Source organism: the organism of the source record quoted next, unplaced genomic scaffold (genome assembly GCF_019419815.1).
Source record: "Pyrus x bretschneideri cultivar Hongxiangsu unplaced genomic scaffold, Pyrus_bretschneideri_v1 Contig42, whole genome shotgun sequence".
NCBI classification, from domain to species: domain Eukaryota; kingdom Viridiplantae; phylum Streptophyta; class Magnoliopsida; order Rosales; family Rosaceae; genus Pyrus; species Pyrus x bretschneideri.
In genome coordinates this window covers 2069803-2141678 of record NW_025999746.1, presented here as the reverse complement: position 1 = coordinate 2141678, position 71876 = coordinate 2069803, and the positions used below count along the sequence as shown (strand labels likewise).

At 37.2% G+C, this 71876-nt stretch overlaps 4 protein-coding genes, 1 non-coding gene and 1 pseudogene across 7 annotated transcripts; 2 read left to right on the top strand and 4 right to left on the bottom strand.

The window, feature by feature from the left end:
- Positions 1 to 18049: 18049 nt before the first annotated feature.
- Positions 18050 to 21928, bottom strand: LOC103950144 (methyltransferase-like protein 17, mitochondrial). 2 transcript variants are annotated; one of them, XM_009361301.3, is made up of 12 exons: positions 21711 to 21928; positions 21377 to 21642; positions 21035 to 21108; positions 20856 to 20950; positions 20536 to 20633; positions 20364 to 20447; positions 19998 to 20078; positions 19791 to 19874; positions 19569 to 19664; positions 19346 to 19428; positions 18876 to 18964; positions 18050 to 18710 (listed from the first exon to the last, which is right to left on the bottom strand). In XM_009361301.3, the coding sequence occupies exons 1-12, from the start codon at positions 21844 to 21846 to the stop codon at positions 18376 to 18378; spliced, it is 1521 nt and encodes a 506-aa protein (XP_009359576.2). In that variant the 5' UTR covers positions 21847 to 21928; the 3' UTR covers positions 18050 to 18375. The 2 variants fall into 2 exon arrangements, with proteins under 2 accessions (XP_009359576.2, XP_048422717.1); XM_048566760.1 differs by having other exon boundaries at positions 21377 to 21637; positions 21711 to 21853.
- A 10058-nt stretch (positions 21929 to 31986) lies between these two features.
- Positions 31987 to 34439, bottom strand: LOC103935939 (short-chain dehydrogenase TIC 32 B, chloroplastic). Of its 2 annotated transcripts, none has more exons than XM_009345771.3 (9): positions 34293 to 34439; positions 34063 to 34227; positions 33747 to 33978; positions 33558 to 33637; positions 33320 to 33476; positions 32957 to 33038; positions 32753 to 32840; positions 32613 to 32659; positions 31987 to 32507 (listed from the first exon to the last, which is right to left on the bottom strand). In XM_009345771.3, exons 2-9 carry the CDS (start codon positions 34184 to 34186, stop codon positions 32304 to 32306), a joined length of 1014 nt encoding a protein of 337 aa, XP_009344046.1. In that variant the 5' UTR covers positions 34187 to 34227; positions 34293 to 34439; the 3' UTR covers positions 31987 to 32303. The 2 variants fall into 2 exon arrangements, with proteins under 2 accessions (XP_009344046.1, XP_009344047.1); XM_009345772.3 differs by having other exon boundaries at positions 34063 to 34204; positions 34293 to 34429.
- A 9230-nt stretch (positions 34440 to 43669) lies between these two features.
- On the bottom strand, positions 43670 to 53706 carry LOC103935942 (annotated as a pseudogene).
- Positions 53707 to 54566: 860 nt separating this feature from the next.
- On the top strand, positions 54567 to 54637 carry TRNAG-CCC. The gene has a single exon. It is a non-coding gene; the product is annotated as a tRNA-Gly (tRNA).
- A 465-nt stretch (positions 54638 to 55102) lies between these two features.
- Positions 55103 to 62447, bottom strand: LOC103935937 (ABC transporter F family member 3). The gene is made up of 18 exons (XM_048566701.1): positions 62067 to 62447; positions 61194 to 61409; positions 60773 to 60962; positions 60392 to 60600; positions 60121 to 60267; positions 59639 to 59767; positions 59436 to 59537; positions 59191 to 59337; positions 58729 to 58791; positions 58531 to 58577; positions 58363 to 58422; positions 58128 to 58210; positions 57096 to 57190; positions 56796 to 56882; positions 56137 to 56224; positions 55816 to 55901; positions 55607 to 55669; positions 55103 to 55499 (listed from the first exon to the last, which is right to left on the bottom strand). The coding sequence occupies exons 1-18, from the start codon at positions 62265 to 62267 to the stop codon at positions 55377 to 55379; spliced, it is 2136 nt and encodes a 711-aa protein (XP_048422658.1). The 5' UTR covers positions 62268 to 62447; the 3' UTR covers positions 55103 to 55376.
- A 2646-nt stretch (positions 62448 to 65093) lies between these two features.
- Positions 65094 to 65558, top strand: LOC125469361. The gene has a single exon (XM_048566608.1). The coding sequence runs from the start codon at positions 65094 to 65096 to the stop codon at positions 65556 to 65558; it is 465 nt and encodes a 154-aa protein (XP_048422565.1).
- Positions 65559 to 71876: the final 6318 nt, after the last annotated feature.

Here is a 71876-nt window from a genome sequence, read left to right as displayed (position 1 = left end):
TCAATGAAGGAGATTTTGCCTGAGGCCCAGAGCCAAGCCCAGATACCCATCTCGAGACAATGACGGCTCCCCATTTAATGCAAAGGCTAGGTGCTTACAAGAGAAGTGACAACCGATGGAAATCCACCTACTCTCGGCCTAAAAGCATTTTCTGAATGGCAGAACATGTAAAAATGATGACGACTCACTACTCTTCAGTTGTTTTTGGGCAAGACCAGAAACTGTACAATCTGGTTAATTCGCCTATAAAAGGAGGAAGAGAGCCCAGAGACAAGGACACTCAACCAATCAAACAAACATACAACTTGCCTCTCAGTTAAGCAAATACCCAGAAAGCTATGCTTTGTCCAGATTATGTATCCTTTTAGCCTTAAACTTCCTTTAAAAAGACATCTTTTGTCTAGTGTAAAAACTCTGCTACCTTTCCATAATGATGTAATGTTGATTCTCTTGTGTAAACTTGTTCACAACTTATCCTGCTTTAGTACTTAACCCCCTGTAACTACAAAGAAAATAGACTATAAGACATTTAAACCTTGCCCAACAAGGTGAAATCTTGCCCAACTCTCTTTGTTTTGTCTTTAAGTTAATAGATCTAGTGTTATGATGTATTCCCCAGTATATATTCCAGTCATTTCCAGTCTGTTGATGAACCAAAGTTCCATCAATTCTCAGATCTGGTTCACTTAGTGGTTTTACTGTCATAAGAAGACTAAATGTGAATTAAATTGATGACTTGATCAGATTTGGACCTACACCTTTTAAGCATACAAGAGAACCAACTAAAAGTCCTTGATCTTAAGGCATAGAAAACAAATTAATGTAGACTTAACCCATCTATGACAATCCTTTGATAACAAGAAGTCATAATAACTTGGGGCGCAAGTAATCGACTTAAATACATTTGTTCGACATCTACCATATTGAGATGGCAGTGGCACACCTAAGCACTTAGTTAGTTTTGATTGTAAGCCTCAAGGCCTACACCTAAGGCCCCACAAAGGCACCTTTTAGAACTAACTTTGTCCTCCTCTTGCAGCATCTCAACAAGCAGGAGCCCGACAACCAACCAAGGTGCCAACTCCTCGGGGAGCTGTGTGCTCGAGCCAGAGACCCCTTTCAGTGAGATTTCCTTCCCGAACATAGTTTTGGCACGCTTGGTGGGACCACAAGTCTTGTATGTCAAGAAGACGAAGGAAAGAACAAACTTTCAGGAAGAAAACAGAGCAGAAACCACCACAGTATACACTAAGATCTACCATGGCAAATCCTCCTAAAGACTTGTAAGGGCCTGTCTTGATGGAAAGCCCGACTTTTTCTGAGAAATCAGGAGGAAGGGTTACAAATGAAGACATGCAGGCTATCATGATAGCTGTCTTGAAAAGCATGGAGAAAAAATCTCTAGAAATAAAAGAGGAAATAAGTAGACTCTGTTCCTCAACAAGAAATCTGCAAAGAATGCTAGATTTGGAATATTCTACCCCAGAAAATAACCAAGGTATAAAGATGATGAGAGAAGCCAACCCTGTGGAGGAGCTAGTTATTCCTTTGTTTCATGTACTTGAGGAAAAGATGAATAAGAAAAAGAATAAGGAAGGATCTAGAATGGATTAGCTAGTGTTGGAAGAAATCCAAGAAGCAGATGCAAACAAGAATTTTCCTGAAACAAGAACACGTGTACAAAATAATATTTTGTATTAAATTTGGGGTTACAATCTCTTTTACAATTTGATCCTCTGATTCTATCTTCGTCAGGTGTAGATTTGTGGATGAGCTATTGATCCAAAAGGTCGTCGGGGCTTGGTCTAGGGATGAACAGTTGTGCGGATTTGTTGATGTTGTTGATCCAAAAGGTCATCGGGACTTGATCTTAAGATGAACGGATCTTCAAGGGCCTTCGGGGCTTGATCTTGATGAACGGATCTTCAAGGGCTTTTAGGCTTGATCTTAAAGAACAGTTGATGAACAAATCTTCAAGGGCTTTTGAGCTTGATCTTGAAGAACAGGTGTGTGGATTTGTTAATGTTGTTGATCCAATGGGCCGTTGGGGTTTGATCTTAGGATAAACGGATGATAAACGATGAACACGTTCTTCAAGGGCTGTTGGGGCTTGATCTTGAAGGTTGAGGGAATTTTCTTCAAGGGCCGTCGGGGCTTGATCTTGAAGGAGGATTTGATGAAGAACGAAGAGGGCTTTGTTGATCCTTCAAGATTTTCTTGAGAGCTTTAGAGCTTCAAAGCTTCAAGGTTTTGGTGTGATGTGAATTGGTGTAGTGAAATGAATAAAATTGGCTTCTATTTATAGACTTTTCAAGGCCTAATTTTGAATATAATATTCAGATGAAATAAATCATTTCTGCCAAGTGTTGACACATGTCATATTTGATGACTTTTCTGATTTATTTCGATTTTTCATTGAGTCACACGCTATATGTGAAATTTATGTGACACGTGAACGTTGAAATTTTAATTATTGGTTAACATTTATTTCACCAAAATTTCAATGTCCACAAATGCCCCCACTTCAAGGCGCGTCGTATGCATGTGCTTGTCACGTGTAGGAGATGCACTTTGAAGTCCCTTAATGTAGATGTCGATCCAAGGGCCTTCAAGGCTTGATCTTGAAATAGATTGGAAATTTCTTCAAGGGCCGCTGAAGCTTGATCTTGAATTGGGCTGAAAGTTTTCATCAAGTGCCGTTGAGGCTTGTTCTTGAATTTTGTTTGAAATTTCTTCAAGGGTCGTCGAGGCTTGATTTTGAATGAAATTGGACCACAAGGAGCTTCACGTGGTATATGATCTTTGGCTTTGGTAGTGGATGAATCGGCACGTATTTTGTTGCGCTTGTTGACTTTCCATATCTTTGATCTTGAACTGGATTAAAGGATTTTCTGATTTTCCTCCAATTGTTGACTTTCGACAAGCTTATTCTTGAACTGGGCTAGGGGGTTTCTTCTACCAAACTTGTACCAAATGCTTGAATTTACTCCTTTTATGTGGAGCTGAATTTGATTCAGGGGTGGTGCACACTTGATTTTGAATCGGACTTGTGATTTCTTCAAGGGCCTTTGGGGCTTGATCTTGAATTTAAATAGGACCACAAGTGGTTTCAGGATTCGGACACATGGCAAGCAGGCACGAGGTGAGGGTGATGGTCTGTTTCTTTGTTTAATCTTTTCAATTCATACCTGAGCAGTTTGGTTAACGATATGATCTTCAAGGGTGGTGGACACTTGATCTTGAATCGGACTTGTGATTTCTTCAAGGGCCATCGAGGCTTCTCGAGCTTTTCGATTAAAGCAACGATGTCAAGGTTGGATTTGACTTAGACTTCTCTGTCTGGATTATGCGGCTTTGCAAAGAAGGGCATCGTGCTATAATGATTTGTTACAGCTCATCATGCTGCATTCTTCTCTGCTTGTTTCTTTTGCATAGCAGGAGTAGTGCACAACCTTTTGCATTTAAATGGTCCTTCAGAGCATCACTTCTCAGCAACTCATCCATGCTTGGCAGCTTCAGTGTAAAAAGCCAATATCATATCAACTGTTCCGAGGTATTTGCTGAGGAAATTCGAGACCTAACAATAGTTGAAGACGTGCATTCGAGAACAATGCTAGGTAAGCAACTAGGCAAAGGTTCTGGGCAATCGGTTCTAGATCGGAAGTTTGATTTCAGGTTCCGACTGATTGCTTTCTTTCTCCTCGTCTTGAGGTAAGAGTAAGGGCAAAGGAAAAGCCAGGGAAAAAAGCTTGATATGAGATACCTTTGTTTTCAACCCTAATGATATGAGATACTTTTGCTTTTGAAGAAGTAGCGGATGAATCAACACATGTATTTGTTGTGCTTGTCTCCACATGCTTCGGTCTACAGTTTCCACTTGCCTCATCCGTTCTCTAGGCATCTGGTATCTTATTTGGAAGTACATCAACAGTTGAAGATGAGTACTTGAGAGCAGTGCTGGGTAAGCAATCAAGGAAGGGGTTCCAAGCAGTCGGTTCCTGACAGGAAGCTTGATTCCAAGTGCCGACTGATCGCTCTTTATCTCCTTGTCTTGTAGGAAGAACAAGAACAAAGGAAAAGACAGGGAGAATGCATGCTATGAGATACTCTTGCTTTCAACCCTGATGATATGAGATACTTTTGCTCTGGTGTGACTTAGTTAAAGAGGTTTTTTTTCAAGGAAAAAGAAAATTGAGTATGTTGAAAGGTTTGGTTGCAGATGCATTCTTGGCAATGAAGAAAAGTCAGGCGTTTTGGAAGTGTGTCTTGCCATGGAGGATGAAGGCTGACATATATAGGGTTTTTCCAATAGCAGGTAGTAGTGCAGGTGCAGCCTTGTCACCCACGCTTGTCGGCAAAAGTGTGGTAGTTGGAATAGTGAACTTTACGTGTTTTCAACTTGTCAGAGATCTTTGACAAAGTTGCACGTGTTATCTGACAAGCTGAGGTTACGTCTGAAAAGTGTTGACGGATTTTATGCAGGAAAATCCGGCTTTCGAAATTCGGAGAGTGGTGTTTCTTCGATTTTTGAATTGGTGGCTGCATTGCCTCTCCTTTTATAGAGGTATCGATCACATCCAACATGCACACTTTGAAGATTGCCCGCTCGTGAAAATTGTCTCAGGTGTATTTATGAGATTTTACTCCATCTAACCCTTTTCTTTTACCATTTTTTTTTTTTTTTTTGAAAATGGCCTACCCGTCTAACATCTGCTTAGATTTGAGTCTCGGGAATGATACAAGTGTGCCGCGTCAGGGTAATATATGGCATTCACCCTTTTTATCTTCAAATGGCCTTCTTACAGTTGAAGATTCCATGATGAGGGATGCAACAACGGCTCAGGTAGTAGCTAGGAACCTCCTTACTCCTAGAGATAATAGGCTACTTTCAAGACGGACAGATGAGTTGGCTATCCAAGACTCCCTGGCTTTCAGTGTTCAGTGTGCGGGCTCTGTGTCTAATATGGGCCAACGTCTACTTGCTCAAACTCGCCAAGTTGAATCATTGACGGCCGAGGTGGCTAATCTTAAACAAGAGATCAAATAGCTCAAGCGCGAGAATAGAGATTGGCACATGCTTGCAAATAATTATTTGATGAGCATAAAGAGGAAGCTCGATCAGCTGCAGGACTCTGCAGGTCGAATTCAAATTGACCATCAAAGGTTTGTGGCTGTACTCTAGAGGCACTTTTTGCCTTCGTCATCTAGAGCTTGACCAAGTATTGAGGTTCCGAATAATCAACCTCTAGTGCCTCTTCTCCCTGGAGTTCCGCCAAGTACTGTGGTGGCACGTGAGCAACATTTGTGAAAGCTTCCCTTTTTTTTGAAAGCAACATTTGTGAAAGCTTCCCTTTTTTTTGAAAGCAACATTTGTGAAAGGTTCTCGGAGATATCAATAGACAAGCTTTATTTTATTCAGTGCATTGTGCTAAGTACAAATAAAGCATATATCTCACTAAGATGTGTTACTTCCCTTTTTTTTCCTAATTATATTTTCAAAATGATGCCTTGCATCATCCCATAACATTTGTCTCTTTTTTTTTTCTTTTTTTTTATTTTATAATTTTTAGATGGTGCCTGATGCACTATCATCCCCATTTTTTGTTTTTATCTTTCAATGATTTTGTCGCCACCATCCTTTTTCTTTTCTTTCTTTTTGACTTGCTAATAGTAGCATGCATTTGTGAGTAGTGGCTTAAAGATGGCATGGTTGGGTTCCTTATTGGGCTTCCTCACTGTAATGGACTCTCCGCATGCATACCATTTTCATTTGCTTCTCTAGAGACCATCATTTGCACAGTCACCGCACCAATATTTTTTTATTTATTTTTTAATGATTTTTATATATATTTGTGTGTGCTGCATGGGATGAAAGACAACCACCTGCAGCGGGAGAGGAGAACTTGCAAAGGGCATGGCAGCTTGAGGTAGTACAGAGCAACATAGGCAAGTAGATGTAAGTTGACAAACTTTGGTTTTATTAATCACATTCAAAGGCAGAAGCCATGGCGGAGGTACAGGAGCAGCTGGAGCTTGAGGCAGAGTGTAAAGCATCAAGCTTCATAATCGGCTAGTCGTTTGACAGTGGTCACTGAAGCTCTTCGCTGATTTCGATCATGGTGGCCAGAATGACGAGCTTGAGGTTGTTGCAAGGCGTTGAGGTTCACGACTGGCTAGTCATTTGACAGCGGTCACTGACTTTGGAGAAACCACAGAGAACTTTGCAGCCCTAAAAAAAAAAAAAAAAAAAAAAAAAAACATACCCACATCATGCACGCCATTCCTCCGACCGTTTTCAACACATTTAGCAACTTGACTGAGTCGCATAAGCTCAGACAACTTCAGCCTCTCGTCGAACTCGTTGACTCGGACTACAATTTCAGTCATCACACAGATCTAGTCCTTATCCACCGTCGTCTTCTACCATCAGAAATTTCACGAGTTAGATCAAAGGAGGAAGGCACCACTGCATGGGGAGAGACAGATTGACAACTCTTCCGAAGCTTCTTCGCCACCATCAACAACACCAATCTTCGAAACCAAGACCCTCGAACTGAGCGGAGGCAAGTAGGTGTGGTGCAACAACAGCAAGGGCGGACAAGCTAGAAGGTCCAGATTCGGGTGAGGAACGAGTCGTGGAGTTTCGTCGTCCTTCTTGACCTCTGCTTCAGTCTCGAGGCTGTCTTCGTCGAGCGACATGATAGTCGACGGAGAGGGCTTGCAAAGCAGTAGGGGGAAGACTCCGCCAAAAAGGCGGCGATGAAGACAAGGGAGTGGGGTTCGTGGTGCACACAGTCAAACACATGCAGATTCTGCTTTAACCTCTCCTTGTTGTAGCTCTCCGCAGCTAGAGTTGCCTTTGTCTTCGCTTTGGATGGCGGTGTGCGTATCGAGGAGGTAGAAGACGAGGTGTAGAAACGGAAGCTAAGGGGCGAGTGGAGATGTCGAAGTTGTGCCTGGGCCCGGATTTGGGCTTCAACGAGGGTCTGCACCGTCCATTTTGTCTCGGGCCTTGAGGTCCATCTACTAGGCCTGGGAATGCTACTGTACATGTTATTTGGGGCGAGAAGGAATTTATATATATATATATATATATATATTTTTTTTTTTTCTTTTTTTCTTTTTTTTCTTTTTTTTTTTTTTTTTTAACTCAGAATATTGTTGCATTTGTAATGAAATTGACTTTCAATAGTCAAACATTTAATAAAACCTTATTTTTTTTATTTTTTTATTTTGATGTGACTGAACATGAAGTTGAAAGTTCGAGCTGCCTACGTACCCTTCTAAAGAAGAGATCAAGTCATAATGCAGTTTTTTTTTATTTTGATGTGACTAAACACGAAGTTGAATGTTCGAGTTGCCTACGTACCCTTCCAAAGAAGAGATCAAGTCATAACGTAGTTCAAATACATATATATATATATATATATATTTTTTTTTTTTTTTTGGGGTGCCGTACGTAGTTTATGCTCTTGCGGACCATGAGCATTTGTTGCCACCTTTTAGGCTCGTGCGAACGAGGAGCTTTGGTTGTCACTTTTTAGGCTCGTGCGAACGAGGAGCTTTTGGTGCCGTTTACAGTTTCAGCTCGTGTAGGCAAGGAGCGTCTTGGTGCCATTTGCAGTTTCAACTCGTGCAGGCAAGGAGCATTTGGTATCGTTTGCAGTTTCAGCTCGTGTAAGTAAGGAGCATTTGTTGTCACCTTTTAGGCTCGTGCGAACGAGGAGCTTTGTGAATTTGTCAAACGATCTTGGAGAGGCATTCCTTGCAAACTTTTTAGTAAGAAGTCTTGACCGAGTGATTGAAGAAGTCTTTGGGGAAGAAATCACGCATCGTGATTGCAACAGATGATCTTCGTGTCACAATTTCATCATCCTCAACACTTTCATGTAGCTTTGGAGGTTGACGAGAGCTGTTTTGCCCCCTTTCCGATTGGTGAACTTGTGGAGGAGACGTATGCTTCTTGTGCATTTTCTTTGGAGTCACATGAGTCTATCATTCAACTTCACTTGACTTAACAGACATGGTTTTAGAGCATGTCAAGCAAGTCTTTCAACATGGCAACCACATCAAAGTTGAGGAATGGATAAGTCTTCTCATCAAGCTCCTTCAAAGTGTGTCTACGCATCTCTTGATCACGAAAAGCTTCGGTTTAAATCGCCTTGCCTCGTGTAAAGATTTTGACAGGAGCTGTGTTAACCGTCATTGCTTCCTTGATGGGTTTCCATGCAGCCTCATCCACCTTTGGCCCCAAAACTTTGTCATTCTTATAATCGGTGATCGGTTCTTTCTTCCCATGATGGGCGATGCTTAACTCCATATCATGAGAGTGGGTGGCTAACTCCTCAAAGTTATGTGGTTTGATGCCTTAAAGGATGTAGTGTAGTCCCACTGCATGCCCTGAACACACATCTCGATTGAAGAGGTTTCCGAGAGTTTGTCTTTGCAGACTAGACTTAGAGTGCGCTATCGGTTGATGTAGTCAATGACTGGCTCATCCTTCCACTGCTTTGTATTTGTGAGCTCCAGCATGCTTACAGTGCGACGGGTGCTGTAGAAGCAGTTAAGGAATTCCCGTTGCAACTGCTCCTAGCTGTTAATGGACTCAGGCTCTAGATCTGTGTACCAGTCAAACGCATTCCTATTCAGAGAGCAGACAAACTTCTTTGTGAGGTAGTCTCATTCAGTCCCCGCATTGTTACAAGTCTCGACGAAATGGGTGACTTGTTGCTTTGGGTTTCCGTTTCCATCAAACTGCATAAACTTTGGTGCTTGGTACCTCGTCGGCATCCGCAAGCTATCAACCTTTTTGGTGTATGAGTTTGAGTATAGCAGTGCATCCTGTGAAGTGCATCCCACCTGAGTTTTGACCGTGTTGGAAATCATATCCTGGATATGTTGTACGAAAAGAGAGCCTATGAGTGTCGTTGCTTAGTCTAGCTTCTCCTTGACTTTCTCCACCAGAGGCTTTTCTTCTTTGTCGGCTTTTCTCTTTAGTGGATCAACTTTTGGGTCGCGGTCAACTTTTTCGTCATGTTGTGCCTCCAATCGGTTGATGAGTGTGGTGATTTGCAAATCTTTCTCCTTTGCGATCCTTGTGAGCCTTGCAATTGCTTCACTTATTTAAGCTAGTTGTTCTTCAATAGAGGTAACGCTGATGGTCATGACTTATGAAACCAATAGACTCGACTTTCTTTCAGACATCCAAGGTGCTGACGAAGAACCCCGTTAGCCGTTTTGGGATGTTATCTTATGCACCTCAGCAGCATGTTTTGGTGCCCTCGACGAGGTCAAGTTGATGATGGACTCGCACCTTTGATACTTCCCTTGCTCCCTTAGTGGCACCAACTTTTAAGCGGCATGTTGAAGAGCAGTTGTGGAGCCAATGGATTGTCCGTTCGCGCCGGAAGTGCTCAAGATCATTCCCTTGGTGGTTGTTAGAATGGCTTATCCCTTGCTTGATGCCATGAATTTTGAGGTGTGTTCAGATTCCTTAACGGAAAAAGAGATAAGAGGTAGAGATTGTCCCACCGAGCATGCCAAATTTGTAAACACGAATTTTCCTAAAACAAGAACACATGTACAAAATAATATTTTGTATTAATTTTGGGGTTACAATCTCTTTTACAATTTGATCCTCTGATTCTATCTCTGTAAGATGTAGATTTGTGGATGAGATGTTGATCTAAATGGCCGTCAGGGCTTAGTCTAGGGATGAACAATTGTGTAGATTTATTGATGTTGTTGATCCAAAGGGCCGTCAGGGCTTGATCTTAGGATGAACGGATCTTCAAGGGCCTTTGGGGCTTGATCTTGATGAACAGTTGATGAATGGATCTTCAAGGGCTTTTGGGCTTAATCTTGAAGAACAGTTGATGAACGGATCTTCAAGGGCTTTTGAGCTTGATCTTGAAGAACGGGTGTGTGGATTTGTTAATGTTGTTGATCCAAAGGGCCGTTGAGGCTTGATCTTAGGATGAACAGATGATAAACGATTAACACTTTCTTCAAAGGCCGTTGGGGCTTGATCTTAAAGGTTGATGGAATTTTCTTCAAGGGCCGTCGGGGCTTGATCTTGAAGGAGGATTTGATGAAGAACGAAGAGGGCTTTCTTGATCCTCGGGGATTTGCTTGAGAACTTTAGAGTTTCAAAGCTTCAAGGTTTTTGTGTGATGTGAATTGGTGTAGTGAAACGAATGAAATTGGCTTCTATTTATAGACTTTTTCAAGGCCTAATTTTGAATATAATATTCAAATGAAATAAATCATTTTTGCCAAGTGTTGACACGTGTCATATTTAATGACTTTTCTGATTTATTTCGATTTTTCATTGAGTCACACGTTATGTGTAAAATTTATGTGACACGTGAACATTGAAATTTTAATTATTGGTTAACATTTATTTCACAAAAATTTCGATGTCTACAGCAGAGTTGCCCAACCCCTTGTTATTTTCACTAAATAGTAGGGGGCAGAGCAAACTGGAAAGAACAAAATATGGGATTCCCCAGTTTATCAGGGAATCCAGTGGGAATAGAGAGTATACAACTATAGACAAACTTCATCCTTATAGGCCATCACCGATGGCTAATAAGGGAAGGGATGTCAAGTAGAGGAAGCCCGAGTCAAAGAATGAGGCCTTATCGGGTAATAATCGTAGCCTGAAGTGGGGAACTCCTTACACCCCTACATAATAACACAGCCAATCAACAACTCAGATATAAGTTGGCTGAGTTAAGAAGGATAGTGGTGAAAAACGCTCAGCCACATGTTTGCCCGTTGTTTAGGGTCACCTATCAGAAGCCCTACCTGGATTTCATTGATGAGCCAAATCTCTTTCCTCTTAACTTCAAGATGCTTGCATTCCTAACATTCAGTGGAGAAGATAATAATGTGTCCTCCAGAGATCACACCTTCAAGTTTTCCAACTATTGTGTGGCATTTAAAGATAACCTCAACTACAAGTTAATATTGTTTAGAAACTCCTTGGTGGGCTTAGCATCTCAGTGGTACTCTCTGTTGCCCCCAAATTCCATTGCTAACTAGGGGCAAATGGAGATGGCCTTCCACGAGCAGTTTTACAGGATGGAGCCAAAAATGACCATCAATGATCTAGTTAAGGTAAAGCAATACAAGCATGAGTTCACTGAAGGCTTCATTATGAGGTTTAGAATGACAAGGATAAGATGCCAGTTTCCTATCAACCATGTTCAGCTCATAGCTATTGCCTAGAAGGCCTTGAGACCACCATTGAGGAAAAAGTTTTATGACATGCAGTTTAATAAGCTTCAAGAGTTGGTGATTGAAGCCACTAAGTATGAGAGGTTGTTGCTTGAGGAGCAGCAACTGAATCACTCCTCTAAAACACCACATTTCTACAAAAATAAGGTTGACATCCACCAAGTGGAGTTTGAAGGAGAACCAGAAAAAGATGATGATCGAGGGAGAGAAGTGATAGACATGCGTGTAGTGGAGATGACCACTCATTTTAAACCTTTGGTAGTGAAAAGATTAGTTCAGCCGGTCAAGGATCAAAATGTGATAATGAACGATGGTGGATTTGTCCCCATGAAGCCCCCAAGATACTAGAGCTATTCCTTTAACTTAACCAAAGCTGCAGAAATCTATGAATAATTGGTACAGGTAAGAGTAATTGTGCCCGATAACACCAAAAAACTGCCTAAGCCCTACAAATTAAGAGGAAAAAAGTATTGCAAGCTGCACTACACCTTCAACAACTTTATCACCAACTACGTCTAGTTTAGAGACTGAATACAAGATCTCATCATTAAGGGAAAGTCGTTATTAGAGAAACCTCAGGCCAACATGATGATTGATACAGATCCCTTCCTAGAAGCCCCAATAAACATGATTAACTTAATGTGGGCCAAGAAAAGGAAAGGGAAAGCCACTAGGGAGGAAAAAACAGAATGAAGAATCTACATGGGAAACTCTCAAGATGCCCGAACAATCCAAAGTAGCCATAATAAAAGGGGTAGTTTTATACAGTCAACACTAATATAAGTGTGAGCTAGAGGTACCAGCAGCAGGAGCTATCTTTAAATTAGGAGATGATCAAGAGAAGAAAGAAAAAATAAGCTAGAAACCTGCATAAGTGTTTTGTGGATAGTTGGGGAAAAAAAAAAAAAAAAAAACCCGTGCAATTAGATGATAAGCTTTCAAATATGAAGAATCATTATCAAAAGGGTTTAAGCAAGGTGATAAGGGTGGAGAGAGACTTTTACCATTAAAAGTTCAAAAAATGGAGTTCAAGTAGGAGAAGATTTCATTTCATGAAGGGATTATAGAAATCTTAGTCTAACAACTTTACATCTTCGGCCAGAGCAACTATTCTAGAGAAGTAAGTTGCATGATCATGAAAATTCGGCTTGGTTATCCTAAATACATGCTGCTATTCGCAAGTTGGGTTTTGGAATCCTCAACCTCCGGGGAAATCTTCTCTGTCTCTTCTACTTTTTGGGAGAGGTGGTTGGTGAGGGTCACTTTCTCGGCTTTAAGTGTGGACAATTGCTCTTCCAAGTGCTGAATTTCAAAATCAACCATTGTAATCCTTTCTTCCATCACTGACCCTTTTTCCACCTACTGCCGAAGCACGGCTGTACTTTTCACTTGTTTTTCCTGAAAACACTTTACTTAATTTGATGCCCGCTCCACCTTTGATGTTGATCCCTTAGTGCCCGCAAATTCTCGAAGAAACTCAAAAAAAGATTTGTATTGAGCTTGGTAAAGCTCAGTAAGGGCATTCTCTGAGTCATTAAGGGTCTTAAGGCTGAAAGAAGCTGTGAAGTCATTTTTCATCCAATCCTTGAAGATTTGACAAGCATGTTGAAAAGAATGAGACTCAAAATATGTGGAAGGTGACTGCAGTTTAGTTTTGATTTGCCCGAACTTCTTTACCAGGTCGGGCAAGGATGACGCTGATGAAGTGGAATGTGCCCCTCTCGTACCTTCAACCGTAACAATGGGAGCAGCCTCAACTAGGGGAGCAGGAGCAAAAATGAAAGTAGTTGTTGCAGAAGTCTTAGCTCGCTTACTCACAAGCTTAGGGAAGGAGATTCCTGTGATACCAAAAACCAAAGAAGGATGAGAAATGTCTCTCTTGCACACTATGCTCGGTGGAGATTTACCCAAACCTTCTCCAGAACACTATTGCAACCAAGACAGACGTGTTAAAAAGAAAAATTTATGAGTCAAAAGAAGACAAGGTAAATCTACTTGAGTTAAGCTCGGAGCCTTGGAAAGTGGTGGAAAAGGAGTTACTTCCTCTGATTGCTGGGGGAGACTGTCATGGCTTATCGAGGAAGGAGAAACAGTGCTCGAACCTTCAACAGAGACCTACAAATAAAAAAAGTAGGGATAAAGTCAGTAATTAACTTATGAAGAAGAAAAGCAGAAAGTCTAAGTAATGATATACCTTAGGGAGGACCTGAGGATGGGAAGCAGGCACTTCAGAGGCTTTGGGTACATCAGTATAAGTTGCCTAAGAAGCCTACGGTTTAGTTACTTCTGAAACCACAGGAAACTCAAGAACTATAGGTTCCCTGAAGGTGGAAACAGGTGTTTAATGGAATTCCTGAGATAGGCAAGGCTAGAAGAAATAGAGGATAAATAATATAAAGAGAAGGGAGTCTCAGCACAAAAGTAGTAAGGGGAGTACTTACCAAGTTGTTGTCATCCTCCACGAAATGCATCATCTTTCCAGTAAAAGGATCGAATTGAGAAGTAGGAGTCACCACAAAGGGAATGGATTTTGCTTGAGAGGGAGGAGTTTGCCTTAACCGAGTTAATGGAGAAAAAGTCTTAGACGATAAGATCTTTTCTGCCCGCATCTCCTATTTCATACAATCAGAAAAGTAAGAAAAGGAAGGAAAGTTTGGAAAATAAGGAAACAGACCATACCTCTAATTCTTTAAAGGTAGCATCTCGATGCTCTCTAGCCCTCCGTTGCATTTCTACGACCAATGGTTCATCCAATGAAACAGTTATGGGTTTCTTGGTTGCTCGTGGTCCTATATTCAAAGAAAATGAAGTTATTAGCCCAAACATATAGAATACAAGTCAGGGCGGAAGTCAGACATATGATTCACTTACTAGAAGCTGTTTGTTTCTTCATTCCTGGTACAGGTGTAACAGCAATGAAAGCAGTGGAGGTTTTCGAAATGTTGGAAGTCTGAGCTCGTGTATTCTTCCTGGTTGGAGCTACCCACTTGGGCTCAGGCTGTTTTTCAGACTCAGAATCAAAAGTCTCCACCACAATTGTCTGCGCCTGCTTTGGTGCCTGAGTTTTTACCTTGGGCTTGACCTCACCCTATGAATCTCCAAATAACTCAGAGGTGTCTCCACCTTCTTCAACATCTGGCCTCTTAGCCTCAACTACAACTTCATGAAGAATAAGAATGTCGATAGTTTCTTCATCTGAACCAATGCTTGTTATCTCAGCATTCCCTTGAGCTGCAAGTTTAAGGAATGAACAAAGGATCAAAAAGAGAATAGAGTATTGAGGTTAGAAATAAAATACAAATTAAAGGAATATGAAGTACCTATCAGAAGAAGCTGGTTCTTTTGATTGATCATTTCCTTCCAATTCTCAAGCTCACCCGAGCTAGGATAAGATTTGAGGGAGAGTTGGCTGAAGAGACGATCATGTGTTTCCCACAGATCTCCTCCATATTTCTTGACCCACTTAGTCTCCCACAAGATGGAGAAACTAGATGTGCATTCAAAGTTTAGGGCTAAAGACTTTTGGGCAACCTTGCTCATAACCTCAAGGCTACGCCGGGCAGCTAGGAAAGTGACTTTTTCAGGAGAATAAAGGCGGTAAAAGGTGCCACAATGAAAAGATTTAAAGAATGGGATTGGGATGGTCTACTTGAAGCCTAATTGCCTACTGCAGAAGTTAGGATGATAAACCTCCAGCCCACGTTCATAACGATAACTGCGAACTCCTCAGACTAAGTCGCGTGGTTGAATGCAGCTAATAAATTTCTCTTTGCAAAAAGGATTAGCATCTTCTCCAAAGGCATCTTGGAAAGCTTGATCAGAAAACAAGGGATACCTTCTAAGAACAAATGTTCCCCACTCCAAGTCTGCATGAGTCTTGTAAACTCTGAAGAAATAAAAGTAGGCAAATATGGAATGGTCGGTAAGAAGAGCTTCAACCAGAATTAGAGCATGGGCCACACCTTCTGGGAACTCCAGGTTAGCTGCCTGAAACTCTGAGAAATACCATTGTGACCATAATTGGACCATCCAGATTGGTCCGTTGAGGTTGGTCTCAAATGGTTCACCCTGAGTCATCTAAAAAATGAGATGGTAGAGATGAGAAATAAGGAAAAGGATTATGGAGAGCTTCTACTATAGGAATCCATTCAACCTTCACTCCCTTAGATTTGTTTGGGAAGACGTGCTTGTTAAGCCAATACAAGAGAAAGTATATGTGTTCTTGATCTAAGTTAGCATCAGAGGAGTCTGTACCATAACTCTTCTTCACAAAAGGGATGAAACCCTTGAAGGAGGTCCCCTAACTCTTAAAAGTTGCAAAGTTGTATTTTAGGTGAAGTAGGGAATTTGAAGTGCCCAAACTCTCAGCAGTCAGGAGAGAAGGTGGAGCCCAGTCATGAGTCACATCCACGATTCTGCCCAATGGTCTTAGCCCAAAGACTTGCGCCATATCTAGGATTGTTAGAGACATAAGGCCCATCCTGAAATCAAAGGTGTTGGTGCCCAAGTTCCACAAAAGGAGAGCAGTGGTCAGTAGCTCGGGCTTAGCAACCATAGAGATCTTTGAGAGCATGATCAGTTCATAGATGCCATTCATCATCCATTTCTTTTTTAAAATAAGCTCGAGCGCATTTATCCACTTAACCCAGACATCATCATTCATCAGAGGAAAGCCGCAGCGATGGTATGACCACTTAGAAGAAGAGATGCCCGACTTGGCCATAAATGGGTTTGGAGTAAACCAATTGGCCTTAGGCATATTGGTCTCTATTGTAATTGGAATTTGAGAGGTCCATGCAGGTCCTAGTAAGTGTACTCTTCCTTCTTCAAAGAAAAGTTCAGAATGCAAGCCTGCTAGAGGGCGATAAAGGTTGTTGAGCAAAGGGCACAGGGTGGTAATGCCCTCGCCAGATTTATAAGAAGATCGAGATTGAATGATTGATTAAACTTGGGAAGTTTTTGGGGCTATTGATTGAGCTTAAAGAGAAAAGGGATAAGAAGAATTTAGTCAAAAGGAATGAGGAAGCCAATAACAAAAGGTTTGTTTGGAATTCTGGGAAGTTTTGAGAATTTGAAGGTTTGAAATTGCTTAAAGGGATTAGGAAAGGATTATGTGATAAGCAATTGATTAGTAACAAGAGATCATGGGATAATGCAAAGGTCTCAGAAAAACAACGACTGCATTAAAACGGCACAAGTCCCGAGTAAAGGTGTGCAATGGTGGTTACTGAGAAGCAACTGTTCAATCATTATTAGCACCTCGGATTGCAGGCTTAACAACGATTGAAGGATGCACTGTTTGGGTTAATATTTAACTTTGGACTTGAAGGAAGAAAGCCCAAAAGAGCTCAATGAAGGAGATTTTGCCCGAGGCCCAGAGTCAAGCCCAGATACCCATCTCGAGACAATATGATGACTCCTTATTTAATGCAAAGGCTAGGTGCTTACAAGAGAAGTGACAACCGATGGAAATCCACCTACTCTAGCCCAAAAGCACTTTCTGAATAGCAGAACATGTAAAAATGTTGATGACTCACTACCCTTCAGTTGCTTTCGGGCAAGAGCAGAAACTGTACAGTTGGGTTAATTCACCTATAAAAGGAGGAAAAAGGCCCAGAGACAAGGACACTCAACCAATCAAACAAACAAACATACAACTTGCCTCTCAGTCAAGCAAATACCCAGAAATATGTGCTTTGTCAAGATTCTATACCCTTTTAGCCTTAGGCTCCCCGTAAAAAGACATATTTTGTCTAGTGTAAAAGCTCTGCTACATTTCCTAAATGTTGTAGTATCGATTCTCTTGTATAAACTTGTTCACAACTCATCCTGCTTTAGTACTTAACCCCCTGTAACTACAAACAGAAGAGACAGCAAGACGTTTAAACCTTGCCCGATGAGGTGAAATCTTGCCCAACTTTCTTTGTTTTGTCTTTAAGTTAATAGATCTGGTGTTATGATGTATTCCCCAGTATATATTCAAGTCATTTCCAGTCTGTTGATGAACCAAAGTTCCATCAGTTCTCATATATGGTTCATTTAGTGTTTTTACTGTCATAAGAAGACTATATGTGAATTAAACTGATGACTTGATCAGATCTGGACCTACACCCTTTAAGCATACAAGATAACCAACTAAAAGTCCTTGATCTCAGGGCATAGAAAAGAACTTAATGTAGACTTAACTCATCTACGACAATCCTTTGATAACAAGAAGTCAGAATAACTTGGGGCGCAAGTAATCGACTTAAATACATTTGTTCGACATCTGCCATACTGAGATGGCAATGGCACGCCTAAACACTTAGTTTTGTTTGTGAATCTCAAGGCCTACACCTAAGGCCCCACAAATGCACCTTTCAGAACTAACTTTGTCCTCTTGCAGCATCTCAACAAGCAGGAGCCAGACAACCAACAAAGGTGCCAACTCCTCGGAGATCTATGTGCTCGAGCCAGGGACCCCTCCCAAAGAGATTTCCTGCCTGAACAGTGTTGTCGTGCAACTTGCTCAATTGCATTAGCTTCTTTTCGTGACATATTCAGGGGTGGTACTCCAGGCAGCGGAGAGACCTAGTGAACTGCACCATCAGTATCAAAATTGTTTTTCATCAATTGGATTAAGCATTTACCCCTAATTAAAATTTTAAATCTGATTTTGTTCTGATGGTATTAAAATTTTAAATCTGATTGGGAGGTTGGTTAGCCACTTACGTTTATAGTTTGCCAAATTGATGTGATGCCCAGCTTACTTGGTATGAATTAAGTGATGAATTGAATAAATCAATCAACTAACCATGTGATTGTATAATGTGAGAATGACATCTTTCTTTATTTTCGTGCGTTACTAAACACATGGAAACTCGGAATTAAAATAATTCCAATATCCTTGTATTTACCAACACATTTGGAGTTAGGAACGGGAATAATTCTAATACCCATTCCAATTCATTCCAAGTAAACACGTCATAAGAATAACCAATAAGCTAATGGCCTCCGACACTCACCCGCACAAACCCTAGACTACTCATGTATTGTTCCCATGGTAAGTTAGGTACATAGAATCAAATAATGAACATGCATCACAACATCATAGTTCCGTATACATTGTGGTTACAACGTGACGGACATTTATCTTCAAAAGGGCCATAAGTCTCCCCATATGGACTTTCGGGCCTGCAGATGTAATGTAGGGTTCTTACTCTTTGTGACAACCACTCTCTGAAGCTCGCCTTCTGAACCATCTAGTTTGGTTGATCGACAAACATCCATTGTAACCTGCTTGCCCCTTCGTACAGGCATATAGATAATCCTACCCCAACCACCACCAAGATCAGCATGACCTGTTTCATCTTCCTCATCTTCGTTATTTTCATCCACTAAATCAGGTTCCATAACATCGGAATCATAGTTAACTGGATTCAATTCTTCAAATGGAACGAGGTCAACTTGCTGCGAGTTAATTAACTCATCTGTCCAGGTCAAACACAAATTCTTAGAACCCAAGAAATAAGAGTTAACAAATGGCCAGAATGTTAGTATTAATCGAATACATTACATAATATATTGAAGACAAAGTTCATTATATGGGGGCCTCTCAAGATGCTTGTAGTGAAGGATGGTCATTTAAGACTTACCAATGTCAATTTCAAGATCTTCTGTACTGCGTTTAGCATGTTGCTCCTTTAAAGTCTCAAATTTCATACCATCAAGCGGCCAAGGTTCCCTAATCACATTAACCAGTGCAGGCATAAGAGAAGAATTCACAACACGAGTATATTTATGAATAAAAAGAACCGAACTGTGAAGGAAGTACATATTTGGACCAGAAATCTTTTATTTAGAAAGTTATTGACTGGCTTCATTCAAAATGTTTATGATTGCGATCACTTAATTAAGGTAATTGCCAGTTAGTTGTGTTTAATAAGAAAGACACTCAATTAGCCAAAACAAAACCACATGATGACAGATTAAACCCAATTAAAAATTGACTAAACCACTGAATAGCTTTATGAGAATGGACTTTTAGGCTTCCATTGTCTAAGAAGAATACTAAAGCTCCCACAATCCACAATTTTGAACAAAAACACACAAAAAAAATACTAACCGTGGTCTTTGTCCCCGCCTGAAAGCAACGAAGCTAAATTTCTCATCTTCAAAGCCACGTAATGGTTGGCCACCCTTGGACCGCTACAAAAATATCAAGGTAGGTAATATCAATTAAAAAGCACGTACTTTAATCATAATGTAACAGGAAAGGAAAAAGGAAAAAGTTATGGTTCCAACTGACTACTGGATCCAATGAAGTGTGGATGGATTTAAGGATCAACCTTGAATGCACGCTGAACAGATGTCCTCTCCAAGCGCTGAACAAAATGACAGTACTTTCCAGCTTTCTCCAGCGGACATTGTCCATCATGAGAGCACTACATCAAAAAAAAAGTATAAAATAAAATGAGAGAATTCACACTATTAGGGAAAACAAAAGAGAAACTGGGCAACATATTAGTTTCGAAACAGAAAAATATGAGCTAAAGGGCTCTTGTACTCACCGGCGCAACTATAAATGCACCACTCTTTTGAGTCACCAAGTCCTTGGAAGCTTCATCAGTTCCATCTTTAGATTTCCGGCATTTCTAAGAAGTGATGAGTGTGTCAATTATGAATGATTGTAAAGACGTAATGCCAGTACATAACTTGAACAAGCATGTTAACTCAAAAGTCATCTCAAAGAACAAATAACAAGAAAAACAACTTACCCTTTTTTCCATCCATAATATATGCGAGCGCATCTGAGATATGATACTAGATCCTTGTGGTGTTCCAGGTTCAATCAAAACCTAGGAAAATTTTAAGAAAATCAAAGGGTAAAAATATTAGGCTGAAAATTGGAAAGTTCCAAACTAAAAACTGCCATGATAATGATTATAAAAGGGATAGTGATACAATTATCAGTAATTCTTTCTTTAGCCCCTTTACAAAATCGATTGTCAGAAGAGCATAAACTACCTAATGCTTGCCTCTTAGTTAATGGCATAAACCAGGGCATAAGATCATACAAAATTGTTTTGTCATGAAATCATAGTGAAACACAAAACTCATCCGTCCGGAGAAGGAAAGCATACCAGGACATCCTGTGTAAGATCCCAGAGCTGGCGTACTATAGTAATTCGATCCTTGAGTGATGGTATCTCTCCAAGCACATAGGACTTCCGTTGCAAAAAAGAACAAACAGAAGTTATTGTTTGTACCCAACATTCCAAGGCAAACTTGAAGGTTGAAATTTATAGAACTTACAGCAATTACAAGGTCATGTTCTCTCTCTGACTTGTTGATACTTTTAGTCAACGACTGGAGGCTATCATAACTATGAATAAGTGGCAAGTTCTTCTGACCTGAAATAACCATGACATAAAGACATCAGATTTTTCACTGAGCTCTATGACACTCTTTGATAATGCATGAAACATTGTAATCGGCAGGTTTTAGTAGATTGGTTCTTTAACAACTGCAGCTCTACCAGTTATAGACAATTTATCTTTGAAATAATTATTATACAAATAATCTTGACAAAATAATATTGATTGAACAGTTTGAGCATTCAAATCATTAAGAACCTTGTATAAGCTTCTGCCCTGCCCGCTGCATTGATTGGGATGGCTCCACTAAATTAACTTTCTCCAAGGAATTCGGCCAGACTTCTTGTAGTGCCCTATAGCATTCAAGTCACATTACAACCAAATTCACAGTTTCACATTGTTAACAACAAAAAGATAACACCGAATGAGCTTTTCACCAGAAAGCTGAACCCGTGCCAGCACCAAAATCCAATACTTTAGCTGGAGAGAACTCAGGTAGCCTTCTTCGAACCTGTAAAGCAGCAAATACAGAAATTTCGCCAGAATTATTACACAGAAAAACCAAAACTTCAGAACAACCCTAATCAAATTCAAGCTAAGAACCTAAAAATACACAATACCGTATCAAATTCAAGCTAAGAAGCTCATTTCTAGCAAAAATTGAAAATAAATTTCTCTCCTTTCCACCATTTTCTCAGCTAGCAACCAAATACAGGACCAATAAGCATAATTTGAAACTATAGAAAACTATCCAGATACAAAAATTCCCCAATTCATACCTCCTTGAGCACTCTGTGACAGGCAGAGAAGACAGCAGGCATTCTGGAAGCAACATAAGCAACGGTCTCATCGTCTCTGTAGCTGAGGCCGATGTCACCGTATGAGCTCTTGATCTTCCACCGCTGGGATTGGTCCACAGACCGCAAAGGGTCCTCAACGAGTTGCTGCGAAGTCGCCGTAACAAGCTGCGAGTTCACATCCTTGATTTGGCTAAAGGATTCCGATAGCCTCAGGACCTTCCTCTTCATGTGGGGCTCATCCTGCTCTAAAATCCCAAAACCCATAAATTAAATTTGCACAATTTACATAGATAATAGAGATGTACAGTTATACCTCGGAGGTATTTTTTTATGGCGCGGCGGAGGCGGACGGGGGTTGTGAGGCAGCGCTGGGATTGTTTGGCGGCGGAGCGGAGGGTTTCTTGGGATAGGAGCTTTTGGGCGGTCTCCGGGAGTAGGGTAGTCGCCATTTCCGGTATGGCGGAGGAGATGAGGAGATCGATCGAGACTCGAGAGGGCTAGGATGGTTGAGTTTTGTTAACTTTCATCGGGGGTTTATGCGATTTTCAGGGTTTTAGCGGTTTGGGCTTGATTGGGTGGGGCTGTGTTTACAGGTGGAATGGGCTTTTCTGGATCTTAAACAAGGGCCTAGTGCTGATTAAGTATGACTAATACATTGCGGCAGTGTTTACTTTTTTGAAAAGAATTAAGGCGGTGTTTCCCTAATTGTTTATGTATGAGACAAACAATCATTCTTCTGTAATAATATCTGGTTTATTTGACTAACAAATCCGGGAAAAATTGGTTTTCTTTCCCTAGTTGATTAAAATTGTCTACTAATTAAATCTCAAATCCAATAGGATTTGGACAAAATCTTAATTGGGATTTCCAGTTCTAGTAGAATTTGGTATCAATTAAAACTTTAGAGAGAGAGAATGTGTGTTTTCTCAATTACTATTTTTACGTGCCAGACCCTGGTAGATGATGGCACTGGTTTTAGTTGGAGCGGCTGCGCTAGAAGCACTTTTTAGAGAATACCATAACGTGGAATTGTGTTACGAAATCTACCGACACGACTGCTGTGCACCATAAACTCTTCCTCGGAGATCTCAAGTTGACAATACAATGTTTATGACCACAACTTATCCAAAAGATAGAAGAAGACGACGAATTACAAAGTCTACAAAGACAAATGGAGAAGTTTAGAGAGCTCGTTAGGAAGATACCGAAAGCTGGTAGGTGCACGATTGTTGATTTGGATTTGTCTCTTTGGAAGGTTGTTGGATAGACTGAAATCCCAAGAAAGAATGGCTGGGCAAGAAGACTTTCTTTTGGCTAGGAAGACCAGTAACAAGCTTGATGAATTGATAGAAAGAAAGCAGCAGTTAGGAAGGATGTGGGAGTAGAGTTTTTGGTAGTACAGTGACGGATGTGCACAAGCGAATTGAAGGGAATGGTGTGCAAAAGGCTGCCCTAGCGCAAGTGTTATACGAGCTCAGGACAAGACTAAGATGTTTGAGCGCATCCTCGGATACCTCGAATATGTTGGAATTTAGGATTATTTTATGATTTGAATTTGGGCTTAGCCAGTTAGAATTAGGGTTTTCATTTTCTTGTATGTTAGGGTTATGTTAGCTCTCTATATATGATGCTAAGTTGTTCACAATGTAGCATCTTGAGTTATGTAGTCGTCGTGACAATCTTTCATTCATTTAATAAAATTATTTTTGTTTATAGTTGGTTTTGTTAGTGTGAATGAATTCAATGGGTTTAGACCTAGTAGAGAGAGAGCTGAACAGAGAACAAGAATGAACAAATTGGAAACTGAATGGTTTTCTTTTCACACTCGCAAAAGTTGCAGAGAGAGATGTTTTCACTATAGGAAAAAAATAAGGAGCACACACCACTCGCTTTTACATAACCATTGGCCTTAACTTGGACCACACACACACTGCATTTTATCTTAGCCACTGATCTATCTAATTACATGGATCAACCAACACATGACACTCATGGCCTTTTACAAAAACAGAACTTTACACTTGGCATTATTTTGCACAAGTGGATACACCAATTTAAGAAATCTTATTCTAAACTTTTCAGCTCAACACTTATAATTCAACACTCCCCTTTAAGTTTTGAGCTGATTTCACACCAAACATATCCCTGAGATAGTTGAATTGATCCTTTGTTAAAGCCTTAGTGAATATGTCTGCCACCTGGTCATTTGTTGGACTATACACTAAATCGATTATCCCTTCCTGGAGTGCACTCTTGATGAAATGATACCTTCTGTCAATGTGCTTGGTTTTCTGATGAAAAACTGGATTTTTAGTGATTGCAATTGCAGTTGTATTGTCACAGTGCATTGGAGTTGCTTCAGTTTGCATCTCACCAAAATCTTCAAGTACAGATCTACGCCAAATGACTTGAGCAGTTGCTTCAGAGGCACTAATGTACTCTGCTTCTGTAGTAGAGAGTGCTACACAATTTTGCTTCACAGAGGCCCATGAGAACACTTCATTGCCAAAAGAAAATGCATAACCAGAAGTGCTTTTGCTGTCATCAACAGATCCTCCCCAATCACTATCATAGAATCCGATTAACATTGCATTCTTTCCTTTTACATACTCCAGACCATAATCTAATGTTCCCTTGATGTATCTAAGCACCCTTTTGGCTATTCCAAAGTGTTTGTTTGTAGGACAGTGCATGAATCGGGCTAGAAGGCTTGTAGCATACATTATATTTGGTCGAGTAGCTGTGAGATACAACAAACTTCCCACAATTCTTCGATATTGTTCCTCACTTGTTGAACCACTGCCATCATCTTTGCATAGCTTCTCTGATGAAACAAGAGGTGTGAACACAGATTTACACTCATTCAAACCAAACTTATCCAACAAGGAAGCTGCATACTTTCTTTGATGGATAAATATACTTGTGTGAGTTTGAATGACACCCATACCAAGAAAATGGTGAAGAAGTCCCAAATCTGTCATCTCATATTTTATCATCATGTCTTCCTTGAACTCCTTCAACATCCCATTGCTATTTCCAGTATACATTATGTCATCCACATAAATTGAAACAATTAGAATTTCTCCTCCCCTTGCTTTGATGTAAAGAGTAGCTTCACTTTGACTTTTCACAAATCCACAGTGAGCAAAGTAGGTATCAATTTCACTATACCAGGCCCTTGGTGCCTGTTTTAGACCATACAAAGCTTTATGAAGCTTGTACACCTTGTCTTCACTCCCCTTGATCACAAACCCATCTGGTTGTTCTACATAAACCTCTTCTTCGAGTACTCCATTCAGAAAAGCAGATTTCACATCTAGTTGGTATAATTTCCAACTTTTCTGAGCTGCCAAAGCAATTAGAGTCCGAATTGTATCAAGTCTAGCTACAGGTGCAAACGTTTCATTGTAATCAACACCTGGTTTCTGAGCATATCCCTTGGCTACCAACCTTGCCTTATGCTTTTGCACTGTCCTATCAAGATTAAGCTTGGTCTTGAACACCCACTTAACCCCAATTATAGGTTTATCACTTGGTCTGTTCACTAGATCCCATGTTGCATTCTTCTCAATCATTGACAATTCATCTTTCATAGCCTTCATCCATGATTCATCTTTAGCTGCCTCTTCAAACTTTTCAGGTTCCATAATGCAAATATTGCATTGTGCTAGAACATCATCTAGATTCCTCCATCTCAATGGAGTATGATCAAAAGCTTGAGTCTTTCTTATGCTGCTGTTCACATCACTTACAGATTCATGAAAAGATACCAGACTTGGTGACAAAGCATAGTCATTACCTTCTGGAGTTGTCCCTGATGAAGTACATTTAGGCATCTCAGATAACTCATTATGATTCAACACAGTTACATAATTCTCAGAAGCTTTCTTCCATTCCCAGGCTGCATTTTCATTAAACACTACATCTCTTGAGAGTATAAGCTTTTTACTAAGAGGGTCATACACTCTGTACCCCTTTTCACAGGTTGCATAACCTACAAATATGCCCTTGACACTCTTTGCATCTAGTTTCTGTCTCAACTCACTTGGTGTGTGTACATAACACAAACAACCAAAGATTTTAAGATGTGCAATTCCAGGTTTTCGACCATTGAATGCTTCAAATGGAGTTACTTCTCCAAGAGCTCTTGTAGGACATCTATTTAGTATGTAGACAGCTGTGAGTACAGATTCTGCCCATAAATAGTAAGGTAATCCTTTGTCATGAAGCATAGCTTTTGCCATTTCAACTACAGCTCTGTTCTTCCTCTCTACCACTCCATTCTGTTGTGGAGTATAAGCCATAGAAAACTATCTTTGAATCCCTGCATCTTCACACATTTTATTGAATTCACTGGATGTGAATTCACCCCCTCTATCACTTCTCAGACATTTTACTTTAAAACCACTTTGTAACTCCACCATGGATTTGAATTTTCTAAAATAGATCAATGCATCTAACTTGTATTTCAGAAAATAAACCCACATCATTCTTGTACAGTCATCTACAAGAAGCATAAAATATTTGTTACCCGCAAGAGAGTCATTTTGCATAGGACCATAAAGATCTACATGCACCAGCTCTAGAGGTTTGCTTACTCTCCATGCCTGATTCTTTGGAAACCACTCTTTATGCTGTTTCCCAAACTGACAACCTTCACAAACTTCATCCACTTCTTCTAAAACTGGAAGACCATGCACCATTTCTTTGTTCTTAAGCTATTGAAGACTTCTAAAATGTAGATGACCTAGTCTCTTGTGCCATATCCAAGTAGACTTAGAAATACTTGCTCTTAGTACAACCTGATCATTTGGTATCAGTGTCAAAGGATAACACCTGTTCTTTTTCATTTCAACTTTGAGTACCAGACAATCCAATGAAGGACCATCAAAGATGCTACACATCTTTCCCCTAAATACCAGGTAGTAACCGTGTTCATCCATCTGACCCATACTTAGCAAGTTTTCCTTCAACCCAGGTAAGTACATTACTTCTTTGACATATTTTCTACCTTTGCTTGTGTCTATCACAAGTGTACCAAAACCTGCCATATTCATGAGTTCTTCTGTGGGCATTTGAACTTTGCCAACCACATTTGTCTTCATGTCTATCAACAACTTTGAATCCCCTGTCATATGGATGTTACAACCACTGTCAACATACCATTCTCCATTCACTTTTGATTTAGTGATTGTGCTATTTGCATAAAACAGGTTCTCTGTTACCTCTACTTGATTAGCACTGTTTGCCTTTTGCACTGATTTGCCTACTATGCACTCTCTAGCCCAGTGTCCAAACTTTTCACAGTTATAGCATTTAGGTTTCCCTTTATATCTACATTCTCCAAAGTGAAACTTAAAGCATACCCTGCATTGTGGTTTTGTAATATCTGACCCATTGATTGTGCATTATGTGCAGAATTAGCAGGAAATTTCTGCTGAAACTTGGGTTTTGAACGCCATTTCTTGCCCTTATTATTCCAATTCTTCTGGAACTGAGATGAACCAGATTGAACTGCGCCCCTATTTTGCTCCTTTGGACTCACTGAGAAAGATGAGAATGTTTTCCCAGTAGTATCAACAGTATGCAGATCAAACCGTTGTTCTTGACTCTTTAAGATTGCAACTACTTCCTGCAATTCTACAGTCTCTAGACACTTTGTATTTTCTATAACCAAACAGATAGAATCATAAGGTTTGCTGAGACTAATCAGAACTTTCTGCACAAGTCTCTCATTTGACAGAGATTCACCAAATGTTCTCATCTGATTAATTAGTTCATTCAACTGTGTAAGATAGCTAGATAAAGACTCATCATCTCGCATCCTAGCATATTCAAATTCTCTTCTAAGATTCTGCAATTTCACATATCGTACCTGATCACCACCATGATATTCTCCGTACAACAAATCCCATGCCATCTTAGCTGACTCGGCATTGGCGATTCGTGGGAAGATTTGATCTGAGACTGCATTCTGAATGATTTCCAAAGCCTTTGCGTCTTTCATCAAAACAGCTACCATTTCTTCATCATCCTCCTATGCTTCTCCAGCTTTCTTCTTCTTCGGATTGGAGGTTGTAATCCCCTTCTCTACCAGATTCCATAACCCAAGAGATTTGAATATTGTTGCCATTTTAATTCTCCAGAACTCGTAGTTCTCACCGAAGAAAATTGGAGTCCTCACTTTCGAGCCTCCAGATCCAGACATGTTTTTGATCTGAATCGACAACCTTCACGGAGCTTCAAGGGAGCTTCGATTGAGCTCGATAACTTCACAGATTTACGCCCAAATTCTTAAATCCAACCTGGCTCTGATACCATGTTAGTGTGAATGAATTCAATGGGTTTAGACCTAGTAGAGAGAAAGCTGAACAAAGAACAAGAATGAACAAATTGGAAACTGAATGGTTTTCTTTTCACACTCGTAAAAGTTGCAGAGAGAGATGTTTTCACTATAGGAAAAAAATAAGGAGCACACACCACTCGCTTTTACATAACCATTGGCCTTAACTTGGACCACACACACACTGCATTTTATCTTAGCCACTGATCTATCTAATTACATGGATCAACCAACACATGACACTCATGGCCTTTTACAAAAACAGAACTTTACACTTGGCATTATTTTGCACAAGTGGATACACCAATTTAAGAAATCTTATTCTAAACTTTTCAGCTCAACACTTATAATTCAACATTTCGTTTGTTAGTAGTGCACTCTGATATTCAACTTGGTATCATAGTAGGTTTGATCTTTTGGAATTTAATCTACTCTTGATGGCTATGAGCTGTTTGTATGTTCGATGTTTATGTTCTAGATTAGGGCTTTGATGTTTACCACAAAAAAAGAAAAAAAAAAAGAAAAGAAAAGAGTTGAATATGCTCGAAGCCTTAAGTCTGAAGCGAGCTGCTACTGTTTCGCGTTTGTTGTTCAGATATTGTGTTTGTCACCGTTTCTGTTGACAAGCGGTGATCTATGACTCCTGTTTCTTGAAGACCAGCCACGCCTGCACGAATCGGCCGTCGCACTCGCTGCTACAACCTGTACCGCCTGATTCGATTCGCACCACCGCTGCCTGGCAACTTTTTTGAAGCCCAGATCGAAACCCATTGCTACCTGGAATCCGTTGAACCCACCGGGACCATTGCTGCTCGGACTTGTAACCTGATGTCGTCCCATAACCGCACCTAGACATGAACTTGCTTGCCCTATACCCAGCCACCGCCGCACCCACCATCTGTTACCAAACTTTGTTCACAGAGAGGAGGAAAGCAAAGAAAAAAAAGTTTGTTGACCCGTGAAAAGTTTCTAGTGGAAAAGAGTTGGTGGGCAGTATTTGTTCCTTTTTGTTGAGGCAAACGTGTTGTTGCTATTGTGTTTGTGTTTGGAACTTGTTGCCCACCACATCAACTGCTCGAATGCTTGGATTTGTGATCACTCGAGTGAAGTTGTGTACGTGGTGAATTGGATTTCCGTTTGTTCGAAAGTTTGGATAGGCATTTTAATTGCTTGTTTGTTCGCTTGAATGCTTGCTCGCTTGTTTGTTCACTTGAATATTGTTTGCTCGCTTGCCTTGTCGTGTCCGCTTAACGGAGCTTGCCTTGTCGTGTCCGCTTAACGGAGCTTGCCTTGTCGTGTCTGCTTAACAAAGCTTTGCCTTGTCGTGTCCGCCTAACGAAGCTTGCCTTTTCGTGTCCGCCGAACAGAGCTTGTCATGTCGTGTTCACTGAATGGAGCTTGCCTTGTCGTGTTCGCCTAATGGAGCTTGCCTTGTTGTGTTCACCTAATGGAGTTTGCATCCACATCTTCTTGTTGGCAAACTCTTGTCGTGTACCACCATCATGAGTTTGACGTTGTTGGAATTTAGGATTATTTGAATTTGAACTTAGCCTGTTAGAATTAGGGTTTCATTTTCTTGTATATTAGGGTTATGTTAGTTTTCTATATATATGATGCTTTGTAACTTGTAAAATAAGTTAAGTTGTTCACAATGTAGCATCTTAAGTTATGTAGCCGTTATGGCAATCTTTCATTCGTTTAATAAAATTATATTAATTTATAGTTGGTTTGTTCGTTTGTTGGTAGGGTACTCTGATATTCAACTAATACACGCTAGACTCAGCCATGTATAGACTTTATAGCAGACCATAACGGAGTGCTGTATCTCTCAAATAAGGAACTAGAGAATCTCGTAACAGAAATGCGTAAGGGTGTAGAGCTCGCTCAAAGGATCTCTGAGGTTCGTTGGTGGTTGGCTGTCTACAAAAAGTATGAATAAGACACAAAACTTGTAGAATTTGACGTCTCTTTTCAAACATTGATATCAACTGAGAGAGCAGCTACCAAGAGTTACCAAGCCTGTGGGAGAAATAGTGACAAATATACATTTTGATGTGTGGAGAACCCTAGTAATAATTATTCAATCAGGGACGTATGTTACAATTAATTTTAGAGATTGTAACTATGTAACTAAAAAAATTTCTTACTTTCTAGCTCCAAGAGTATTCTCACACATGTTGAAAAGTTTGCGATCCTTTTTAAACCTAGAATTCTTGATATATGGTGGAACTTTGACGACAATGTGCAGGAAGCTGTGCCTCCAGCTATTCTCTATACCATATGTAAGGAACGAAATAATAGAAATTTCATAAACGAGCACCTTCATCCCTCTCGTGTTCTCTTCAAGTCTATTGTGGCCTCACTTTATTTAGCATTGCGGTTTAGTAATACTTCTCTTCACTTATACATGTCACATATTCAACTCTCATAATACGACTTCGACATCATAATATTGCTGATTCATTACATAGCTTAACCCAACTCAACCCCAATAATCAACTAAGATGCACTCACAAGTCATAACACAATAATAGTAGACTTAATTTAACGACTACAATAATCAGAGCATGAAAAATATTACGCAGAGGCAGAGATCATATTAATTTGGAGAGACAAGACTCAGACAATTAACTGCTCAGTGTCTGATCTGCATGCTGCATTTAGCCTTGGCCTTGGGAATTCGTGTCCAAATAGATAACAGGAAGCATCAATAAGTCCTTCTGATCGAGACAATTAATAGCAATCTAGGGTTTCTGTAAACCGCGGCTTTATGTTTTTCGACCTAATTACCATTTCACAGACAGAGACCCCTTCTGTCTTTCTTTGCAATAAAAGGTGTCTCCCTCTGATGTTTTCCTTTATTTATTTGGAGAAATGCTTTAGTGTGAGCATCTCACAAAATAATCCACGATTGTTTTTGTTAATTTATGTATTAATGATTATAATATAAGAAAACAAGATGATTAATATTTTATGAACATAGGACACAGTACTAGTTAACATGATAAATAAGTGTACGAATTATATAAACCGGAAACAGTATCACGGATGCAAGAGGGGATTCATATATGGTATGGCAAGTACCCAATTTTGCCCATCCAGATGGGGAAGGGGGCTGGGGCAGGGCAGGCAGTAGAGGTGTGCGCGAACACACGGAGAAAAACTCATTTGACCTAAATTCACTCATTTCATTTAAATTTTTCTATCCCAATTTCCTTTTAAATCCTCCGGCACAACCATCACTAAAACCCAACTCGCCGACAAACCTTGTACCTTGTCTACCTAAGAAAAATTTTGTGGATCATGTAACACCGAAAAACACATTTGGATTCCAAAGTTTCCTTTTGGAAAAGCTTTTGAGAACTTGGAATTTCCTTTCCTTGAACGCATGCATCAGCTACAGTCACCAGACTCAGCGCGCATGCTAGTAGTAGACCCCATCACAGTAGTCCCAAAGACTCTTCAAAATACAACCACCACCACCACATGCAACTAACTGACCCCATGTTCTTAAATCTTAATCACGCCCTTCCATCATATTCTTCTTCTAGTCCATATGGACAAACATAATATATTTCCTCCACATGTATGTCCAGGAAAAATAAAAACAACAGATATATTTTCCGTAAAGAAAAGCCAAATATATTATACTATTCCAGAAATAAGTACATGTATTAATTAACACAAACTAGGGTTCCAAGAACTTTCTTGATCTGCAACCAAAGTCCACATTTAACTCTAAATAATTCGATCAAACACCTCAACTCATTGTTTATATATACTACACTAATGAATGCAAGAGACTTATGGTTTAAGTAATTATGAACATTACTCTGTATTCGAAATCCTAAGTTCGAATTTTCCTACCCTAACGTGACTTTTATTGAAAAATTATATATATATATATATAAAATACACCAATGACTAATCCAATATATCAAAAAAAGAACTTTTTGATCTCCAACCAAAGTCCACAGTTAACTCTAAATAATTCTACCAAGCACCTCAAATCATTGTTTTATATATATATGCTACACTAATGAATGCAAGAGACTTAGTGTTTAAGTAGTTATGAACATTACTCTGTATTCAAGATTTTAAGTTTGAATTTCTCTACTTTAATATGGCTTGTATTGAAAAATTATATAAAAATTAATACACCAATGAACAATCCAATATTCTAAGAGAGTAAGACCGGCATCATCTAATAACATACACCTCAAAAATGATATAGAAACCAACAAAATAAACAACTTTAATTTCATTGGTCATGACTTGGTTCCAACTAAGAAAACCATTCATTCACTTCATAATATATATTCATGCATCAAAAGCCTTTCCCTTATCTAAATATTCATGCCACTAAAACTACCACTTATGTTCAAAGCTAGCTGTGTAATTATATTTCTCCTTCTTCTTTCCTATTTAACTCTCTCCTACACTTTACTACTGTATTTTAGCTAGCTAATTTAACAGACATTAAGAAGTAAGAACTAGCTAGTTATATAATTAAGATGCTTTTCTGTTTCTCTATATATGATTGACGATCAATTTTCCATTGTTTTAGTACTCCAAGTGGTGGGTTGGATCAAAGATAGCATTGGAATTCTTGGACACCATGATTTCAGAGGCAGACCATAATTGAGCAGCTTCGCTTAAGTTCGACCCCATCTTCGACGGTGATGTCTCGTTGCAATCAGCAAAGTACTTCCCAGACACGCCCAACAGCCTAGGATGAGTAGCAACATAACATGTCGTCGCAGCAGCCTTCAATAGTGCATACAAAGAAACTAAAGTTATCGCATAAAGAGTATAATTAACTAAACTGTTACTGACGCTCCAACATAATCATCCTAATATTCATAAACTAACCTGAGGGATTGTTTTCAAGAGCTTTGAAGCAAAGAGGAACACCAAATCTACATATTCAAAAACCCTTTTCATTTAGTACAAAAGTATTACACAAAAATTTCAACTAATCAATTCACAGTTTCTTGTGACGAAAACCGAACCTGTGGCAAGACCTTCACGTTCTCGGGTGAGGCGGGTTTTAACGATACCCGGATGCACGCAGTTAACGGTCACGTTGGCCTCCATTTCCTGATTTTAGTAAAAACATTGAATAAAATAAAATAAATAAAACAAAATTAGGGACAATAATTTGAAGAAAAACACAAACAAAGAAAGAAACAAAAATCGCTTTTTAATCACCAAACCTTGAGTCTGCGAGCAAGTTCCTTGGTGTGCAAGACGTTGGCGAGCTTTGAGAGCGCGTACGCACGTGTCTCGTCGTACTGGCTAAGCTTCCAGACAAATTTTCCAATTCAGATAAAAAAAAGGTCAAACTCCCGAAGACAAATTGATTATAATCATTTAAACAATCAAAATGAAATCCAACCCGATCGATCGGCTACAGTTCCCGATTCTTCATATCGATTTATGTTACCAATCAACGTTTAATAATAACAGTATGTTACTAATCTATGTGTTATAATAACAGTGATAACATAGTTCATGCATCACAAACCAATCAAATCATAATACTAAATAATAAATTCACATATTATAATATAACTCACCTTCTGCTTCGGCTTATATTGCCAAGATATCGGATTATATCGCCGGAAAACCAGCGATGAATAGACGACGACACGTTCACGATTCGTCCTTGAACGCCGCTAACCCCCGCTGTTTCGATCATTTTGTTGAGCAACAGCTTCGTCAACAGAAAATGACCTAAAAAATATTAACGTGTTCAATAAAAAATACAAAAATAGTACTAATTTTAGCTTTAGTCGGAGTAAAAGTTATAATTACCGAGATAATTAGTAGCAAAGGTCATTTCGATTCCGTCTTCGGAAATCGCGTGCTCGTGCGCAAACTTTCCGGCGTTGTTTCTTAGACAAACAAACAAATGAAACCTTTTCAGTCAGTTTTCGTTTTCTTTTCTTTTCTTGCATTTTCTCGGCAACCAAGCAGAAAACAAGAAAGAAAGAGAATATTTACATAAGGAGATTAAGAGGCAGCCGGAGGGACTCGAAATCGGAGACGAAGCTCCTAACAGAGGCGAGGGAGCTGAGATCGAGCGCCATGACGATGATCTTCGAGCCGGGAAACTCGGAGACGATTCGAGCCTTGGCATCCTCGGCAGCTTTGAGGCTTCGAGCCGGGAGGACAAGCTTTGCCCCGCGCTTGGCTAAAACTCGGGCAGTCTCAGCTCCGATCCCTGACGTGGCACCTGAAATAATCCGAAAAACCACACGATCGGTTAAAAATAAGGAAAACTGATTGTAATCAGACGGCGAGGATTGCGCGTAAGTACCTGTGATGATGGCGGTGATCTGGTGGAGATCGGCGGAGGCGTCAGTGACTTGCTCGGCTGTGCTCTTTGAACCGTAGCCGCTGGCACCGGGTGAGCCGATCAGGTACTTGAAAGTGTCGAGCATTTTTGTGTATCACTGAGACTAGTGTGTTTTGACCACGTTAACTATAACACACAACAAAACAAATGAGAGAGAGAGAGAGAGAGAGAGAGAGAGACAAAGCACGTACGTTTTTGGTTAGGTTACTCACTGTCCCTGAAGGAGTACGAGCCGCTTTGCACACAGACTGAAGAGAGAGGGTTGAGGAAGGAGAGAGAAAACCAAGAGAGAGTGGATTGGGGAGAGAGATTTTATATAATGGTTGAGATTGAGAGAAGGGGATGGCATATAGGATAACGAGCTCGTTTAAAAGTGCTTTTAAAATAGTTGAAGGAGGTTTTTGTGAAAATATTTTTAAAAACAATCCTTTGCAAAATTCAATTAACTCTGATAAAAGCACTTGAAGTACTTTAGGGCGCATCGAGTTTTCAAGTGCTTTAAAAAATATTAGCTAATATTTATTACAGAAAACACGTCAAGTGCTTAATTTTGGAATCCAAAAATATTTCTCTAAAATCTCTTTAATTTTAAAAGCACTTTCAAACGACCTCTGTATATTTTTCAGTGATTGATAGATCAAGTTAAAATTTTATTTGGCATGTTTAGGTTGATTTCCTTTTTTTTTTTTTAATTGTGATTCTAGCTATCCATCTACCTTCTACTTAAGTATTACTTATTCCAAATTTTTGTAAATATTTGAATGAAAATTTAGAAAATAAACGATTCGGATCATGAGAGTATATTATGAAGTTGGCTCAAGGTGATATAGTTTTTAACTAATTAGATGCTCATGTTTACAGAGATACTTTTACAACATACATGCATACACAGTCATAATAAAATTACGTCATAAGAGTGAGGTTAGTCATAATTGAAAATCGAACTTATCACATGTATATATTTTTGTTGTATTCATGTGAGTCAAACTCCAACATAATATCTCATCAAACCAAATGGAGACAAATTATTTCTTAAAAGAATGAGGGCCGGTTTAATTGCGTTTATATCTTTCTTTGGGATATTAGGGTTATGATTGATCAAAACTTTCTGGGTTTTCAGAGTAGTCGGTACTAAGGTATTTTAACCATCAAATCTTAATTTTTTATTTTTAAACAAAAATCTAACAATTAAAAATACAAAGTATGAGATACTACGGAGCACCTAAAAAAATATGTTTGATTGAGTTAATGGAAAAGAATCAGGCAATAATGTATCAAACCATTTACTATATCTTTTTTATAGCATCTTTAACCATTAAATTAAAGATCTAGCAATAATGCACCGAATCATCTACTTCTATTTTTGTTTATCTTTTCTAAAAGTATTTAACATATTAATTTCTGAAATCTTCTTTGAGATTTCCTTTAATACAATGTTAAAGGACAAGGAAAAAGGGCCATGCTCATTTTTCTTGTACAATTGATGAGATTAAGATACTAATAAGAAGAAAAGTTCCTATGAAAATCTAAATTCTTCATCTAGTGAAATTGAAAACTGTAAGGTTAAAAAAAAAAAGAGCAACATGTTCTTCCCAAATGTAGCCAAAACCCACCCCACTCCCACCGGCACAGTGCGGAGGCGGAGTGACTGAATAGGGAAAGAGTTGGCGTTTTTTTCTTTCTTTAGTTTGATTTTTAATTTCTTTAAACATTTTCAAAATATTAAATAGTTAACAGGGATTTTATAACAGGAATAAGTGGATCCAATGATGCCATATCAACGAACTTAAATATTTTTTAATGGAACTAGCGAAGTATAGCAAAGTAATGTAAAAATTGAGTTTCAAAATGTAAAGTGGCATAAATTTTTATTTTTTTAATTTTATTATTATTAAGTAAAGATGAAAAGGGTTCGAAACTTTTATAATAATTTAGGAGAAGAGAGTTTTCAATCCGAGATATGACTAAAAACTCAACACCATATCTATTAAGATATTCAATCATATGAAAAATAATAATGAAGTGGCACATATTAAATTTTAGGGAACAAAATAAAATTAAAGTGGAGTTTCAAAGAATATTCCCAAATTAAGCCGAAAAAATAAGCAAGTAAACACAAAATAATCATCCTCGAATAAAAGCGGGTTACATCCTCGTGGGATAGCCGGTAAACCATTTGGGATCGAATCGGAAATTAATTAATTAAATAGGAAAATAAATAGAAATTAAATAATAAGAGAAGAGAAGGCACAAGTGTCAAGGAATTAAGTGAATGAAATGAATGTATGAAAGTGTGCCAATTTTTGGGATTTGTCAAAGGGGAATCGCACGTGAGAGTTCCAAGTTTCTACAGATCGGTCAATCCTGCCACCTCGAATCTTGCATTTTCTTTGGAATATAAAAGTCGCCTCCGGTCAATCATTCTTCTTCAAACCTCCTCCCCTCTTTCATTTATTTGATTATTTATTTATTTTTTTTTTAATTTTAACGAAGCTCAATGTACAATTTACTTTAACGAAAAATCATATTTTTACACTAAAAAATCAATCCTGATACTATTCACTTTACCCTTTATTTTGTCCTTATCGTTAAAATTCAAAGTTTTCAAGCCATTTTCATTCATTTTTCTTTTTTTTTAATTTGCTAATCAATTAGGTTTTGATTGTTTTTATTTTGTTTTGAGCCACTAAATACACTAATTATCCTTTGATAATAACCTTAGACACTCTTATAAACACAACTTTTTAAGTCATTAAAGGTAGTTGCAGTTTTGTGTTTAGGTTTAGGGCATTACAAAAAAAATTAGTTATGAATATATGACGTATCATCCTCAACCAGTTGGACAACTTTCCATAAAACATGATTTTACAAGTCAACTTGTAAGGTTGTGAATATATGATGTATCGTTTTTTACTCAATTTTCTCTTACATTCGTAAAACATAATTATGTTCATTAATTTACAAGGTTTTTTTTTAACAACATAAATTTATAAGTTATGGACATGTGATTAATTGATCTTTAGTCTCAAGGAAAATTTACTTATGTCATTGTTTGGGTCTAAATCCACATTTTTGGCCGAATAGAGTCTCGGGCAAATCGTGGAGTGCTCAACCCAAAAGTAAAATGCAGTGTTGATGGAGTAGCCGAGTTCCGGTTAGGGATGTTGGGGATTGGGATGTTTTCTAATAAGGATTAGAATATATTAAGGATTGATGATTGTGGCTGGTGGAATAAGGAATGAATTAGTCGCATAATAAGTCTAGGTTTAGATAATCGAAGAGGGCGAAATTTGGCCACGATAGAGTTTTGATCGAGAATAATTCTGAGCATGTTCAGAGAATATGTCAAGGAATTGGAATAATATCATAATTTTTCTATTTCGACATGCTTGGCCATCACAAATTCACCCTTACAAATAGAAGAGGTTCTACAACATGAAAAACTCCATCAACTCAACAAACAAACAACTCAAGCGTTCTTCGTGAAAACCTCGCTCTACATGAAACCTTCTCATAACCTTGAGAAAAATACTAATTATCCTAACCCCCCTCATCCCCCTATCAGCACATATTCAGTTCGTCAGAACATCACTGGATTGACAACCTGCAACATATTCAATTCGTTAGAACATCATCGGAGTTGTAGAACTTATCGTTCTGGAAGTAACTTCAGTTCGGTGGAACATCACTACTTCTAGTTTGGTCGGTTATCTATCCAAATCTTTGCCAAGGAATTATCTTTGATTCCTTTGCTAAAAAAAGGCCACTTCATTATCTTCCTAGCGAAGTGAATTTTGTTCTATGATTAGTTACTCTCAAGTGCATTTTGCAGTCCATCATTCAGATGGCACAACCATGTTCACTATAAAAACTCTCATCTCTTTTGAGTACATGTGCCCCTCTAACTTGATACCGATTCGGCGCATTTATATTCTCACGAATATAGTTGAGGTGGCCAAACCTCATGCATGGGATTCTGAACTTTGCAGTGAAATGTGCAACCTTGTCTTTAGGTTCTAGAACCCTAGGCTAAGAGGTGTTCCTTCGTCAGTCGTAGTCACACAAGTATAGAAGTTAGCAGTGCATTAGACACCATCACCACATCTATTCTACTCACCCAACTGAGCTCAATTGTGAGTTGGCTTGCTTGCATTCACAAGAATAACATAGTTAGCTCATAGTTACTCGCCCTACATGCCACATAAGCTTTATAATATTTAGAATCAACAGTCATGTCAAATAATCACATGTCTAAGTGTACCATTTCATTTCTCTCTTACGAAATCGTAAACCTATAGGGTATACCTTGCATATGTTTGATGTCAAATAATCAGATGTCTCCATCGACCTAAAACGGATGAATTATAAAAGTTGATTCTTCATTCAATCCAATGAGGTTGTATAATTGAACAAAGAGAATATATATATATATATATATATGTATGTATGTATGTATATATATATCAATTCTTTTGGGGCACGTTAGTTGTGATGTGTAATAGTTTTGATAAAAGTTGGGTACAAGAGGTGGTAGCTCCTTTTTATTATTAGCCAAAATGTAGATAATAAAGCGAAAAAGAAGTACTGAATCTTTAGCTTTTGAAGCCTTTCTCTATTTCTATAGTGCCCGTGCCCTCCTGCGGGGACCTTATAGCATCATATCATTCTTCCACAATTGATTAAATTCTATATAGTATTACTCACATTTGTATTGAGAGGGTATATGATCTCATCTCCTCACATTAACTTTTATATCTGGTGCTGCCATATCACATGTTTTTGCTTTTCTTTACGTTATTTTGATACTATTCGTGATTGTAAACCCTTCGAAAAGAGTAGTCACATTGACAAAATAAGGGACTACAATTACCTTTACTCTTTGTGAAACCAAAGTTATAAATTGGGTTAAAAACACGAATTTTTTTACTTCACTAACCAGCATGTAAGTGAATATTTTCGAATTTTCTAGCAAAGCATATATAACCAGTTGGGCATGTGTTCGTTACAAGCCGGTTTTGTAAGGATAAGTTGTACTCGTTAGCAGTAACTGTTTGTATCAAAGTTTTATATATGTACTGATATTGTATATGCAATCATATATAGTGGTTTAGGGTTTAGGCTGAGGAAGATTTCTAGTACGAAACTGCGACGATCGAATTGTCATGCAATCTAAATGCATCACATTGGAAGGATAGAACCCTATATCATGCAATCTAAATGCATCACATTGGAAGGATAGAACCCTATTATATACATAAGCTCTTATAGTAAAGCGGTTTTGTTGTTTTTTTTATCCTTGATTCAGTACAGAATGCATTAGGTTAGAAATTAACATGGTGCTCATGAGGTCCTAACCCTACATATCCAGTTCGCCGGCCCCCAATCCATATATTAATAGATGTCAATATATCATTTATACGGTTCTTTTTACTTTAGACATTATCTGTAAATTTCAGAGGCCATGAAAAAAGTGTTCTTATCCTATCCTAACATGCTGATGGCATCTCATTCATCTTGCTGGGTATTTATCATGCCCTGCTATCTCTAAAGGGGGAAACATTTATGCAGCCTTTCACATCTAGGTTGTCCATTGGCCCCAACCCTACCAGAAAAAGAAAAGGGTACAATTAATTAATTTAATTCTTATTAGGCCTTCGTTGAACAACGGGAAGCCAAAAAAAATAAAAAAAATTAACTTTAAATTCTTGAGTTGCATGGAGTTTGATAAATTATAACTCAAATTATTAAGAACATTCACCATTACACTTGAGGTTCTGTTTTCAATCTCTCATTTCCCGAATATCGAGTGAAAAAATTAAGAAGAAATGAATTGTGGATTGAAGGCATGCACCGGCTAGCTAGGTGTGATCTCTTGACGTGCAATTTTAAAATGAATCAAAATCATTTTGGAGTAATAAAAGGTTTTAAATCAGTGGCAAGATAGCTTTACTTTTAAGTTCAAATGCTGCTTATTAGAGCACTTTCATTAAATATAATTACTAGCTAGAGACAAGAAATAAATAAATAAATTATCTATTAAGTATTGGGATTATGGTCCCGTTTTGCAAGCTCATCTGTTTCACTACAATGAAGCCTCGTAACCTTCTCAGCAACCCTAATAAAGTGATTAAAACATTGGATTTGGGTGTTTTGTTAGTTCGCCAACTCTTTTTGACTAATCAAATTGAAGTGATTAAGAAATGACCAGATCCCATGACAATATTGTTTAACCTTGTTTATATAATATGCAAAATCTTGGAGCCTTTGGTCATTGTATACTTTCCACTCACTCATTTCCCAATTCAAATATAGAATAACCCATTTTGTATCATCAAAAGCATATATGGATTTATAGCCATTTGAATACTACCATGATTCAATGATTGCCACTATCTCCTTTGTGTATACCTGCAGAATCTTGCAGGGTCCCTCTTCTCTTAAAGTTAGGGTTCAGGGCTTCCAATCTTAATTTTTCTGTAAACGATTCTCCATTTGATGACATCAATCATCCCTTTAACTCAATCACACATTAGTTAGTAAAATCCTTAGTTTAATATATATTAATATGTTAATGAGTTTCTTATGAACCAAGGTTACATCATTGCACCGTCACACCATTTTGGCACATACATATACACTAAAAAATGTTATTTTGATAGGTTAGATATATATATATATATATATATATATATATATAAGTAAGATTTTCCATGTATTCTCTGTCACTTCATATTTTTGCCCAATTTTTATAATGTTGGCACGATAATTGACATTAGACAGTGAGATGACAAAGAATCTATAGGGAGAGTCTCACTTTTGAGAGAATCATCTTAGCAAGTATCAGTCGAATTTTATAAAACCTAAGAAAATGTCAAAGGCTTTTCGAATGATAAATACCTAATTTTAGGATTCATGGGCTACATTACGTGTTATGTGGGTTTAATATAGATTCGGGTTATAATATGGTTGGGTATCCGGGTCATATTAATGATTTGTATTGCATGCTGCACTCTTGGGTTGTTCAGCTTCCACTCAGCTTCTTAATATTATTTTTGTGATTAGGACAGAAAGGTTAGATTTGCCATAGAAGAGGCACTGATTGGGAGCTTTTGATTGATTGTACAATAATTTCCCAAAGCTGGTCGAAGTTGATTAATTAGTTAATCAAAAATTTGCGTAGCTGTTTGATCATACTCCAACTAATATGTGACATATAATTGGCATTAATCTTTAGTGACTCAATGCCTCAACCCATTTAAATGGAAAAATATTTAATTAATTGATTGATTAGGTCCTAATCTTATGTATGTAGTGGGTGGTGGGTCAGTTTAAGGGATATAAATCCTCTAAATGATGGAGAGATCTTTGTTTAAGTAAGAGTAGGTTTGGCTGTTGCGTTGTAAGTTGTAATTAGCAGTTCGTGTTGGTTTTTAGGGGAGGATAGTGACTTTATAACAAGAACAAAAAGCCAATGCCAACATAAGTCATCACACGTACATGCTCTGACTCGGATGAGATAAAACAGATTCCCCAATAAGCAATTGGATTTTATCGAGGTGTGGTATCATATATTTTTTATTGAAAAGAAATAAAATCATTAGTAATGTGGTAACTTAGAGGATCTTTGTTAAAATATGTTGTCTAATTTGTAATTTAATAGCAAGTGGTGAATGGTGCCGTGGTGGTTAGAGTCATCTTCTTCAATATTTTGCATTTCGGATTTAACCTGTCTTTTTTTTAGTGTAAATCAGTAGTAAGCTTGGTTAGTAAATTCGGGAAATCGACATAGGTGCGTAAGTTTGCTGAAAAATATTTCCGTTTTGTGTATATTTCTCAATTATAGGGAAAATACATTGGCAAGAGAAAAATTATAAAAAAAGAATCCACATTTAAAAAAATCAGGCATATTGTATTTGTCACATTTATATTACTCTTGTTAATGCACATATTTTTCACATACGTTTCAATGATACAAATCTTATAGGAAAAAAAAATGGGAGCTTTATATATAGAAACAAAAACTTTCACCATATTTCAAGGAACTCCACTAATTTTTAAACATGTCAATAAGAGACAAAAACATAAAAACAACTAAAGTCCAGACCAAAAATATGGAAATAATGTTTTAAAATACCAATTATACCCCTAAGGCTTTAGGACTGTTAGTAGAACCTAGCCCTCACAACTCCAACAAAATTAATTCAACTCATCCTTGACCATGACCATTTTTGCAGAATCAGTTCAATCAATCATTGACCATTTTTGCAGAATCAGATCAACCCTCGTGATCAACCATTTTTGCAAAATCTGTTGAACCCATCCTCTACCATTTCTGCAGAATCAGTTCAGTCAGTCCATGACCATTTTTGCATAATCAGTTTAACCCGTCATCGACCATTTTTGCAGAATCAGTTCAATCAGTCATCAACCATTTTTGCAGAATCAGTTCAACTTGTCCTCGATCATTTTTGTAGAATCAAGGAGAAGTAAAGAGAAAAGGGGAAGAAGATAAACCTAAAACATTCAATATTTTCATTCATAATTGTCAAATGAGTAGGAAGATACCTAAACACATAGAAGTTCAGTAACTACAACCCAAAATAATCAATTCAACAAACACTATTTGTACATTTGCTGCCAACAACTTAGTTAAGTAAATTCTATCCCTAATTAAGAAGCCACACATGAACCACATATCATGCATTGCTTGATCGGATGCAGTCATGTGATGGATGAGAGAGGCCATGAAATCGAAGGGGGCGTCCATTGTGACTTCACTCTATCTCTTAGCTATTTCATCAAATTTATTTACCAACAGAGTCTAAAAAAGACATGAACTCGACATAAGCATGAAAGCCGCCTCTTCTAAAAATTGATATAGAACAATTGGAGAAGCAAAGCAAATAGTATCAGGCTTAAATGAACTTACTTTTTTGATGATGATATAAATACAACAAGTGTTTTACATCAATTTGGAGGTATTATTAATTTATTACACACTTCATTTGCGCATACAATCTCAATCCACCGAGTATAATATGCAGAATTGAATTTCGCATAAGCATATCTAATCAAACATCTTTCACAAAATTTCAGCTATAAAAGAAAAAACTTTGGAAATTAAAAAAAGGGGCACTTGATTCCGAGCCAATTTTTGCAGAATAGGGACATCCAATGAATCTGTACATTCATTGTAAACCCACTAAGAATGATCAGTTCTTATGCCAATTTTTTAAAATTTAATTTTAATGCTGGGTTTTACTAGAAGCCACCCATGCTTATCATCAACAAGGCATCACGTAGGATCATCTTCAAAATCCAATGGAATAAGACCCTCAAATTTTCAAAATTATAACTCAATGACTTGAATACGTCAGCCGTCAGGTCCATTTTTTTGGTGTAAGGAAAGAAATGCTTACGAAGGGGGAGAAGCTGCAAATTGGGTTCTAAGTTCATGAAGGTTGAAGGGAAAAAGCGTTGAAGGTTGAAGAGAGCCAGGAGATGTGAGCCAATGACGGACTGAAAATGAATACCGGAACCGCGGAGAAGGTATGAACGGCCAGAAACTCTACGCCACATCATCACCATTAACGAGGTGTAGTCTAGCAGAAACAGTGGTGGCGGAGGAAGAGAAGGGAGCAAAAGAGATAAAAGGCTTTACCAGTTTAAAGGGTATTTTAACTTACACTTTAGTGAATAAAAAACCAATAATGTCATTTTTGACATGTATTAACTCTTGTCTCTTCTTGAAATGTTTAAAAAGTGTTGTCTCAATATAAAATGAAGTATTAAAAGTATCACAATTTCTTTCAGTGACGGATAGTGGAATATTGTCATGTTTAGGGTTAAGAATTTTGGGTTCAGCATGATGGAATTTCGGAAGCACAAGCCTAAGTAAAATGGCTCAAGCCACAAAGGAACGAAGTTTGAAGCATACACATTCTGATTCTGGTTACAACCTTCCCATCTTTGATATTCCTGAAAGCTTATCAATAAGAAGAAATTAGGACAACCACCATTATAACTGTCAGAAAATCAAAGAGTTCCACGACTATATACCGCATTGCATGTGTTTCTGTTGAGCCAGTAATCTAGCCATTGTCCCTTCTTTGCATCCCAGAAAACAGCTTTTATGGCCTTATGCCTTGCTTTAGGAGCTTTCAGGAAGTGATCGGAAACGTTGTAGTCTCCTGTGACTTTTGCATGGACAAAAATGTCATGTTCCACCTACATTAACATATAAAATAGATATTTTATTGTTTGCAGAACATATAATTTACAGGGGCTTATTTTGTTAAGAGTCGAGAGACATACCCTTGGTAAGAATGCATTCAGATCAACCGGTAAAATCCATGTGGTAGCCAAAGTTGTAAAATCCGAATGGATCCTGCAACAAGAAAACAAAATCCTCACAAGTTAAGGCATCCTAAATTTTAAAAGTTGACTCATTCCTAGAAGGATATGAATATACAAACTACATTACATCATCCATCTTGTACTAAAATCCCATCCAGCTCGCAGTTGATGCCACTTCCTGGTAAAATTGCTATTTCTCACTAGCGTTCGAGATATTGGAAGCCAATTCCTTGTCCAGATAGGCGTAAGATGTTAAAATGGGATACTAGTTTCTTTTTCTTGCTCTTCTTTTTTTTTCTTTTCCCACCACTGATATAAACAACAAAAATGTTTTTCAAATAAAGCACGTAGCGAGGGCATACAATTCTTGAAGATTCAGGCCTCGGTGTGTTCCACATTGCATAGTATCGACTCAAAGTGTGATTCTGAGATTTAGAATCCTGAACAATTACCTTATGAATACCTAAAGAACCAGAAAACCAAATTAAAACTATTTAAAACCAACTGTAGATACCTTTCATCGAAAAAGTTTCTCATGATACCTGAATTCAAAAACTCATGTTCTTTGTTGAGTGCAAGGAGGGCCTTCCGAACCAACTCCACATCGCCAGTCCGCTTGCATATTTCATGAACCATTGCACTCAGAAGTGGTGGTTAGCTGCAAATTTTTAACCCATGATCAATCTTGCTGATCAACATGATAAATGGGGAATGCTCAATTGACGCAAACTTGGAATACTTCATTTTTGATATTCAGAATTTGGCATCTCAGATTAGGGAGGTGAAATTTATGTATGTTCAGCGGAGTGGCAACCTCGCTGCCCATGCAGTGGCTTCCTATGCTACCTTGCGTGGTGGTTCGTTCCTGTGGGATGCTTATGATCCTGAATTTCTTTTTAATATTCTTGCAGAAGATGTAAACGTTTCTATTAGAATTTAATAAAATCTATCATTTGACCAAAAAAAAAAAAATCTTGCTGATCAATCTTGCTTGCAGCAGAAGTTATACGAAGTGAAAAACAATAAAGCTAGAAAAAATGAGAAGTGAATGAAGCATTACCTTCTGTTAGTGTAATAGATCCTTGCACCATTAAGGACATATCCATATTCCTCTATCATGAAAAGGAGATTGGTCAAAATATTTTTCGATGTATCATACATTTTACTTGCTAGCAAGCCCCTACACAACAAGTATGCAATTATCCCAGCCCCATCAAACAATACTCCATCCAGTATTTGCCAAAAAGAAATAGATACCGCATCCATGATGGCACTAAATCTACATGCATTGAAAAATTCTTCTTTGAAATATACTCGGAGTTTGCACTTTCGTCCCTAAATTCCTATCATCATTAATGTTCCTCAAATCTAGGTACTTTTCGTCAATTCTCTCAACAACTGTTATTGTAATTGCAATACAGCTTATCCCAATAAAAGACCCTGCAAAAGACCCAAACCCACCATGCAGACAAGGCTTCACTCATTAAGGACGAGTTTGGAATTGTTGTGCTTTTAAAAAAAAAAAAAAATTGCTTATGCTGTACTTTAAGATTAATCAGCTGTAAAATAAAGCTGATGAGCATTTGGCTAACTGAATTTTAAAAGTGTTGTGAATATAAAAAGCAGCGTAAAAGCGTTTGGTAAAATTTAATGTAAAAGTGATATAATTGTATACAATAACAAATGGACATAATAGTAGGAGTGGGGGTGGTTGCAGTGGAGGTGTGGTGGTGATGTTAATAGTGGGATGTGTTGGTTGGGGTGGAGAGGTAACAATGGTGGTAGGGCGGTGATAGCACTAATAGTGGCGGTTGTGGTTACAGTGGTAGTGGTGACGATGGTGGCAATGATGGTCATAGTGACGGTGGCGGCAATGATGGTCGTAGTGGCAGTCGTGGTTGTGGTGGCAGTCATGACGGTTGTGGTAATGATGGATGGTTGTGGTGGCGGCAATGGCGATGGTGGTAACAATGGTGGCAGTGGTTGTGCCAGCAATGATGGCGGTAGAGGTAATGATGGTGGTGACAATAGTAGCGTTTACTTTTTTATCTAAAGTATAAAATGTGTGTGGAAAGCAAAATAATGTCACTTAAAAATTTTTAATGAAGGTATACAACAATTGAAAATATTTAGGGTGAACTGCCAATTTAATCCTTGAATTATCATCTCAGTGAAAATTAGATCCCTAAACTATTTTTTCAGAAAAATCAATCCTTGAATTATAAAAATCTGCCAATTACATCCCTAATATTATATTCGAAGCTACTATATTCAATTTTCCATCAATTTAATCACGTTACTTGCATGTGATACACAATGGAGTGTAGATTGGTAGTTTTTCATAAAGAATAGTGTATGGATCCTTTGGAGGATAAATTGGTAGTTTTTCATAAATAAAAAAAATAGTGTAAGTTAACTTTTGAGGTAAATTAGACATTAAATTTGCAACCTATATGAAATGTTAAGGGCTTATAGGCGAGAAAATGATGGTATTACACTCTAAAGTGTGTCAAGTGACTTAAGTTGACGAAAAATTGAATATAATAGTAGGAATGAAAATAACAATTTTTAATGAATTTAGGGACTTATTACCAAAAAAATAATTCAATGACCTAATTTTCACTGAAGTGATAATTCGGGGACTAAATTGGCACTTCACCCAAATATTTATTAAATACCCAACTCTGCTTTTTATTAAAACAGCTTTTAAAAGTAACCTACATGTTGCTTTTGAAAATTGTTGTCTGAGCTCGTTGTTTTTAAAATAAGCAAGATATTTTACTTTTACCAAACACTTTTTTATTGCTTAACTTTAAAGTAAAGCAGTTTTAGTGAGAATAAAAAAATTATAAAAAAAAAAAAAAAAAGGCAATACAAACATAGGCTAAATCAAGTGATGATTTTAAAGCTAATTATATATACAGCTATGAGATTTAGGGTCATTTTCAAGAGGGCATCAAATCCTTGATTGTAAACAGTTGAAGAGATTAGGGTCATTTTCAAGAGGGCATCAAATCCTTGATTGTAAACAGTTGAAGCCACTTTAGCTCAAACTGCATGGTCTTTGTCAACTGCCTTTGTGGTTGGGAGAAAAAAAAAATTAGTCCGATCAAGTTTTAAAAGTCGGCCCTGCATTTGAGCGTAAGAGATTTTTCAATGCGTGTGAAACACGGAATGAAACATCACATATCATATACAATTAGAAGAATACTTGAAAATTTGACGAAAAATTAACGAAAAATTGAATAAAAATAGCTTTGAATATAATAGTAACGATGAAAATAACAATTTTTTATGAATTTAGGGACTTATTTTACCGAAAAAATAATTCAATAACCTAATTTTCAATGAGGTGATAATTTAGGAACTAAATTGGCACTTCACCCAAATATTTATTAAATACCCAACTCTGCTTTTTATTAAAGCAACTTTTAAAATAAACAGGATATTTTACTTTTACCAAATATTTTTTTACTGCTTAACTTTAAAGTGAAGTAGTTTTAGTGAAAAAAAAAAAAGCAATACCAAACAGAGGCTAAATCAAGTGATGATTTTAAAGCTAATTATATATACAGCTAAGAGATTTAGGGTCATTTTCAAGAGGGCATCAAATCCTTGATTGTAAACAGTTGAAGCCACTTTAGCTCAAACTGCATGGTCTTTGTCAACTGCCTATGTGGTTGGGAGAAAAAAGAAATAGTCCGATCGAGTTTTAAAAGTCCTACACTTGAGTATAAGAGATTTTTCAATGTGTGCGGAACACGGGACGAAACATCACATATCATATACAATTAGAAGAACACTTGAAAAAAAAAAAAATTTCCTCCAATTATATAATAATATGTAGTGTTACATCCCTTATTTCAGGTACACTAAAAGATCTCTCGTAAACAGTTAACGAAATACCTAAATAGTTTGAGCTAGTGTGACGTAAATTGTTAACGATTTAAATTTTAATACCTTAAGGTAGTAATTCCAAACTTCAAATGTGTCTTCCGTAATTAGCTCTTAATTTTATCTCTCTCGTGTAGATGAAAGGATGAAAAATAAAGGTAAATTCATTTTTATATTATTTTCATTCTAACAAGGAGTCTTACGCAAGAAAATCGATTGCATTTTTGGCTCAAGTACTAAATAGGATGAAGATTAACGCCACCTTCGAAAATCTGGAACTAGGATGAAGATTTTCAAATAGCAGAAATAATGCAACACATGGACAACCATGTGACATGCACTGTCAACCAACTCTATTAATTAGCAAAGCCCGTTTTAGGTTGTGTATAAAAGTGCTTTTGATCATAAGTACATTGGTCAAAAGTGTTTTTACTAGGAACGTGTTAAAATTTTCATAAATAAAACTCAATCGCTCCTTGAAAATGTACTTTTCAAAAAGTGTTTCTACGACTCATAAATGGTTTTAAGATTTTCCTTGCCAAACATTTGTCAAAAACAGTTTTAATTGACATAAGCGTTTTTAGCTACTTAAAAAGAAGCTCCATGCATGCCGTAAATAGTACATGACCAAGCTAGAATAAAATAAATGATAGGAGGATTAAATTTTGTAAATTAAATGGTATGGAAGTTGATGAGTGAATTATGAGTAATGCTAAGGAGATCAAAATTTGCAAACTCAATAATGTGATTGTAGATGATTAGATTATTAATTAAATATCGATTAACGTGTTTGCTTCTTATTGGTGATACATCATTTGGTTTAAAAAATTTAGTCTCCCAAGCATTACTCGTTGATTATTACTTAAACGTTGATAAACGTGCTCATTTCTTATTGATAACACATCATTTATTTTACAAATTTAGCCTCCTAGTCATTCATAAAAGAAAGGTAGCATGATTGTTCCTATCTGAGCCTTATCAAGATCCGTGCACAATGATTCAAACAACATGATCAATCCAACTTTGCTTCCTCAAAAGTTGAAAAAAGAAGACGTAGCACTGTGTTATCAGTGTTTTGGCCACAACTGTTAAAGTTTTAAGTTTTCAATCCAAAAAAAACAAAAAAAGGAGAGAGATTAACACTGATGACTTGCCTAATCACCCAGTAAGAATCCCAGTAATAAACCTCCCTAAACCTTGAACCAGGAATCACAAACTGCTCAGGCAGAGGAAGCACAGAGTGTGCAACTTGTGGACCCCACCAGAGACCTTCCCGCTCAAGTTCTTCCAAAGGGAATGCACCTCCAGAGCCCAAACCCTCACTTCCGGGTGCTTCACCATCGGCAGGAACCCCTCCGATCCGGCCCCGGAACGAACTCCTCCGGCTCTGCAACCACCACATCCTCCCCTGCACCCTCGAAGTATTCATCCACATACTCCTTCAAATCTTTGGCCGACACGGACCCACCTGCTGACCGTGGCAGCCGATCAAAAGCCTTCTGAGTCGCCGGCAATTCGAGCTTCAGCGACAAATCGACGTAGTTTTTCGGGTCGAATTTTTTTTTTCCGAAGGTGGTTAGGGCGGTTTCTTGGAGTTTCTCGAGGAAGGCGACCAACGGGGTGGTGGGGTGTACGGGGCCGGAATCTGAAACGCAGGGAGTGTGTGCTTTATCTACAGTCATGGTCGAGGCTTTGGTCACTGTTGTGGTCGTAGTACATTAATGGGAACCACAGTCAAAACCTAAAGGACCCAAAGTAATGGTAAATAATAAATTTTACTCATCGAAATCTTCATTCATATTTTCAGCGGTCATTCACATTGTTTTTATAATATTTTAAAAGTTTTAAAATTCCAAAATTGTAAGAATAAAAATTAAAAAAGATTGTGTGAATAACATATGCATCAAGCAACTTTTTAATATTCATCAAAAGATCATTTCTATAAAAAAAGATTATTCAAATCCGATCGTTTATGTATCCAAATGTATAAAACAAAACGATTATAAACACCAACTAACATATACATGATTTATAAATATCACCTAATATATGCATGATTTGATATATTTGAATTACTACTAGACGGTGGTTAATGTAAATATTTTTCTTACACAATAAAGATACGTTCTTTGCAAAAGATGAGATATGATGTCCTTTGAAATAGCGTAAGGCTGACCACCGACCATCGGGATTAGGGCAATCATGTGAAACCACCACCAATCCGCCCTTTTACATTGATTTATCTCTTCTTCTTTTTATTATTTATTTTTCTTTATTTTGGCATTTTCCCATCTTCTAGTTACCGACTGATGAGAATAGCGAGCAAGATGCAACCTCCAAAGAATCCCCAAAAGAGAGAGACATTGTTTTCTTTTGAGTTTTTTACTCATGAAATCCATTTAGAAAGGCACCCCATCGATTTTCCTTACATACGACGCGTCGTCCAATTTTCATTGCCAATTCATTTTTAAAGGGAATAATAAAAGCGAGAATTAAATTATTACTAATTCATGTAAGGCTAAACCCTATATCATTCTTTCAGAGTAGATTATATATTTGTTAAAAAAACGAGAAAAATAAAGTAAGAGAAGAAAAAACAGAGAAAATTTAGGGGACAGAAAAAAGACAAAAGGAAAGGGTGTGTGGGTGGCTACTGGTGAAGCACCTCCCTCTTATGTCCCTTTGAAATGAGGCATACAGACAGCAGGATATGGCACGGTCCGCTCGGCCCAGGCGAAATCGACCATGAGCCTATTTACAGAGTTCTCACCCGGTTCAGGACCGGTTTGATTGGTTTTTTACTTTAAAACATTAAAACCGAAACCGACCAAACCGGGTTTGGTTTGCAAGGTTTCCTTGGAATTTTAACCCAGTCCAAAAGCAGACTGGCGAGATAAAAAACAATTCCAATGGTTTACAAAGGGAAGTTCAAACTCGGTCTGATTATGGTATGAACAATATCGATCAATCCATAACCTCCTTCACAAGACCACTAAATCATCCCAGAAAAATAATTTTTCAATCGAATAAAAAAAAGGACCTACGTGTAATAGATTCACCACCACGATGCACGATGCATTCCCGTGCATGGAAGACCACTAATACTTGTTGGTTCTCTAGGCCTCACTATAACCGCAGTGCATTTACTCAAAGATTCGTAACGCTGAGTCATGACACAATCTAACCCCCCACCCTGATCGAAAAAGTGGTTTCAACTTTGAAAGGATCCATGGTTGGTCAAAAGGACGTACAATCTTCACTTATGAGGCTGAAAGATGTCATAAGGACACCTCACCAATCCAATTATCTAGCAGTCCCAAAAATAATTAACTTCACGAACTACATCCCCCCACCCATCCAAAAAATTTCCCAAAAAGGGTGGTCCATGGTCCTTTATTTTTTGCAAGCAATAAATCCTGGAAGCGGAGAGGGCAGTAAAAATAATGGAAGGTTTAGCAGACAACCAACCTGGAAATCTGGATTTTGGACCAGGCGGCAGCAGAAGACCAGGCTTCCGGAGCAGAAAAGCAGCACCTCCCTAGGTTGACTGGAGGACTGAAGCTGAAACGTCAGCCAATAGTAACTCACACAAGAGAAAAGATTCCTCTACTTTTTCCCCCTTCCTTATAACCTGAGTGCACACGGCGCAAAGGGGTTATACAGAATTGGGAGGAAATCCAGGAGGAGTGAGAGAAGTAGGGTTCATGGATAAGTCTGCTTCTTCCCTGGAAAAGCAAACTAAGGCTCAGGCGCCCAAGAGAACGTTGAAGGAGAAGAGAGCAAGGTTGTACATTATCAAAAGGTGTGTGTTGATGCTAGTATGTTGGAAGGAACATGCAGACTAAAAGTTTCACCATCCATTTTTTACTTGGTATTTTTGTTCCAGTGTTTGCAGTAGTTGATTAGAAATGTTTGTTTTGTGTGTGTGTGTGTGTGTGTGTGTGTGTGCAAGAGAGAAAGAGAGAGATGTGAAGATGAAACATCAAATTGTAAAGATAAAGTTGTAATGCTTGTACTATTGATTATTTCAAGTGAATATAACTAGTTTCTTCAAATTTTGGGACAGCAGTATCTTTGTAGAGGAACATTGAGGCTATAATATGCACCATCCTGCACATTCAAGACACAGACATGAAAACATATAGAAACAGTATACGTCAACATCGCAGATAAAAGTTCCCGAGAAGTTTCATTACAAGGTGTGATAGGGGAGTGATAGATGAAATTTGAAGCCAGATATGGAAACACACTCCCAAAGACAATTAGAAGCAATCAATTCTCAAGTATTTCCATGTTACTTCTACCATCTAAGTTATCTAACATTACCCCAATAGGAATTAAAGGGTTGAGATCAGAAATGCAACATAAAATCCAGGGTCTTAAGCTCCAATTTCTATATAAATATGTGGAAACTCTTTCACTCGTACAGCTCCGGTTACCAGCACAATCAATGACAAATAAGAACACGTCAGTGTTCAAATCGAACAAGTGATCAACCTCTGAACAAAACCAACAGTAGCGTCTTATAGATTAACATCCGGAATAGAGGGGGACCGCGTCCGATTTCGCCAATATGACATATTCTCCATGCTACCCTGAATGTATAGTTTATTAAGCATGCCTTCCTTAATGTGTAATATACTGAGGATGCAACCCTAAATACTGAACATACTTCCCTGAATGCATAACTTATCAAGCACATTCTGAAAAATTTGTATCCAACTAGGAGGTAATCAAAGCAATAAAACCATAATTGTAAATCAACTTGATTAAAACGTCGAATCCGGACAATTGACGATTAGGGTCAGACATAAATCCCTAATTTGCTACCTAATGCCAAAGATTCAATCTTTCAGTTTCTACAACTTTATGCATGATTCAACCAATTAATCATCTCAAGATACCGGATTAAAGAAAAAACAAATTTATTAATCAACAATATTTTCGACTGCAATCCGCATTATACAGCTCATACATTCCCCATTCACATTCATTAGGCATTGAGACGCCCGCATGAAATTCAGAACCGCAAGCTGTTTTCGATGAACCCTAATTACAATACAAACGAAGATCTAGTGTGAGAATACCGCAGATAGAAAGAGAGAGGGAGAGAGGGAGAGATCAGACGGGGAGACTAGCGACGTCGTTTGAAGGTTCGTTGTTGTTGTAATTGGTGAGGGTGAGAGGGCGGTCCTTGGCCTCGTCCTCGTCCTCGTCATCGGGGTCGGTAGTGGAGAGATTGACGCAAGAGAAGCGCTCAAGGGAGGAGAAGAAGGCGGTGCACACGGCGGCGCTGAGCCAGCTCGCCACCTGGTCAAGCTTCTCCCGGGATATGATACTGCTCTCGTTTTCCATTGCTTTTCTTCACCTTTTTTTTCTCGAAAATTGAAAATTTGGGATTGACAGGTTTGACTCTATTTATGGTTGGGACGCGGTTTAATTTGAAATGGGCTATAAAGAGTGTAAGGCCCAATATAATCTGAAATTTAATTGCTCCCATATCCTGATAAAACACGTAATTAAATAGAGAAAAAGTCGTCCACACGCGAGTGAGTAGTTTTTAATTGTCGTCAATCCAATGCAATACTGACATGTTTACAAATCGAAGGTCCTTAGGTGGAAATTGGTTGGATTGAGGAGAAGAAAGAATTTTAGCCTGCATGAGTGTGTCCGTTTGGGTTGGGGAGGTGGAAGTTGTAAGAGTTATTTTAGAATGAGAAGAAAATGAGGGTGGTTTCGGCACAAAATTTCTTTAACAATAGTTTAAGTGAGTGTGATATTTATATATACGAATAAGGCAGCACGAGTTTGATACTGATAATACTAATGCTACACTAGTGCGAGTTCAATAATTGTCAGACATACTTTACAACTTACTAGTTTATAAGTATCATGCTCATAAGTTTAATATATTGAACTTATATGAGTTTAATATATTGAACTCATAAGTTTAATATATTAATCTCATGAGTTCAATATATTGGCATCACACTCACTTTTTCAACCTATTGTGGAAGGACCTTCCTTAAAAAAAAAAAAAAATTCTCTAAAATTTTAGGAGTATGATTTCTGATTCTAGATGGCTCTTTTGAACGAGTACCAAAAAAAAAAAAAAAAAAAAAGAAAAATTCTCTCCCCATATGACTTTATTAATAATGGAAATTGTACAAAATTTTTTCTTCGTATAAAATATAGTTTCGCAAAACTATTAACATGCGCATCTGGTGTAGTGGTATCATAGTACCCTCCCACGGTACTGACCAGGGTTCGATTCCCTGGATGCGCATTTATTTTTTTTTATTTTATAAACCACCAATTTTTTAATAGCCAAGTGTTTTACTTTATTAAGTTGCACTTTTTTTTGCCACTTAGTACTACAATCTACTAGTATTTCTTTTATTTGTAAGTAAGGTTTTAGGTTGATTCTTGCCAAAGTCAAATTCAAACCACATTATTGCATCATATTGTGAGGCTATGACAACCTCCTTCATATTAATGTAAATAATATCGTTTCTCCAAAAGAAAAACAAAAAAAACGAAAAAAAAAGTTGCACCCTTCCTCCTTACACCGGAACACAGGAACTTTTGTACTAATATCAATTCAATGGGCTTAACCTTCTGTGTGATTTGCTTACGCTCGTTACCCCCACCCATTTCGTTGTAATCGAGTTCATATCTCCCTGGCCGTAGATTAAAGTAGCATCGTCCAAGCAAAAATGGCAAACAATGTAATTCAAGAGTTATAGCACAAATGAATCTTGTTGCTCATTCCAATAGATACTCTGCATTGTTGTTCATTCACACTTCATTATAAACCTAAAGTTAAGCGTATCAATGGAAAAATCGTCACATAAAGATTAGTTTTAAATTTATAAAGAAAAGGCCGGTAAGTGCATATCAATCCGATTATATTGCTCAACCACTTGATTGGAGGGAAAAAAACTAATCGCTCCAGATTCCGTGTTCTTCCGGCAGTCCACCGTAGGCATCGGCCATGAGATGGATGAAATGCTCATAACTGTTATCTACGAGGACTGCAGTATCTTCTTGTAGTCCTCAAAACTGCCATGGAATGGTTGTATCCTACCTTCTGATACCACCCATAGCTCGTCCACACTTCCAGAGATCAGATGCTCGTCGTGACTAACCTGTAAGAAAGAAAACACGCTGATGAGTCATACTAGTTCATCAAATAATTCTCGTATATAAGCTCTCGTTGCAAATGAAAATTATGAAGATATTAGGGATGAAATACCATGAGAATGCCTCCTTGGAAGAGAACAAGACCTTGAATTAGTGCCTCCACAGCATCCAAGTCCTACATGTCAACAACCATTGCAATGTGAATAAACGCGCAACCAGCCAAGGCAGTGTTCTTCGGTTCTTTTTATACCAGCAATTTCGTAATCCAAAATATTGTTACTTCTTTCAAGCAATAAAATAATGAGAAGGATTGTGACTTACCAGATGATTGGAGGGCTCATCAAGTAGTATTATGTGCGGTTTCTTGAAAGTTATCTTGGCGAATGCAACTCTGCTCTTCTGACCACCTAATATACCCCCATTTTAAATATTTAGAGAATCATGTTCGAAGCCATAGAGCAACACTGGAATTGACTCTTTGAGTAAAACTCGAAGCTAGCATTGGCTGCTAAAGTATGCCGGCTAGTCATTCGACTTGGCAAACGATGCCAAGGCCAATCTTTAAGAGGTTCAAGTAAAATAATAGTTCTAGAAATCAATTGATCTCTTTAAACTATTCACAATATGGAATTGAGAAAATACCAGACAATGTGTACATAGGCTGAAGTGCAAGATTTCCACTGACACCGAAAGAACCCAAGTGAGATCGGAGCTTTTGTTCGGGCACTCCCTGCAAAAAAGATTCTTCATTACTTCATGTGATCAATTTTAACAAAAAATAGAAAAAGCATGCCAAATCTGACTAACAAGATTGTTTGCCCAAATGAGATTAATCCACTCTGAATGATTGATTCCTAAGAGATCTCACCCCACCCAAAATTAAATCTGTTCCGGTAGTGAAGTTACGAAATTGAATGGAAACTTGTTGCCGTAAACGAAAATGCAAATTTGTTTCCATGGTCAAAAAATGGAAACTTGTTTCCATTGTAACAATTTTGGTATCAATTCCATGTCTTTTTCAATGACATAAAATTGGAGGGAAAGCGCCAAAATATCCCGTTTAGGTTGCAAATAAAATAGATCAGGTCCCCTGACTATATCCTAGATTTTAAAGAAAATTATACATCCGGATATGGAAATGGATTCAGAGGGGTTCAATTGCAGGATCCTATCACGGACACTTGTGTATACATTAGTTCAACAACTAACTAATAAACCCTTAGAAACATGAACAGAAAAATGAAAAGTTTTTCCATATACATAAAAAAAGGGGAAGAAAAATGGTACTATCAATAACTCACCGGGAAGCAGCGCATCATATACAATAGGGGATTAGAAGATAAATCTAGTCCATCAACATGGTGCTGACTGAATACAGCGATCCGAACCTGTGAGCAGTGAAAGAGATGCAATGGTCAAACAGTAGACACATAATGAAGGTAAGGAACACAATACCAACATTTGCATATATAAACAATAATATCTATAACTTAGGTAAATTGGAGGACAGCCTAGTGACATGTTAGTTGAAGTCTGAAATTAATACAATCAATTCAAAATTGTTATCCAGTAAAAGTAAACCCGAGAAACATGCAAGAGACCTTAGCTGAACGAAAAACTGTCCCAGAGATTGGTTGTAGCTCCCCTGCAATTAGTTTGAGTATCGTTGATTTACCAATACCATTTGGCCCAACCACTGCATAAAGTAAAGCAAACAATGTAAGAATTTCGACTTCCCTGTGAAACTTGTTCTTTGGTGTATCCGGCAATAGACTAAACTTAGCAAATAGAGAATGGCTAGAGACACACAAGATTTATACCGGTTCAGCAGAACTTTTGCCTACGTCCAGTTTATGTATCCGGCAATGGACTAAACTTAGCAAATAGAGAATAGCTAAAAACACACGAGCTTTATACTGGTTCAGCAGAAGTTTTGCCTACGTCCAGTTATGATTTTCTACATCTTCTTTGGAGTGTACATTGCTTTTGTAAACCCTAGAACTAATCCCTCTGACTTCTCTCAGCTGTCTCTTTTTTCTCCCTTGTGTTTTCGCCCCTTGCCACACCCTATTTATAAGTATAGGTTGCAGCTTACACACCTATTTAGTATTTACTGATTAGGACTCCTATTCTATTTGGGATAGGAAGTACACTTGCATTCCTACACCGTTTCTGCTTCAAGAATTCCTAATCTAATTGTACAAGAAAACTTATTCTTTCCTAATCCTTGTAGGACCAGAATATGTGCACCTTTAGCTTTCCTAAATACAATCCCAAACAAAATAAGACTATTACAAATGACAAGCCAAATCCTAACAACCAATATACCAGATAAATTCCAGCTTATTCCCATCTTTACCCAAGATCCCAGCCGCACAATTCCATTTTTGGCTTAGTTGCAGATTAAATGGGCTTCTAGATGCAGTATTTCGTTGGTGATCATACAGAAAAGAAGAATCTATATTTCCCAAGAAAATGAGGCCTCAAAATTGAAATATTGAATGAACAGTCATTTTCCACTAGAAACAAAATAACGAAAAATACTCTCAATTGTAGAACAAATAATATGTAAGCCACTCAAGCAAGATATGGATCATTTTCAATGATAGACAAGATTTAATTAGCATCCTTACTTGCGATGCGGCTGTCAAGGTCAATTCCAAAATTTAAATTCCTAAACAAGACGGGTCCCCCAGGATAACCAAATGATGCATCACTGCAAAGACATACCACCAGAAAGATACAATAAGCTCTTGATCTAGGAATGAAAACAGCTGAAAGTCAAAAAAAAAAATATAAGAAATGGATCTGAAGTGACTTGCTGAACCCAAGGAGGGCGACGAAATTGCACTCCATGAGCTGACAAACCTGAAACTTATTATCGGAGGACCAGGTCTGTCGTCTGGAGTTGGGAACTCAAACTTATAGCTGCACATGAAAAGGCCAGAGGCATTACAAAAAACCAGAAAGAAAAGTAGAAATATTGTTTCTATATGCTCTTATCCCTATAAACCATGAAGACAAATCAGTGCATACTCAGGGTCATTTACAATCTCATCCACATGTCCCAACCGGTCCAAAGCCTAAAAAACAGTAAAAGAAGATAGACCAGTTATTTGTAACACATTAAGATCAATACAGCAACCCAGTTTGAACACGAAAAATTTGATAAATAAACAATATAGAGGTAACAGTTTCCAGAAATGTTAGCATGAAAGAAAACAATGAAATCACCTTAATTCTTGACTGAACAAGCGCGGCTCTCTTGGCATTGTAGCGGAACTTATCAATAAACGACTGTAGATCATAGGAAAAAAATTGAATGTCAAACATAAGTTACTATAATTCAGAATACATGTTAAAAAGAGCTGAAAGGAAAACAAAAGAAGAGAGTGATTGAACATCTGAAAGACATAATTTCATCCATATGTTTTAAACAGAATGCTGCACACAGAAAATTCCGGAAAAGAAAAATACAAGTCGAAAAAAGATGTTGACCATAAAGATCAAATTAGTAATCACTGGTCGAAATAAACAAAGACTACCGTAAATACCTATTCCAAAGCAATAAGAATGAGGGAACAAAACAAAGTAATATGGGCAACATGTTAATAAAGTTGTCAAACTGCCGTAGATATCACGACAACAAGACAAAGCATAATAGCATCATTTTGTCATTATGGTATGATGAAAGACCTGCATATGTGTTCTTGAACGCTCATTGGCCTCAAAAGCCTTCTGTTGGTTCTTGACTAGTTCTATTCGCGTCCTCTCATATGTATCGTAGTCTCCCTTGTAAGCATTCAATTTTTGCCCATGAAGATGTAGTATATCAGTGACTACCTGAGAAAAACAGAACATAGAATGCGTAATGTGTTAAAGAAACCATACTAATTATGCAGTTGACATGACCAAATGTGAAAATAAACCACAAAACTTACCGTGTTCAAGAATTCTCTAGCATGAGAAACAACTATGCATGTTTTTGGCCACTTCACCAGGTAAGCCTCTAGCCAGAGGACTGCATGAAGATCAAGATGGTTCTGAAAATAGAAAAGAAAATAAACATGAGTGGGGAAAAATTAAAAATATGCACCAAATTGACAGAATAATATGAAGAGCCTAAAGGGTATGAACAACAGACCGTGGGTTCATCAAGCAGTAACAAATCAGGCTCTATAAACAGGGCACGAGCAAGAGCTATTCGCATCCGCCATCCTCCTGAAAATGCTTTAGTTGGTTTTCGCTGCATCTCCGGAGAGAAACTAAGACCCTGTAAAATTCCTTGTCAGTATGATGGCAATTCAGATAAAATAACAAGAGGACAAGCATTTCTCCATAATTTACCTGAATGGCACCATTTACTACCAGCAGGCAGGATTTTTTGTTCATTTATTACTTAGTATTTGTGGCTTGGTGATTTATACCCTTAATAATAAGTTCAGCATACCAGCAAAGAAATTCAACCTAGAATGAGATAGCATTTACAACTTCTTTCCCCACTTCTTTCTGTCGCTAGTTATTCTAGTTTTGGAGAGTTGAAGTCAGCCCTAAGATGTTTAAAATCAGGCTTAAGTCAAGAAGACAATTGTACGCGACTGATGCAGCAATAAATGGAGAACTGACCGCAAGAATGGAAGCTGCCCGTGACTCTGCCGAATCAGCATCAATGAACTCGAGCCTTTTGTATATCTCCTGAAGCCTCTGCCCAATGGCATCTTTCTCAACTTCCCCGTTACTCTTTTCTGTTGAGTCCTCAAACTCCAGTGCTCTCTTCAGGTTAAAGTAATTTATTAAGCACAGTGAAAGAGCATACCCATAAAAAAACATAAACAGAAAAGCTAAATGTTTCCACATCAGCAGCTCCCTTCTAATTAAGAACAACTCTGCATCCAACCTGTTGGGCGAGAAGACGAGCTTCTTCTTCCAAAAGCTTTGTTCTTTCAACATCAGTGTTAAGAACACACTGCAAGGCTGTTGTATCATCACCCACCACTTCTTGCTCCACATGCAATATTTGGAAGTTCCTAGGAATGCCGTCAATGGCATGCATAGCCAAGTGCCTAAGAAACGTCGTTTTCCCCGTACCATTTCTTCCAACAAGGCCTGCATAAATTGTGGAAAGATCAATAAAAGTTTACAACTACAGCATTGTTCAACAGCCCTAGATATAAGAAGCTACAAGTATCATAAAATCATTTTGGAAACTCTAACAGATGGCCCTCTCAATTTTGAAACCAAATAAAGAGGATCATAAAACATTGAAAAGCAAACTCACCATAATGCCTTCCAAAAGAAAGTGTTACTGAACCATCCACAATTAGATCACGGCCACCCACAGAAACATTGAAGTTTTCCAGACGGATATCCCTGACATTTGGGCCACCAGCACTTTCATGATTTACGGATACAACAGGCATTCCTGCCCTGACTGCTTCCATTTCAGCTAAATGTATTTGATATTGTTGCTGTTCATTGAAAAGGAGAATATATAAAAATTACAAAAAACTAAACCAATTTTTCAAATATTTAAATCCTCAGCACGGACAACAACCTAGCTTGGATATTATCTCAATCTAAGCATATCCAAACTCAACATGGACCAGTAATCTTGCTCCTCAATATCACAAAAAAATCTCACATAAACATTAGGATATAATAGTACAACTCACATGCTAAATATCTACCAGAAACATTACCTCTCTTTGGCGATCATCCTTCCTCTTTTTCCTCTCTATCTTAGCTCGGTCACGTTCAGTTAACAGAGGGCCATCAATCACCTCAACCTTCTTCTTTGGAGCTACCTTCTCATCCATCCCATCATCCATTCTTACTGGTGCTGATAGGCTCCGCACAGTCGGTTTAGCTTTAACCAACCCATGTTTCCCGAACTTCTCGGATATTATACTACAAACCTACGTCAACCTCCACAAGTGTCAAGAACAATACAAAACAAAAGATTGCAAAACCACGGTTCCAAGAACTAACATAACTAGCATTGTTAATTTCCACAAGCAAGCCTCGCCTCCACAATGCGTAACAATAAATTTTCACTTAAATAAGAACAAAAGGCCTATAATTCCATAAAATAAAATAAACATTTTTTTACGATCAACAGATTCAAAACGAACTCTATAAAGCTCCGATAGTAAATAATCCAGTACTCTACTCCTACAAAACCAGTTTAAAAAACTTTCCTTCCAAGCATTTTCTGAGCGGCCAAATGGACCATATCAAATTAATCGGAAAAATGCAAACTTTTTGGATATCATACCACAAACCTACATCAAACCTCCAAAAATTTCAAGAACAATACAAAAATCAAGCTTGCAAAACCACATATACTGGAATCACCATAACTAGCATTGTTAATTTCCACAAGCAACCCAATCAGAAGTCTTTTCTCTGAGCTAACAACATAAAGCCAACAATTCCCAAAAAATAATTCCTTTATGATCAAACAGATCCAAATAAACGTTTTACAGCTACCAGTGTTTCTTTCCTTTCCACTTTCCAGCATTTTCTGAGCAGCCAAACAGACAAATCAAATTAAAGAAAGAAAAAAAACTCACCGAGCGGCACTCAGCGAAGTCGCTAACACAGCCGGCTCCGACGAGGAGCTCGCCGAGAGCGTCGAAGGCGCCTTCACCGTCGTCGCCGAAATCGAAGTCCTCGTCGGCGAGGACGTTAACGATGTACTCGATTATGGGCTCGTCGACGTCCTCGGCCCGCCGGCCCAGCACTTCGTGGACCACTGAGCTCGCCACCGTCATTGCTCCGAACCCGAATTCAAATCCAGAAGAACGAAAATCCGTTCGGTTCCCTGCGCGAAGGTTTTGGGAGATGATGAAAAAACGATGGAGAAGCTCGGCAAGCCTTTTACTATCTTTGCAGAGAGGAGAATGGAGAGTACTTGATACGACGGCGTTGTGGCCGAGAATAGGTATGTAAAAATTGGCGGGCGTCGGCTCGGCCCAATATATTCGGGCAGGAGATGAAGGGCTAACAAATGGGATTAGATTGGATTGGCCCGTTTGCAACGTTGGGTATTGTTCTTCCCTACTTTCGCTAACATATGCCTACACACTTTGTGTGAATGAATATTTTTTAGTTTTGTTTTTAAAATAGGAAGGAGTGAGGGAGAGAGGGAGCGGTGGAGTGGGAGTGAGAAGAGATGTTTTTTATTTTATTTTTTATTTTTTAATATTAGATATATGCTAAAATCACCTATAATCGGTAGAGGAGGTTTCAATAAAAAAACAACAAAATTTGGTTTTGTAAATTACATTATTGTCCATTATTTTTCTCTGCTATAAAAGACTAAATAGTCTTTTCATCATCTTTTGGTTGACAAAGAGGATTCTATTAATAGTTAGTTGGATAAAAAAACAACAATGTGAATTGCAAATAGAAGAAGCATCAGTGGTTTTTTTTTTTTCTGTCTGAAGTTTTATCCGATGAGGTTTTTTTATTGAGGCCCACTTCTTTCTTAATTTTTTTTATTTCCCGTGATACTTTTTGAGCAATGTATTTTTTGTAAGATTCATGGTGGTAAGGTTTTACTTTTTAACTCATTGTGTTCTAGTTCAAACATTTCTCCTCCGTTTAGTGTAGAATATCATTTGTATATTAAAGCTAATTCTTTTATGGTAGAGCTCGATTCTTTTCTTGTATCTAGAATAGTATGAAGAACATCAGTTTTTTGTATAATTTAAGGCAAATTATATTTCACACTTTTCAAGTTTAAGATTCGTTTTAAAACAAGGTCTTAATTTTTTCATATTGCATATATACTGTTGAAATTGAATCAATTTATTCACTCAATAAATTTGAAGGTCTAATCCTCCACTAAAGTGCTGGTAGAAAAAATTTGTACACTAAAGTGAGAATTTAGTTGCCCTTCTTGACTGTTGGGTTTAAAAATTATAAATTTATATTTGCATGACCCAACGTGCTTTGTTGATCCTTCATGTATCATTATTGGCTTCGGTTATCAATTAACCACTCTCGTCGGGTCACGTGTCATTAGCTATTAAACATCTTCCCTTAGATTTTTAATAAGTTGTCAACAACTTCCCTTGTGTCACATGTTCTTATCTGATCTTCTAATATCCTTTGAATTCTCCATAAAAAGCCTTCAAACTACATCATATGTTCACACCAATCATCTACATCTGTTCAAACTCATCAAATCTCAAATTTTAGACATTTGTTCGTTTTTTCAATGTTTCACAAACGGAGGTTGTCAGTGATCTACAAGCAAGAAAATGAAGAATGAGACGTAAGGGTTTCAAAACCAGTAAGAAAAAGTAAAAAAATGAGCAGTACATGCAAATGAGCAATGAGACATCCTGCATCAAAGTGAGGTATGTGATTTTTCAAAATTTCATCTAAACACATAACTTTGTTTTTTATAACATTCATACAGGAAAGAGCAAGTCAATTTTCAAGTACTAATTACCGATTATAATGTGAGAATGATATTTTCAAGTATTAAATTACTGATTATAATGTAAGAACAAAATTTTCTTTATTTTGTGCATTAGTAAACACCAGTCGAAATTAGAATAATTCCAATATTCATGTTTTTACTAACACATGAATTTAGGAACTGAAATAATTTTAAATTTCTAATAAATATTCATTCCAAGTAAACATTGTTTTATGTTTTATTTTAATTTATTATTATTAAGGAGAGTGGAAGATTGGAAACTATTACAATAATTTTGAAGATGGGGAGTTTCAGACCTATGACGCATGAGTAGAGGAAACTCAGCACCTATCTACTAGAATATTAAACTACATGCAAGTAAATGTATCATAAGAACAACTAATAAGCTATGGCCTTGAACATTCACCCACACAAACCTTAGACAATCAAATAATAAACACGCAACATAACATCATAGTTCCATATACTTTGTGATTACAACGTGAAAAACTATGTACATTTGCCATGGTTGATCTTGAGAATGAAGAAATTGGGCATCGTTCATGGAGCAATTGTCCTATATGTTAACACCGCAGGAATGGATAATTACTTTTGTTTCAGATAAGAATAAGGGGTTGCTTGAGTCTGTGGTTACAGTTTTTCCGCATTTTCATCATGCTTTTTGTTTGGAACATTTGAAAAGAAATGTCTTCAGTAAATATCCTACTGGTTGTGGCAAAATTTTTAGGGACCATATTGTGCATTTGTTTTGCAAGTGTGCTTATGCACCTACCCCAGAAGCCTTTGATATGCACCTAAGGGTTCTAAAGGATGAAGGTGGATCCTTAATGAGTACTTTCTTGGATAGTCTTTCAAAAGAAAATTGGTCTAATGCGTTTTTTGAAGGTGCCAAGTATATGCATTTTTCAGTTTTTATTTTCTCTTTCATCTTTGGTTATGGAATGAGGTTTATATATTAATCACCATTCCCTTATATAGGTACGGAGAAATGTGGTCTAATGTTGCAGAATCTTTTAATTCTTGGATATGTGAAGAATGATCTTTGCCCATTTATCAATTGGTTGATGGTATTAGAGTGAAGATGATGGAAATGAACTTTGAACGGTTTCGAGCAGCACACAATTGGAATACATTTCTATGCCCTGAGATGGAACACCTTAATCAAGTTTTGGAAGTTGGCAAGCATTGGGAAATTAATAGGTCAAGTCTATCTGTTTTTGAGGTACACAATGACATTTCAATGATGGTGGATTTGCAAAAGCGTTTCTGTTCATGTTATCAATGGCAAATCAAAGGGTTTTTATGTGAGCTTGCAGTGGCTGCAATTATAAAGGATGATGGAAATCCTTATGACTATGTTGAAGATTTCTTCACCGATGAATACTACAAGTCTTCGTACTCTTTCCCAATATATTCAATTCTGAACATTGAAAGACATGATATTAATGAACATGAAGAAATTGTTGTGGAACCACCATTGACCAAAAAACAATCTGGGAGGCCAAAGCTTAAGATGATGAAATCAATTGGCGAACAATCAAGGTCGATAACATGTGGGAGGTGTCATCGAATCGGGCAGCATAATTCCCGCACATGTCAAGCCCAAATTTGAGAGCTTATCTTTTCAATTTATCTTGGCAATAGAACTATGTTTGTTTCAGCGATTTTAGTTTTGTTACTCCTAGAACTATGTTTCCATTTGGTTATCAATAAAGAGTTTAGAATAAAGATTTACTTTTAAATGAAATGGTGTCTCGTTTTAGTTTTTCCAAACCTATTCAATTGCACCTACACAAGTGTTGATACCAAATCGTACCCACAAAAATATTAGCTTTCTTTTTTGTAATTTCTTGGCAACCCATTGTTGTAAAAGTCATTGTCAAGCTCAGAGACATGAGCAAACATAAGTTCTCCAATTGCAACAATGGTTAATTCGGTGTTGTCCATGACAACACCAATTCGTGTTGCCCTTGAAAGTTTAGGTACTGTCAGATAGGTTTAGTTTATATGACTTACAAATGATTAACTTGTGTGAATTTCAATGGTCAAGGTTGATTAATTTTGAAATGTCAATAATGAGTATGATATGTTTTTGGAGAAATTAGGTTTTCATCCTTCCTTTTGCTATTCCATTAATTAAAATCCTATTCCTTTACATTTTTTGATCAAGGTCCTTGGGTATTACTAACATCATTAATTATTTCAATAATAAAATATTTTTTTATTTCTAAATATAATCATTTAATGTTAAAAATGTTACAATTAGTATATTTATATTTATGAATAAATTTTTTATCATATATTTTTAGTTTTAGTTTGTACCCATTTTTAATTTGTAATTCTTTTTTAATTTGTACCAATTTTCTTTTCAGTTTTAATTTGTACCCATATATTAATTTCTTTTTGTGCCCATATTTTTTAAAGTTTATTAGTATTTGTACCTATATATTTTTTATTTGTACTTTTTATTTTTGCTAAATGTACCCATGCTAATTATATGTACCTATTCATGTAAAACTTTTTATTTTGTTATATGTAAAATGTACCCTTTTTTTTTTATATATAAAATCTATTCAAATTTTTTTAATACATTTTTTAAACTTATATGGGTACATTCTTTTTTCTTTGATTTTAAAATGTATCCATGTCAAGTTTAATCAAAAAAATTTACTAACGTTATTAAGCCTAATATCTTTTTTTATTTTTTATTTTTTTATTTTGAAGAATGTACCCATGTTTTGATTCAATAATTTTTTTGGTTAATTTTGATGAATGTACCCATGTTTATATATATATATATATATATAAACACACACAATAGTATATTTATATTTTAATATTTTTAACCCCACAAATTATGGTTTTTTATTTAAAATCTCATTTATATAAACAACTAAAATTTCTAATTTTTAATTTAAAAAATATAGTAACGTACATAGAAATAAATTATCACGTTGATTTCAGGGATCTCGATCAAAAATTAAAAACCAACAAGGTTTCAATCAAAGAATATTCATAGCTAAGAACCGCATCCAAAGTCTCCCTATGTTTTTTATTACAATGGTTATGAATTTCCTTTACAAAACAGCAACTGGCAAATCTATTTAATTGTGCCCACAATTTGGCTGATTGTAATGGTTAATGAAATCCCTTGCTTTTTGCAGATTACAATGGTTAATTTGTCTCATAATGCCACGATTATTAGAGATTTTTCATTTCCATTGTATCATTGTAATCAATGGTTAAGAAATCCCTTGATTTCAGCTAATTAAAGCGACTTTCTTTTTCATTTCATTTTTTAAATAATAAACAAATGAAATTTTGCTTAATTTTACATCCGAAGTGACAAAAAAAAAATTCAAACCATGAAAAATAAGAAGGTACAATAACATATGCATCATGCAATTGCAAAATTTCTAAAATCGCAAACTATGAAAAATATGAAGTACACGGCATCAAGTTCGATACCCAATTCATTGTTTTTGACGTCATGCAGCAACAAAAAAAAGTGGGTTCTACAGTCTTCGTGTCACACAACATAATACTAAGTGATCAAAAAATTAAGCACCATATAGTTACAAATCAAAATTAACTCAAACTAATTGATCAAATCATGAACTCAGAAATTTAATTCATACCAGATGTGAAATCATTAATCAGTACACCCGTGAATGTTAATTCATAATTTAAAAAAAAAAAAAAAACTAACTACGATAATACTTGTTCCAACAAAGATGCTCAACATTAACATACTATTGTCATTGATGAAATGTAACTAGAACTCCAGCTACTTATTCTTTTTGGTTACAAAGGCTCCAACTACTTCATTCATCTCCCTCTCGGTGCATTTAGCATCATACTTATGATCTTTGCCCTCATCTTTGTAAGTTCACCCTCCACAAAAATGCTTTTTAGTGGCATTTCTTCTGCTAAATGTTGCAGGTAGTACATAATAGCCACAACACAGTCAACCCTGAGAGTCATCAAATGAATATCAAACACTAATATATGTACAATGTAAAACAATTTGAATGGGAAGAGAATTTAGAACACGTACGATGATTCACCTTGTTGTGGTCAAACTGGGCTCAAGGAAAGGGGATACTATGTACCTGCATGGCTCAGAAAGATATATGTTTCCTTCTCCCCCATTTTCAATAGCTCCCTCACTATTATGGTTTTCCCTTTCCTTTTTTAACCAATTTTTCTACCACTCCTGTTGTTAAAGCTAACCTTCCGTTTACTTGATTCCGCTTCAGAAATTCAATCACCGTCTTATGTTGCAACCCAAATACCGATGTTAGTGTTATGTTCTAAAGGAAATATCCCAAACAAATTTGAAGTGGTTGTTACTTACCATATTCTGAGCATCTTCGTAGCACTTGTCGTTTAATTTGTCCCCAATTGTCAATGGATTGTAATGATGCCATTTGTGTTTCTTTGTTATAAGGACCATCAGAGTGAATGTCAAACAGTTTGGTGCCTCAAAGGAATGAAAACGAAATCACTCATTCCAAGATTTGGTATCAACATATCCATTAACATTTGTTCTAGTTGTTGGATTTCACCACATATCATGTATTCCTACAATTAAAACTAGTGAATCTGACCTAATTGAGTAAACCTAAACAGCCATTGGAACGACCAAACTTAAAAGTAGAAAATTAAGAAAATATGCATTGTATCCTTGGTACTGACTACTAAAACCATGTTAGTTTTTACTTTCAACCATTAATAAATATGACTCATACTTTTACCCAACAATGTGTGGGCATAAACAACCATTTCATTTTCCTTGTTGGATCTAGTGACTAGTGAATTGAAAGTATCTCAGAAAATGCATCGATAACCTGCGTGCATTTGTCATATTGAAAATCAATTCAACTAGTTATAAAGGCCAACAAGTAATTGGTTACTTTGAAGGTACTAACTCCTTTTAATATATATAAACTAACACAGGTGCAGTCCTAATTCTTTTAGCAAGAACTCAACATCTTGTTTGAATACAGTAGCCACATCACCCTCCCATAACGGTTCACTTTGGGTTACCCATATGAACAAACATGTAAATATTTTTTGACATAATACATTCCATCAAACATAAAGTGCATACATAAAGTGCATGCAACATGGCATTAAAACAATTAAGATAAATGTGGACTCACCTGGACGTAGTGCATCTAAGATATTTGTCAAGTTTCTCCATGTCTTTTCCATCTAGGCATTTTCCAACATTATTACTCAATATGTCAAGTGAGGGGTTCAGTGTAGCCATTGGTTTTTCCTTTTGCGGTCCTCAACCATGGTTTGAATATTTTCATTCTGGTTCGTACCATCTGTTTTGTTGTTGTAGTATTCAACCGGTTCATGCTTCCTCTTTTTGATTAAATTGGCTTGGTTATAACCAACACCTCCATCTTCAATAATAAAGCCAATGTTTTTTTATCATAGGTGAACACCCATCACACTTCCCTTTTGAACGGTTCGTTGGTGTCCTTTTAACCAAAGGTTCACATTCAAAATCTTCAAAGACCACCTTCTTTTGTTGTTTATTTTTTAATCCTCTTACCATGGATCATTGTGGTGACATTCCAATTTCTAGATCACCATTACATAGTCATGCAATTTCCTTTCTCAACGTGTGGTCTCAGCTTCAAGTACATTTTTTTTTCAGTCTGTAACTTTTCAAGGGAACTTTCAACAATGTTGACTGATTTGGACAGTAAATCAGTAGTTACTTCAGCAACCTCACACCTGATATTCAATTTGGACAACTCCATTTTCAGTTTTTCATTCTCCCTTTGCAAATTCTCCATGTTGTTGACCATTATCAAAGGTTAAGCTTCTTCATTTGCATTGTTGTCAAAACTTTGGGATGGTATTATGTCCAATTGGGGAAATCACTTGGACTTATCTTGCTTGATATAGAACTTCTCATGCTACTAGGTGCTTTGTTCTCATATGTATGATTTGGTATGACTTCAATACTAACTCTTTGTTCTCAAGTAAGCTCATTTTCCACGAGGATTGAATGAATAATTTGTATTTAAACTAATCCTTAGCTAATTATTTAGAACAAGGTTTCAAAAAGGTTGATTTTGGAATTTAAAATAATAAAAACGAATTTAAATAAAAACAATTAAATAATTGGCAAAGTAAAGCAAACAAAAAAAAAAAATGTTTTGGAAAATAATTTAAACACTAGGGTTTTGCCGTCACCATTAACAATCCTATGCAATTCTACCAATTACTTATGAATTTCTACATACATGATTTGAAGGTTAGGCTTTCCTAATACATATTTTCCTTGTGATATTCAAGCGAAAATGTAGATCTAACATGCAACCCATCTGTGATGTTCAGATCAAATCTAAACATACAAAACTCATTAAGTTTTGTGAAAACCCTCTAAAAAACCATGCAATCTTTAAGAGTGTGATGTTCGCCTTAAGTGAACTTTCAATTACTAATCACAAGGAGCCTTCCTCAATGGGTGATGTTCCAACAGAAATTGCATCAAATTACTTGTCTAAAAACCCTAATGGTCGCGAATCACTAAAACAATTAGATAGTTTAATCATGGTGATTAATAATTTAAAGCAAGCATGCATCCATTCATAAGCAAATTAATAAAATCACATATTTATGCTAAGACTTGTGGCTTCACCCTATCAAAAGAACTTAGTTACAAACAATCATAATAAAAATTAAACAAAATATCATTAACTAGAAAAATGATTGAAAACACCTTGTAGGTAAAAAGTTTGAAGTTCTCCAAAATAATGCGTGCATTCTCCCCCCAAAACGCTAATGGCTAAAAAGCCTTATTTATACTACTCCAAATTAAAACCCTCATAGAAAAGATTTTAGAATAAAACTAGGAAACATAATAAAATATTAAAACATACAATAAAAGGTTTCCTATTTGAACTAAAATTCGGACTTCTCAAAAAATCAGACTTTTGACCAACCAAATCAACTCCGATTTGGTCCCAAAATATCTCTTTTGAAAGTTGAAGACGTCCCCTACAAATCCTTAGAATGGATGTTCTTAAAATATGTCATCTTGACCTCCAAAATACCCAAAATGTCCAAAAGCGGCAATATGGGAAAGTTGCGGCTGGGCCTTTATTTCATTGCCACAATCAAATGACTTGATAGAAAAATCTGGAATTTTGATAAAATCATCTTGAAACACTCACGAACATCCTCTAATTAAAATCGCTCCAAAATTCATCTGTTTGATTACTCAAGAGGAAGTCGAATGTCCTACATTAGAAATATAATTCAAAGTATCAAAATTCATACATAGTAACCAATAAATTATTACTAAGATTAGGGTAAAATATATAGTATAATATGGACAACCAACAAGCTATACAAGTATAAACTAGTGTGTTGATTATGAGAGCTAAACACATTTTCCACACCATATAGCTTATGATTATGACAAAACAAAAGAACGAATAGTAGCTTACAAGTGATTCGTGGGTCCCGACAACAGTAACAAATCGAGGAAGCCAAACAATCATAGCTTCAAACAGATTTTCATGGAGTAAGGGTCCAGATAGTTACAAGAACTGAAATACTATTTGTGAGAGTAGACAGCCTGTTAGAAAATTTGAAAATTTTCATTGATTACAGGTGCAATTCAAGCCATTTTAATGTCGTGATTTCAACTGGCCACATCTCTCTCAATCTCTGGATTGTTACGAATCTGAGAATAGCAAATTTAAGGTTACAGTTCTAACATTTAAGATGGCAGGCATGTAAATAGTGGTAAAAACTTTGGTATTTGTATAGGTGACATGTCATGGTGCATTGAAATAAAGGATCTTTTTTAGATACTGAAAACCTCTTAGGTTCTATTCTAAAAATTATCTTTGATAAGGACTAATCTCTAAGAGCCTCTTTCATTTTTCTCCTCTTC

Bases quoted from the DNA above. Each gene is read 5' to 3' on its own strand.
- LOC103950144 (XM_009361301.3), bottom strand. From the start codon at position 21,846: ATGGCGACTACCCTACTCCCGGAGACCGCCCAAAAGCTCCTATCCCAA. The intron at 21,643-21,710 runs GTATAACTGTAC...TTGGGATTTTAG, and splicing joins CATAAAAAAATACCTCCGAG to AGCAGGATGAGCCCCACATG. The intron at 20,448-20,535 runs GTAAGTTCTATA...TTGCAACGGAAG, and splicing joins AACATGACCTTGTAATTGCT to TCCTATGTGCTTGGAGAGAT.
- LOC103935939 (XM_009345771.3), bottom strand. From the start codon at position 34,186: ATGCTCGACACTTTCAAGTACCTGATCGGCTCACCCGGTGCCAGCGGC. The intron at 33,477-33,557 runs GTAATTATAACT...AATATTTTTTAG, and splicing joins CTTTGCTACTAATTATCTCG to GTCATTTTCTGTTGACGAAG. The intron at 32,660-32,752 runs GTTCGGTTTTCG...TTGAATATGTAG, and splicing joins ACGTGAAGGTCTTGCCACAG to ATTTGGTGTTCCTCTTTGCT.
- LOC103935937 (XM_048566701.1), bottom strand. From the start codon at position 62,267: ATGACGGTGGCGAGCTCAGTGGTCCACGAAGTGCTGGGCCGGCGGGCC. The intron at 58,211-58,362 runs GTTTGTCAGCTC...ATGTCTTTGCAG, and splicing joins CCTCCGATAATAAGTTTCAG to TGATGCATCATTTGGTTATC. The intron at 55,670-55,815 runs GTAAGTCACAAT...GTTGACATGTAG, and splicing joins ATGAGCCCTCCAATCATCTG to GACTTGGATGCTGTGGAGGC.
- LOC125469361 (XM_048566608.1), top strand. From the start codon at position 65,094: ATGGAACACCTTAATCAAGTTTTGGAAGTTGGCAAGCATTGGGAAATT.